General features: G+C 34.7%; 8 protein-coding genes and 1 long non-coding RNA gene across 20 annotated transcripts; 4 read left to right on the top strand and 5 right to left on the bottom strand.

Annotated features, from left to right (window-relative positions):
* The first annotated feature begins 10,019 nt into the window (after positions 1–10,019).
* LOC112277100 (uncharacterized) lies at positions 10,020–12,586 on the top strand. Of its 6 annotated transcripts, none has more exons than XM_024509061.3 (6): positions 10,021–10,228; positions 10,424–10,460; positions 10,674–10,743; positions 10,866–10,975; positions 11,203–11,310; positions 11,856–12,586. In XM_024509061.3, the coding sequence occupies exons 1-6, from the start codon at positions 10,118–10,120 to the stop codon at positions 12,176–12,178; spliced, it is 759 nt and encodes a 252-aa protein (XP_024364829.1). In that variant the 5' UTR covers positions 10,021–10,117; the 3' UTR covers positions 12,179–12,586. The 6 variants fall into 6 exon arrangements, with proteins under 6 accessions (XP_024364832.1, XP_024364829.1, XP_024364828.1 ...); XM_024509060.3 differs by having other exon boundaries at positions 10,420–10,460; positions 10,669–10,743; XM_024509058.3 differs by having other exon boundaries at positions 10,391–10,460.
* Positions 12,587–18,906: 6,320 nt separating this feature from the next.
* LOC112277431 (beta-amylase 1, chloroplastic) lies at positions 18,907–22,219 on the bottom strand. The gene is made up of 3 exons (XM_024509721.3): positions 21,047–22,219; positions 20,513–20,723; positions 18,907–20,314 (listed from the first exon to the last, which is right to left on the bottom strand). The coding sequence occupies exons 1-3, from the start codon at positions 21,742–21,744 to the stop codon at positions 19,394–19,396; spliced, it is 1,830 nt and encodes a 609-aa protein (XP_024365489.1). The 5' UTR covers positions 21,745–22,219; the 3' UTR covers positions 18,907–19,393.
* A 10,128-nt stretch (positions 22,220–32,347) lies between these two features.
* Positions 32,348–33,770, bottom strand: LOC112277234 (uncharacterized). Its single transcript, XM_024509336.3, has 2 exons — positions 33,309–33,770; positions 32,348–33,091 (listed from the first exon to the last, which is right to left on the bottom strand). The coding sequence occupies exons 1-2, from the start codon at positions 33,498–33,500 to the stop codon at positions 32,564–32,566; spliced, it is 720 nt and encodes a 239-aa protein (XP_024365104.1). The 5' UTR covers positions 33,501–33,770; the 3' UTR covers positions 32,348–32,563.
* A 3,042-nt stretch (positions 33,771–36,812) lies between these two features.
* LOC112277574 (uncharacterized) lies at positions 36,813–38,364 on the top strand. Its single transcript, XM_024510073.3, has 3 exons — positions 36,813–37,144; positions 37,341–37,735; positions 38,014–38,364. The coding sequence occupies exons 1-3, from the start codon at positions 37,049–37,051 to the stop codon at positions 38,111–38,113; spliced, it is 591 nt and encodes a 196-aa protein (XP_024365841.1). The 5' UTR covers positions 36,813–37,048; the 3' UTR covers positions 38,114–38,364.
* Positions 38,258–39,660, bottom strand: LOC141044944 (uncharacterized). Its single transcript, XR_012216758.2, has 2 exons — positions 38,855–39,660; positions 38,258–38,687 (listed from the first exon to the last, which is right to left on the bottom strand). It is a non-coding gene; the product is annotated as an uncharacterized LOC141044944 (long non-coding RNA).
* A 169-nt stretch (positions 39,661–39,829) lies between these two features.
* LOC112277572 (zinc finger CCCH domain-containing protein 11) lies at positions 39,830–43,096 on the bottom strand. Its single transcript, XM_024510072.3, has 8 exons — positions 42,653–43,096; positions 42,317–42,401; positions 42,017–42,160; positions 41,809–41,897; positions 41,360–41,548; positions 41,067–41,197; positions 40,707–40,824; positions 39,830–40,484 (listed from the first exon to the last, which is right to left on the bottom strand). The coding sequence occupies exons 1-8, from the start codon at positions 42,857–42,859 to the stop codon at positions 40,341–40,343; spliced, it is 1,107 nt and encodes a 368-aa protein (XP_024365840.1). The 5' UTR covers positions 42,860–43,096; the 3' UTR covers positions 39,830–40,340.
* A 736-nt stretch (positions 43,097–43,832) lies between these two features.
* Positions 43,833–47,954, top strand: LOC112277167 (28 kDa inner dynein arm light chain, axonemal). Of its 4 annotated transcripts, none has more exons than XM_073531245.2 (9): positions 43,833–43,911; positions 44,716–44,816; positions 45,015–45,091; positions 45,225–45,306; positions 45,996–46,076; positions 46,443–46,529; positions 46,951–47,058; positions 47,169–47,216; positions 47,359–47,954. In XM_073531245.2, exons 1-9 carry the CDS (start codon positions 43,896–43,898, stop codon positions 47,503–47,505), a joined length of 747 nt encoding a protein of 248 aa, XP_073387346.1. In that variant the 5' UTR covers positions 43,833–43,895; the 3' UTR covers positions 47,506–47,954. The 4 variants fall into 4 exon arrangements, with proteins under 4 accessions (XP_073387346.1, XP_073387347.1, XP_024364985.1 ...); XM_073531246.1 differs by lacking the exon at positions 43,833–43,911 and adding an exon at positions 44,070–44,401 and having other exon boundaries at positions 44,677–44,816; XM_024509217.2 differs by lacking the exon at positions 43,833–43,911 and adding an exon at positions 44,070–44,490.
* LOC112277168 (eukaryotic translation initiation factor 3 subunit H) lies at positions 47,671–50,662 on the bottom strand. Its single transcript, XM_073531186.2, has 10 exons — positions 50,581–50,662; positions 50,352–50,431; positions 50,112–50,228; positions 49,658–49,734; positions 49,438–49,504; positions 49,189–49,338; positions 49,095–49,132; positions 49,005–49,053; positions 48,834–48,905; positions 47,671–48,713 (listed from the first exon to the last, which is right to left on the bottom strand). The coding sequence occupies exons 2-10, from the start codon at positions 50,424–50,426 to the stop codon at positions 48,597–48,599; spliced, it is 762 nt and encodes a 253-aa protein (XP_073387287.1). The 5' UTR covers positions 50,427–50,431; positions 50,581–50,662; the 3' UTR covers positions 47,671–48,596.
* Positions 50,663–50,749: 87 nt separating this feature from the next.
* On the top strand, positions 50,750–58,440 carry LOC112277166 (mediator of RNA polymerase II transcription subunit 25). 4 transcript variants are annotated; one of them, XM_024509214.3, is made up of 17 exons: positions 50,750–51,109; positions 51,722–51,749; positions 51,891–51,954; positions 52,059–52,189; positions 52,444–52,641; positions 52,900–52,965; positions 53,200–53,425; positions 53,590–53,648; positions 54,303–54,618; positions 54,790–55,076; positions 55,248–55,301; positions 55,517–55,545; positions 55,831–55,899; positions 56,067–56,151; positions 56,542–56,628; positions 56,949–57,650; positions 57,865–58,440. In XM_024509214.3, the coding sequence occupies exons 1-16, from the start codon at positions 51,009–51,011 to the stop codon at positions 57,636–57,638; spliced, it is 2,490 nt and encodes an 829-aa protein (XP_024364982.1). In that variant the 5' UTR covers positions 50,750–51,008; the 3' UTR covers positions 57,639–57,650; positions 57,865–58,440. The 4 variants fall into 4 exon arrangements, with proteins under 4 accessions (XP_024364982.1, XP_024364981.1, XP_024364980.1 ...); XM_024509213.3 differs by having other exon boundaries at positions 54,303–54,696; XM_024509212.3 differs by having other exon boundaries at positions 54,303–55,076.
* Positions 58,441–69,899: the final 11,459 nt, after the last annotated feature.

Below are 69,899 nucleotides of genomic sequence, written 5' to 3'. Positions count from 1 at the left end.
AAAATATACACCAAAAGGCTATCTCGATATAATAAGTCAAAATATAAACAAGTAGGTATATTAAAAGGAAACTGGAATGGCTATTGCTACAAGACAAGAAACTAAAGACTCTTGAACCTGGACTAAAAGCAAGAAAGGAGTTGACAAGAGTGAAGAAGCCTTCACTCTTGTCTCTATATATACTATCTAACTAGGGGCTACGTGGCGACGTTCTATAGGACCTCCAATATGTGTTGACTTTGTAGGACACATGCCTTGACTTACAAGGCAAGTTTTTCTACGTGTGGGCCACATAATTAGCTTGATCTTCAAGCTAACAACATGTGTGGCACATGGCCAACTTGTTGACCACGTTTCTAATCCAAAAAGTCAATTAAAGACACCTATGAAGTCAAAGCAGCGTCTAGGAAGTTTCTAGGAAGCTTCTATATTAAATATTATAGAATTAACTTACTTTTATCTACTTTTACTTACTTCTACCTATTTCTATATGTAATTATTAGCTTACATGATTATGGCCGTGACATTACCCCCCCTTCTAGAGACGAGTTCCACGAGGAGCGGTCATCATATGTTGAGGAAATCTATGATGCGACGAATTGTATTCGCCACATACTCTGATCTCTGTTCTCTTCGAAGATGATTGATAGGGCCTCTCAACCATCGGTAGTGTCCCATACCAGGGCGGGAAGACCATCCAGTTATTTGATCATTGTTGAGGCCTTCGTAACTTCCTTCGAATAGAATATTCGGAACACCATCAGGAGTTGTTCCTACCTCTAGCAAAATCATCAAACATCGAGAGTCCCTTCCTAAATTGTGATATCAAACGCGTTGTATCTCACCATCTGTTCAAGGAAGAACATGTCGTTCTTGAAGATCTTCATCTCGATTGCGTCGTCTTGAAGGTTGTGAAAATCGTAATGTCTCGTCCGGCAGGTCAGCAAACGAAGGTTCTTGAGTTGAATCCACCGGTTGTTGGCTCTCCATCTAATTAGCGTCACAAATGCAAAGAAGTTACAAACAAGGATAGGAAATTGAATGTTATCTTGCCTCAATCTTTTCTCTTTTATAAGAGAGATTTTCATCTTGGTTTTGATGGATGTCGTTGATGAAAAACTTTGACTTTAGCTGATGCATTTCCTAAATTCCTGGATGGCTCCCATGTGCATTCACTAATATCATATCCGCGCCAATGAACAAGATATTCCAGCTTATTTCGGCGCCGCCTTGAGTCTAATATCTCTTCCACCTCAAATTCTTCATTATTATCTACTTCTATAGGAGGCGGTGGCATTTGTCTTCTTCCTTGTATATCCACTGTCTTATATGGTTCAAGAAGAGACACGTGGAATACAGGATGGATCTTCATTGACTCCGGTAGATGTAACCGATATGCAACTGGATTGATCTGTTCAGAAACAGAAAAGGGGCCAAGCCTACGATAGTCCAACTTGTCACAAGGTCGAGTAGTCTTGATATTGCGACGAAGTAGCCATACCTTATCACCCACGTTGATTTGTGGTTGCTCCTTACGATATAGATCTGCGTTTATCTTTTGTCGTTCTTGAGCTTCCTTCAATTGCGTCTTCATTATTGCATGTAACTCTGACAACCGATTTGCCATATCTTCTGCTGCAGGATTATCAACTTTTGAAAAATCAAAAGCATCAAGTCGTGGATGATAGCCATAATTGGCAAAGAAAGGTGTTTGTTGCGTGGAAGAATGTACTGTATTATTATAAGCAAACTCTGCCAATGGCAGAAGGGTTGTCCAATCATCTTGTTGGTAGTTGATAGTACACCTTAAATATTGCTCCAAGACTTAGTTTACGCGCTCTGTTTGTCCATCAGTTTGAGGATGGAAAGCCGAAGATAGCTTTATGTCCACTTTTAAAATCTTGAAAAGGGTCCTCCAAAATCTTGACACAAATTGAGTTCCCCTATCTGATATGATATCTTTAGGTAATCCATGATAGCGATAGATATTATCAATGAAAAGCTTAGCTGTTTCTTCACTTGTGATAGATTTTGTACATGGCACAAAATGTGCCATCTTGGTGAAACGATCTACTATCACAAATATAGAATCATAAGATCTTGAGCTTGGAAGATCTGTGATGAAATCCATAGAAACGGAAGACCATGGTTGTTCTGGTATAGGTAATGGCTGAAGAAGTCCGTAAGGTCGATGACGAGGAATTTTTGATCTTGAACAAATATCACATGATTGTACACAGTCTTTGACTGACTTCCACATTTGTGTCCACCAAAAATCTCTTGATATGAGTTCCAAAGTCTTATTATATCCAAAGTGCCCTGCTGCTGGAAAGTCATGACGTGCTTGAAGAACACGTAAACGTGCTTCTCCTTTTGGAACATATAGGCGTCCTTCAAAATATAATAGATTATTCTTGAACTCGAACTTAGAAGGATCATGAGACTTGGAAGAATTATTCTCGATATCATGAACAAGAGGGTCTGAGGACATACTGGACTGGATTTGCTTGAGAAAAGTTGAATCAACAGTCAATGTTGATTTCATTGCTCGGAGATGAAATTGCTCCGATTTCAAGAGGACCGTTCTTTGTTGCTCAAAAGCTGCATCTCCTTCTTTTGGTGTAAAATAAGAACGTCTAGATAGGGCATCAGACAAACCTTGTTGTTTTCCTGGCCGATAAGTGATAATGAACTCGAATCTTGACAAAGACATACTCCAACGAGCTTGACGACTATTCAACACGCGTGCTGACATGAAATACTCGAGGTTCTTGTGATCTGTATACACAGTGACTGGACTAGAAGTGCCTTCTAGATAATGACGCCATTCTTGAAAGGAATCCACGATTGCAAGAAGTTCTTTATCGTGGATCTCATAATTGATCTCGGCTGCTGAGAATTTTCTTGAATGAAAAGCTATCGGATGAAGTTTGTCATCTGTTTCCATTTGTGATAAAACTGCACCCAAGGCAAAATCTGATGCATCTGTTTTCATAAAAAATGCCTTGGAAAAATCAACACGATATAAGACTGGTGCAGAGATAAACGATGTCTTCAAGGCTTCAAATGCTCCTTCCGCTTCTTGATTCCATTGGAATTTATCTTTACTAGTCAAGCGTGTAAGTGGAGATGCAACTCGTGAGAAATCTTTGATGAAGATCCGATAGTAATTGGCAAATCCCAAGAAATATTGGACATCTCTTACTGTCCTTGGAATCTTCCAATCCATGATTGTTTGGACTTTCTTAAAATCCATCATGAGACCATCATTTGAAATGATGTATCCTAAAAAGTCAACTTGAGTAGTGTGAAATACACACTTTTCCATCTTGGCGTACAATCCTGCATCTCTAAGTTTTTGTAATACTTGACGAACATGTATTTCATGTTCTTCAACGTTCTTAGAATAGATCAAGATATCGTCTAGATAGCAGACGACAAAATTGTCTAAGAATTCACGAAATACATCATTCATGAGATGTTGAAAAGCAGCTGGTGCATTCGTGAGTCCAAAGGGCATGACATTATATTCGAAATGTCCATACCTTGTTCGAAACGCAGTCTTCCATTCATCTCCTTCTTTGATCCGTACTAGATTATATGCTCCTCTTAGATCTATTTTTGTATAGATCTTAGCTTGATTCAACTGGTCAAGGAGTCCTGATATCATTGGTAATGGATACCTGTTCTTGATTGTGATCTTGTTGAGTCCTCGATAATCAACACACATTCGTAAAGATCCATCTTTTTTCTTTACGAATAGAATTGGAGCTCCTGCTGGAGATTTTGAATGGCGTATGAAATTCTTTGCTAAATTCTCGTCAATATATGTCTTGAGTTCAGCCATCTCATCTTGCGATAAACTATAAATTGGTCCAAATGGTGGCTGAGTTCCTTCCTTGAGGTCGATTGAACAATCATATGGGCGATGCTCAGGAAGAATATCTGCATTCTTTTTCTCAAAAATGTCTTGATACTCCTGATATTGACTTGGAATGCCACTTGAAGTCTTTACGTTTTCAGAAATAGGTGCAGCATAAATAGCAAAAGTTGATCCTTCTTTTGCTGCGTGTATAAATGCTTTTGCACCTATCAGTACGGGTTTTATTGTACTAGACTTATAATTTTTTACTTGGTTGGTAGAACTATTAATAACGCTTTTGGAAAAGTCAAGTTTACGTGAATTCCAATCTATTCGAGGGTTATATTTTTCTAGCCAGGATAAACCTAAAATAACTGGATTGGACGGGGATTTAATTATGTTAAAAGCTATGTAGCTATCATGACCGTCTATTGTTACTTTTATAGGATGAGTTTTATGAGTGACATCTCCAGAAGACAAGGGACGACCATCTATGACTTCTACATGTACTGGTTTAGGTTTCTATACAAAGGGTATTTTACGACTTTTAACAAATTGTTCATCTAAAAAACATGCTGAGGCTTCCGAATCTAATAAAGCAGAGGCTTTGTAATTCTTAGGTCCTAAATATAAGTCTATTATAAAACAAGGAGAGGGTTCTGAGGAGAGGATAGGACCTTCATTAGGAATTGTACAAGGTTCCAGCTGCACGGTCCCTATTGTAGCTGGACGAATCCGTTTTCCGACATGTTGTCTTCTTTGACCGTCGTACCCCTCATTTTATAGTTGCGTCATTTCTTTGGACAATGTTGAGCAGTGTGCTTAGGTTCTCCGCAATATAAACATAATCCTTCTTGACGACGACGAATCTTTTCTTGCTCAGTTAGGGGTTTAAAACGTACCGCGTCAATTTGCATGTCTTCTACTTCTGAATGTACGTTTGGCAATGATGTTGATGTTGCCATTGAGTAATAACGTTGAGGTTCCCGTGAATGATTCTCGGATCGAAATTCGAAAAGTCGATTATCACATTTTACCGCAAAATCGATTGCTTGACTCAAAGTTTGAGGATCAGGTAAGTTGAGCATCAATTTCTTTACTTCGTATTGCAATCCATAAAGAAATTGACTAATAAGTGCAGCATCATCCCACTTGATGTCAATTGCAAGTTGTCGAAATTGTGAAGCATATACTGTTACTAAGCGATTTTCTTGTCGCAGAATTCGGATCTTATTTGTTGCAACACGAGTTGCATCGTGTTCACCATACATAGATCGAAACTCCGCCAAAAAAGCTTCCAAATTGTCCAATATTGGATTTCGTTGTTCAAGAAAAGACGAAAACCACGATAATGCAGAACCAGAAAATAGAGTGCCAATAAACCTGACTTGTGATCCTGGAGTTGGATAGCTTTGCGGTTGAAGTTCAATTGTCAATTGTACTTGATAGATGAACCCTCGAAACTTTGATCTCGTACCATCAAATTTCTCAGGTAAGGCAATTCTTGGTTCTTTAGTGCTTATAGGGTGTTGTACAATTGGAGAAGGAACGTGATTTGTTGTAGATGTTGAAGCAGCTCCGATCATCTCAATATCTCCACTTTCTGCTATTCTTGTTCTTTCTTGTGTTGGTGAATTGAGTTGATGCATCGCAAGCATTAACTCCCTCATTTGCTCTTGCATTTGTGCCATTGCATTCTTCATTTCAACAAGCTCTGCCATAATGACACTAAGAAGAAAAATTTGTTTGATATTGCTCAAGACAAAAGAAAAGAAAGACTTGATAACAAAGAAGATACTAAGAACAATATCAGTTTAGAAGTGGGTAATCCGCAAACTTCTAATACGCTTATGTCTTGTCAAGAGAAAGGGGTAATCCACTCTTACTCAAGAAAAAACAAAGCTCTGATATTGTAAGTGTACTCTTGTCAATCTGTCAAGGACAAAGACTCGATGAGGGAAAATATACACCAAAAGGCTATCTCGATATAATAAGTCAAAATATAAACAAGTAGGTATATTAAAAGGAAACTGGAATGGCTATTGCCACAAGACAAGAAACTAAAGACTCTTGAACCTAGACTAAAAGCAAGAAAGGAGTTGACAAGAGTGAAGAAGCCTTCACTCTTGTCTCTATATATACTATCTAACTAGGGGCTACGTGGCGACGTTCTATAGGACCTCCAATATGTGTTGACTTTGTAGGACACATGTCTTGACTTACAAGGCAAGTTTTTCTACGTGTTGGCCACATAGTTAGCTTGATCTTCAAGCTAACAACATGTGTGGCACATGGCCAACTTGTTGACCACGTTTCTAATCCAAAAAGTCAATTAAAGACACCTATGAAGTCAAAGCAGCGTCTAGGAAGTTTCTAGGAAGCTTCTATATTAAATATTATAGAATTAACTTACTTTTATCTACTTTTACTTACTTCTACCTATTTCTATATGTAATTATTAGCTTACATGATTATGGCCGTGACAGGATGTCTATTTTATATCATAATAAAAGAACTATGAAAAATTGCAAGAATAAAATCAAAAGATCCAAGTTGAGCCACAATAATTACATTATCAAGACTGATAATTTCTTTAGCTTCAATTTCTATATGTATTAAGTGCAAAAAACTCCTTATAAAATTTTTGTGATACTTAGAGGTGAAGTAAGCCAAAGATCCTTCTATGGAAATTTCCTAAAATATCTAAGCTTCTAAAAACCTTCTACAATCATCTAAAATACCTTAAAACCTTCTAGGAACTTTTTGAACTTTCTTAAAATCTACAAGGACCTATTAGGGCATATTTGAAACTATCAAAAATCTTCTAAAATCTTCTAAAATCAAATAGAACCTTTTAGAACCTTCTAAAATCTTCTTCCAATATATGTTTGCAACATCACTTCTTTTTTAAACCATAAGTTCTGCTAGGAAGGATAGAATTAAAGCTTATTAAAGACAAAAGAAGGCAAAGATATATTGCATAGTATATGCCATATATTCACATTATTTTTTGTAAGTCAAAAGATTCATTGGTCTTAATAACCAAAAATAGTAAGTAATATTATCTATCATAGATCAAACTTAAATTTTTATGTCTTTATTGTAAAAATTTCATTCAAAAATTTCTTAAAGATATTTTTTATAAGAATGTTCTACTTCAATATTGATTGTTTTAAAGCAAATATTAGGTATTTTTTATTGTCTTCTTGATTTAAGTAATTCTTTACTTCAAGATTGGCTTCTATATATACTCACTAATATTGTAATTATGTCAATACACAAAGTATTCTAGTTGTCTTTGTCTTAATTTTAAATTAAGTATTTTTCATGTCAAATTCTTCATAACTATCTGATTTAATAAAAAATAATAATAATTATATTATTTTTAATATGCTTGATTTTCTATAAGATTCTAAAAGAGATATATAGAAAACATGATGTTTCTTGATGGATGATGATAGTTCTAATTAATAAGCAAAAAAGTTACTTTTTAAAGAATAAGAAATGATTCAAAGCTTGTATAGTCCACCTTGAAAAATGGTCAAGTAGTTTGTATATTGCATGAAAGAAACTATACTTTTTTGTTAATTTTATGATATATTTTATTTTTATTTTTTTATGTATCAATTGACTCTTTCAAGCATATTCGAGCTTTTTTACTTGAAGATTTAAGGTAGTTTAGATATCACCTATTTAGGTTGCAAAGTCATTTACTATTAGATTTTTGGATCTATCAACATATAACATATTTATTTTTGGATGATAGCCATGATTGAAGTAAAATGGAGTTTGTTAAGTAGATGCAAAAATCATATTATTATAGACAAATTTAACTAGAGATAAGTAAATTATATAGTGTTATTTGTTGTTGATTATATACTTTATATAATTTAACAGATTATAACTGTTGTATATAAATCATTTAATAGGTCTATAGAAATAAAAGACCATAGTTGCTTTAGAATTGATAGCAATTGAAGAACTTTATATCAACAATGAAAAATATATATATATATATATATATATATATATATATATATATATTTAGAACATGAATTACAAGAGATGATAAATTTTTTGACAACTTTCTATATTTGAGGCTACCAAAGATCTCTAAAAATGAATTATAATATCTTGTTGAATCTAGAATATTTTTCAAATAATAATATGTTTGGAGATTACAAAAGAATAATAGTTTTTTAGGATATTCAAATGTTCTTTTAAGTAAAAGAAACCATCTTCAAATTTGAATTTATTCAAATCATTGCAAATATTATTTATACAATATTTACCATCAAAACAAGAAGGTCTATAGCCAAGGTTGTTTAAACTTGATAAAAAAAACAACCAATTCATTAGAATTGATACAATAATTGCTTGAATACAAAATTTCTTAGATTTTAATAGTGTTATTTGTTGTTGATTATATATTACTTGTCTTTCTTTTAGCAAGGTATTATTGTCTTTATAAAATATTTATTAAATCTTATTACTTTATAAATTGATATATAATAATTAAGTCAAAATAAAAAGTAAACATGGTCCAACTAACTCAACAATAATTTCAAACATAAGTTGAGATAAAATACTTAAGGTTCTTATTATTTATGTATAAAATTATTGGATATTAAGTACCTTCAAAAAAATGATACTATTACTAGAAAGAATCCACAATATCAAGAATTCTCTTGTTGTAGATCTCATAATTAATCTCAATGGTTAAGAATGTTTTGGATTAAAATATAACTAGATACAATCTCCCTTCTCTTTTACATTGTGATAAATTTACTTTCAATAAAAAAATCCAAGACATTTATTTTCATAAACTTTGATTTGAAAAAATATAAATGAACTAAAATAGAGATTGAAATAAATATTGTCTTCAAGCATTCTAAGGCTATCTCAACTTTTGACCCCTATTTGATTTTATTGAATATCAATTTTGCAAGCAAAGTAGCCATTTGAAGATTAATGATTAATAAAATTGTATAGAAGTTTATAATTCCAAGGAAGCATTAGACATCACATTGCAATTTTAGAGTTGTTAAGTTGCATATGGTCTTGATCTTTTTTAGATCCATCGTTAAATCTTTATTTGTAATGATATAGTTAATAAATTAAACTTGAAGCTCATAAAATATATCTTTTTAAAATTTGGCATATATTCTAGTGTCTTATAATCTTTATAAGTTAAGACAAACATATTTTTCATCTTCTTTTAAAGTCTTGAAATAACTTAAGATATTGTCTAAATAGCATATAGCAAAGTCATCAAAGACTTCACAAAATATATTATTTATCAAATATTTAAAAACATTTGGCACATTTGTAAAATCAAAAGACATGACATTGTATACAAAATGTTCATATCTTATACAAAAAAGAAGTTTTTTATTTGTCTCCTTATCAACACATATTAGATTATAAACTCCACAAAGATCTATTTTTTTTTATGGATTTTAACTTCATTCAATTAGTCAAAGAGCCCAAATATTAATGGCAAAGGATAATGATTTTTTACTTTCACTTTGTTGAAACAATAGTAATTGACAAACATCTTCAAAGATCCATCTTACTCATATAAGTATATAAATTATTATTATTATCAATCCTACATCTTGTTAAGCTGTCAATCTAACAAGCCATTTCTATAATATCAAAAAAAATCAAATTATTTTAACTGAAATTACACTGTATAAATTATTCTATTTACTTATAAAATTATTAAACTTACATGCTTTACCTTCATAAATATTGCCAATTTTTACCAAGTAGATTTGGCACTTGGAAAATTCTAAATTTCTATTTAGAATTTAAATTTCAAAAAACCAAAGATAATTTTTAGTTTAGATGTTAATATATCCGTTAATTTTTTTTAAAGCAATGAAATGCAATCAGAAACAAACTCCATTGCCAACAAAATCAGGTCTAAAAGTCAGTAAGAGCTCTACTTTTAGTAGGTCCTTTAACTTTTTGGTCAAAGTATTCCATGGATAGAAAGACAACTGCTGCGGAGGGCGAAAAGCAGTAAATAGTAGCGGGAAAACCGGTCAGAGTACGGACCCGTGGCATTAAATCGCACTTCAACTAGCTTCGAGGAAATTTCCGGTTAGAGAGTGAGGAAAGAGGGCCGGCGTAGTTCTCAAGAAGGCACACAATCTCTGGCGCACCGTGACGGGGGTAGACGCAGCCAGACGCGGAGGGCCACGTATAGAACATTCCACCCTGCCTCCGACGTAGAATAGCCCTCGCAGCATGGAGTGTTGCAACAGCACCGACGCAACCAGCCCCCTTTCCTCCACGCAACACGCCGTGTTTGCCTCTGCCCTTGCTGCAGCGCGCGCGATTTCTTCCCCCTCTACGCAGGTGCGCGAACGGTTAAAAGTTTCTGTGAGTTCTTCTCATGTTTTTTTGTAGTTTGCATGATTTTGTGCCGAAGTGGCTCTTTTTCTGCCCATGTCTGGGTTAATTGCGGCGTCAATTTTTCTCGTTGAGGTTTAGTGATGTGTGGTCAGTTGTCGATTTAAGGGACGATTTGTTGGATGCTTGTGCAATAGTCAGTTCGGAAGGCCGCAAGAAAGTTGCTGTTCCGTGCTCGGTATTTCTCAAACCCGAAACCATAGAAACTTAAGTGGATAAGTCGTTGGTTGGTGCTGTAGTTTTCTGGAGAGATATTTGGTTGCGTTAACGGTGTAGTTGTTTAGTATTGTTAATATCTCGATTGTGTGACGCACTTCTCTCGTGCATTTCAAAACGGTGATGCCTTTCGGCTTGGAGCATCCGAGTCAGTAAATTCCTAGATGCAGCGCAGATGCAGGGGTAGAGATTCATGCTCCACTTTTTCTGGACGTTGTGACTGCTCCTGCATTGGCACAAATCAAGTACTACACTGCGCAGTCCTTTCTATGTCACATGGCTAGTAGGACTTTCCATAGTTTTGTGCCTTTCTTCTAAACTGCTTTTCACTTATGGAGATTTGACCGTATGTTTTCTTCATTCGCAGGCTGGAGAGTAACGTCAACAAAATGACGGGAGGACCACACAGAATGCTGGCTTTTCTGGGACTCTTGTCGTCGCTCTCGTTTTTGTTGATTAGTCCTGTGGACGCGCAAAGTGAGTATTATGCTTGTCTTTCCTAGTTGCGGTTGTAGAGTGTTAACCTTAAAGAGTGTGTGTTTGTCTCCGTTGGAACTCAATTAATTTATTATCTACTCCTTGATTAAATTCTGAAATAAGTTATTCATTTTTGGACCAGAAAACCTTAGTCTTTTTAACTGCTGCGGTACATGACATCAGTTTTTTATCTGATATCTTTACTTTAATTTTTGTGGGTACTGTAGATAGTATGTGTTCGCAATGTCATCCTCATGCTCGCTGCTATTGCTCCACTTTTAGTGGACGTTGTGACTGCTCCTGCGTTGGCTACTACACAGGCGATGGGATTACCTGTACGTATACTACACAATTTCATCTTCTTGAGAGTGAAGTTTATTCTAATTTAATGTTGATAGATCTGAAGCGTATAACTTAACTATCATTTGAAATCTGCAAACTTAAGTTGGCTAGGACGTCTGAACCGCTTATATTTTTCACTACCAAAATTGTAAGGAACATGAAACATATGTCATGTTAAACTTGACATATGTTTAAAATGCACATTAATGCGTACGAACAGCCTACATTATTCGCACCAATAGGATTTCTTCATTACAACAGCAATGTTGAGTCTGGTCTATATTTTATCGTTAATCCATTTTTTATTGAGTTGGTCACTAAACACGTGCTTACATTATGGGCTCTATCACTTCAGGGTGAGTAGAGTTGTTATGGCACGACAAACGTTGTTGACTAAGTATTTGCTCGAGAGAATAAAGAGGAAGACATAATAGTGGATTTATTTATTTAATTTCCTTTATTTGGATTAGCATGGTCACAGGTCCGATCCGAGGAGACAATATCTGCTGATGCTTCTTTGACGCCTTGTTTTGCGCAGGCAGGTATTCAACGTGGCGTGTGGTCTTGTACGTATTAAGCTCAGTAATTGCATTTCTCTTGATTTTCTTCTTGTGTTGGACATGCCTTAAGTATCTGAGACGGAGAAGAGACGCGCCTGTCGATTATCCTATGCAACCTATGGGATATCCACCTTATGGTTACCCTCAACCTACTCAACCGCAATCAACTGCAAACCCAGCTATGTATTCATATCCTCCACAAAATGGGTATCCTGTGAATGGGTATCCTGCACAAATGGATAATCAGCAGCACCCGCCGCCGCCCAGTTCAAAGGTTCCTGGGCCATCAGGAACTGTGTGAGATCACTTTTCAGCAGCTCTAGGTGGTTGATGCAAGGTTGCATCCCATTGGATGTTTTTAGTGCCCCTGAATCTCCGAAGGCTTTCAGGTTGTAAAATAAATCGGCTCTCTCAATGGCCGGTATATTTCCTTGTGTGTGTTTTTTTTTTTATTATTTTTATTTTTTATAATGTTCTTATTCTTCTTCTTCTGTAAGGTGCAGATGGAATAGATGTATTAGCGGCAATGATTTTTCACACTACAGGTTGTTCAAATTGTATAGATAGTCTTTTACTTGATGCTTGGGTAGAGCAATCCTTCACGCTTTTTCGTCGATTTTTCTGAATTGCAACGCCCAATTCTGTGGGTGTTACCTTTCTTGAACACACCAATTACTAAATCCTCGTAATATCTTCCATCTTTGATCAAGACATTGTATGATGACTTAGACATTCAAAGGCAACTACCCAATACATTTTGCATGCTTGGTCACCATGAATGAAGTTTTAGACATTCTCCTTCCATTTCTGACATGCCTTAATTCTGTTATGATTGTAACGAATATACTATGACTCTGTCGTTAGTTATCTGGTTTAAATAGAAGCCCATCAAAGCACAACCTTAAATTTTAGATCATCCCCTCCAAGGATATATTACACAAGCACGTCTTTTGCAAATTGGGTGATAGGGGTCCACTGCTGAGTGTTTACATTTCAAATGTTGATTTTTCCACTATTTTGTGATTTGGGTTAAACTAATAGGTATTTGTTGTCTTGGAAATCTTTTTTTGCCAAGTTTGACTTTGTATTCATCCAAATAGTTGTTGGTACTTCTAAAAAGGTCATCAGAGTCAAGTTTTAGGTTTTTGCACAAAATTAAACAAGAAAAATTGAGTGGAATTGTGATCTAGTTGCACTTGCAAAGCAATCACTTAGCATAAGTATATTAGTATTGTTTTCTAATCATCCACATTGATTTGTCTGTAGAGTTCATGTAGGATGATCACTCCAAATTCTTTTGTTAGAATGTAGCTAACTTTATTTCATTGTACAAATATATTTCAACTTACTAGATTATAACAAGATTTTTTTATTTTTTTATTTTCCTTTTCCATTTCTTTTGCTTTTGGAGATTTATACTAAATATAGTCTATATAAGATTATTATTGTTGTGCAATACAATTCAATCTTTATTTAGAAATATGGATGAATTATATTGAAAGATGATAATTTATTATTTAGGCATTTAAAAAAAAAAAAAAAAAAAAAAAAACTATATATGTCATCCTAAAAAAGATGAATTGAATAAAAGATATACTTACTCCCATTGTCTCAAATTATTTGTATTTTTGCACCATAACTCTTTGTTTTGGTGTATTTTATTCTTATAAAGTCAAATGGAAGTATTTCTTAAAATTTTAGTATTTTTTAGATTTAAATTAGACTTATACGGAAGTAAGAAGTTAAAAATTGAGAAAATAAATTTATAAAAGAATTTATGTTTGAAAAATTTGGACAATAATATCTATACCTTGTATCTTTCTTCAAAATTTTGGATTCAATAAAATATTTCAATATTGGTTTTATTAGAAAATGTGTATTTATGACTTATTTCTTTGTGGCTTTAAAGGGTTGGATAAGTTGAGCTCTTTAGTTGATGAGGAGTTAAAAGAAGACTCTTCTTGATATAAAGGCTTTGAACAATTCTTTGCTCGTTAAAGTATTGAAGATTGTTTCTTGATCTAATAAGTTGAGGACTTTATTTTTTATGTCTTAGCCAACTAATTACCAAGGCATTCTAGTACATGCATTAGATTCTTTATTAGATCATAAGAAGTTCTTAGCTAGTCTTTTAATGGATTTTATGGCTTGGAGTGATCAATTTTATATAATGATAAAATAGATGAGAAATGTTAAAATAACATAATTGACTATCAAGATTCAATCTATTAGTTTTAGTCTTCTTCAATTCTAATATTTGGGTTTCTTTAGACCTTGTATATGAAAAAATTATCTATTATTAGAAAATCTAGTTCTAAGCAAATATAGTAGCCAACATAAGAGATTTAATTTTCATTTTGTCTTTGGTTTGAATTGTATTTTTTAATTTATTTCAAGAAAAAGGATTCTTAAAGCTATCTTTAAAAACTCTTGTATCAAAAAACTTTTAAATAAATAAAAAATAAAATAATATTTAATTGTTTCTATTCTATGATTTGAATTTTATTTTTTTAGAGGATTCTAATAGAGATGTTCTTATAAGAAAATATAAACCAAAATAATCACATTTGTAAAATTAGACTTTTATATAATTTATACATCAGAAAAAAGAAAAAAGAAAAAAGAAAAAATCCAAGATTCAAAAGATGGTAAATTTTCTACACTTGTTGGTAAAATTTGAAGTTTTCAAAATTTTAATAATTATTAGCTTTTACTAATAAAAATGACCACGTGATTTAATTTTTTTAAGTTTTTTTTTTTTTTATTTTTCAATTTATCTTTTTCTTCTTGTATTTCTTAGATTTAGATTATTAAATAATAAAAACTATAAATTCAATACTAATATCAAATAAATTATATAATATATCTTTAGTATTATAACAAAGAAATTCAAGGTTTTGAATAGACCACTTTTAAACCACACATCTAAATTAAAAAGAAGAATTTCTAAATTTTCAAGTCATTATCAAAAAGAAAAGATAAATTGAAAAAAAAAATATATATATATATATATATACACTATAATAAATTGAAAAAAAAGAATTAATATTAAAATATTTATAATTATAGATACTTGTACATTTTTCTTTTCTTTTCCAACAAGGTTCTTTTAACCAGTATCTTCTAATATATGTTGTGTTTTAGTCCATCAAAAAAAAAAAATTAATATGTTCAAAATTGAATGAAGCTTTAACTCTATGCATGTGAAGATGCATGGCATAAGGATGTCTTCTTAGTAAAAGAAAGGTGTTTGTTTAGCGGTTTTCTTGATTTATTGAATTCACTTCTAAAGATTGTAATTATTTTAAAAAAATATTTAATATTAGTGTTCAATTATCAATGACTTCTACATGTGTTAAGACTTTCTTTAAAATGATAAGTTTTTTTGTTTAGAAAAAAAAATTATATAATAATATACTATAATTTTTATTTCTATAACCTCTAGAGATATACATATTTATATTTGAAATTACCTAGATTAGAGGAGTTATTTAGAAATAAGTAGAAGTAAATGAATTTGATAATGTTTTGTGGAAAAGCTTTTCAGAAGCTTTATAGATGCAAATTTGACTTTCTAAGTGTTTGTAGGTAATTGATAGGTTAAAAACTTTGACAAAACGTTGGTCACTTGTTGTAAAAATTGGCCATTTAATGCACATGTATAAAAATTATATTGTCTTATAAATTAAAGACATATCTTGTAAGTTAGAGACGTGTCAAAGATCATGGAAAATATCACTGTGTAGCTCTTAGTTAGATAATATATATAAAAACAAGGATGAGGTCTTTTTCACTTATTTCTAGTCTAGTTTTGAGAATTTTTATTGATTTTTAGTCTTTGGCAATAGTCATTCAAGTTTCTTTTCGAATATACATACTTTTTTTTTTTTTTGTAATCTCTCTTAGATATACATTTCACTTGTTTATTTACATATTTTAAGTTCTTGTTCTTTTACAATATCATATTTTAAATTCAAATCTTTATTTTCTTTGTTTTATATATATATATATATATATATATATATATATATATATATATATATGCTAATCTTTCTATTTCATTAAAAAAATATTTGAAGTTTTGTATTTGATTTGTATTAACTAAGATATGTTTTAAGTCTTCCTTCAATAAATTGTATGAATTTTCTAAAGCCTTAATAATAAATGCAAGAATACAAGCCATATCAAAATCAAAATTTTTTTGTACATATACATAATTTAAATAGATAGATTTTTTTTTTAATTCTATTATTTTAAAATCATAATTTATATTAATTAATCTATAGACCATCTTTCTTTTTAAATAAATCTTTAAAAATATCTTCTTAGAGAGTATAATATATAGTCTTAAAATATGAAATTGAATTTTTTAAAAGAACAACAATAGGATCTCTTCAAATCAAAAACATAAAGAAATATCAAGAAGAAGTATAAGTTCAAAAGTTGATGATTTATAATTTTTAATATAGATTTTTCTTTAAGTAATAAAATAAAAATATTTTTATAAAATTAATTAAAAAAATTTAAAACTAAAAATTAAAATTAAAAAAAAAAAAAAACAAAGATAAAATTGAAGAAGTAAAAATGAAATTTTAAAATAAATATATTTTTCTTTTAAAAAAGACAAGAAAAACAAGAACAAATGTAAAGACAATACTTAGATTGTTTTAAGACTTATATTGATAAGATGAAGATTTCTCTTTTCTCGCATCCTTATTTATAATGTGAGAATTTTGTCCTAAAAAAGCTTCTTTGGAGAATTATATATTAATGAAGTATGTTAGAAATTTTAAAAAACTTTTGGTAGATACTTCTAAAAAAATAAAAAGATATGTCTAATAGTTGTAGAAGGATGTAGATGCTTTTTGATGGCTAGAGAAAACTACAAAATCTTTTAAAAGAATATTGAGAAATTTCTAATAAATTTAGAATATTATAAAAATAAATTATAGGAAATTATAGTATTTTCTAAAGATTTATGTGAAGTAATAAAAATAATTAGATGGTTTAAAAAAAAAACTTGAAGATGCTTAATGTTATTAAGGTACTAAATGTTGTTTGTAACAACTTTTTATTTGAAACACTGGACTTCATTGTTATACTATTATACTAAATAAAGGTATTATTATAGTTAGGTTTTACTTTTATATTATTTCCATCAACTATGTCTTTTAAAAAAATAGACTTATAAATACTAAAAGAATTATCAAACACAAATATAAGAAATCTCTTCACATATATAAAAGTATAACTATTGTTTCAATTTCTTAACAATTTTAAATCTACATAGATACTTTTTTTCTTTCTAAAATTTTACAAAGATGGTATGATAATTTATATTGAAAATAAAGCATAATATCCATAAATAAAAATAAATAAATAAATAAGTATATTTATTGTCTTTTTTCATGATTCTAAATTTTAATTTCTATTTTCTATTTTTTTTAAAAATCAATACAAAGACACCACCATATTCACCATCTATTCCATCTAAGTAATATCTATAATATAAAATTTTGGTTATTTATATTACAAAATAGAATTTTTCTTATAATTTTCTTTTATCACAAACTTCCATCCGCTTGTTGCTTCTACTTGTTATCTCTTTCACTAATTAATTAGATTTATTTATTTATTTATTTATTTATTATCAATTTTTTTATCTACAATTCTAAGTATTTAAAACCAACAAAGTCTGATTACATACCTACAAAAGATTATTTTGATATATTAATATTTTAAAGTAGAAAAAATTCATCTGTAACTTTTGTATTCAAAATATTCAATTTGTTTCTTAAAAGTGGTTAATTATTTCTTTTATATTTTAGTTTTATCAAAAAACAAAATAATATAAACCCAAAAACTGCAAATATCTCTATATTAATCTAATTTCTACAACATGAAATACAAGTATTAATAAAATATTCGTATCAATTTTTAACAACATTATTTATCCACATCATTTTAATATAAGGTGCTAGAAACTTTTTTAACTTCAATCAAATCTATTTATCCACATCATTTTAAACATCTTTTAAAAGAAATCAAACTTGCTTTAAAATTTTGTTTTTTTTTTGTTGTAAAAACCTATTTAATATTGATTATCTTCATAAACTACAAAAAAATTGGGATAATTGAGAATCTAAAAAGAAGATACTCAAGTTTGTAATAATCATGTATAGTTTCAAAGAGTCAATGGCATGTCATTTCAATTTCTAATTTTTTACATAAGAAGAATTGTTTTGCCTCATCCTACAATTATAATTACATTTTGACCATTACTTAGTAGTTTCACCATTGTTTCACGTCTCTTACTATGCTTAATGTCTCCTTAATAAAATAATAATAATAAATAAATAAATAAACCTTTGTTACCTTTTTCTGTCTTTTTTTCTCTACTTTCTGCTAATTGAAAACAAAGAACACAATAGTAATGAGATGGGTAATTTTGACTAACAAAGGCATAGCAAACAACCACACTTCACCAGAAATATATCACATTGAATGATTATTGCAATAAACTTAAAATACGATGCAATCCACACTGAATGCAAGAAACTGCACATGCAGCATTTCCCGCAAAGCTTGTGTGCAAAGTGAGGATTCTGCTTCTTTCCTTAATTACATTAAAACTTGTAATAGAAGAGACGTCCAAGTACACAACAATTTGTGAACACAAATAAATTGAAATGGAATTTAAATAGTAAATAAACTGGTGATCCTGTCACAAAAGAAACGTTCTGTACACTCGTAGCCTTGATGATCATGTTCAACACGAGTTTGCTGGTGGTTTATGTGGAACAGAAACGTCAGATAAATATAGGCATTTGAAATACCAAACACAGATAGAAGTCGTCCAGACGATAAGTTAATTCAGACCTTTCGTTGTGTTGGCAACAGATGCACCGTTCACAGATTTGCTTGCAATACCTCGCAACTGGAAGCAATGACCGGAGCTACCACACATACTTTTCTAAACCGAACCGACCATGAACAACCACACAAATATTACAAGTTGACTAACCAGAATCGCAGAAAAAAGATAAGGAGTCTATTGGCATTCATCCAAAAGTTCCATTCTCCTTCGCCAGGAAGAATGGATAAAAATATTGAGAATATGTACATTTTTGAGCTTCATCCTCGTTGCCCAAATGACTGCCCGAAACAATTACTTTGATTTTCATTGTTTGATGTCGGATCTCATTTCGATACTCGTAACTTACAAAACACTCTGGAACACTCACTAATTTCCTAGAATTATAATACAGATGTATTCCAGAGTACATCCTTTTCCTCATTTCTAACCCTGCTGAGAGACGACGTCTGGTCAAGGACCGAAGTAGTAGTTTTACACTACGGTCTACTCTTTGTTGAGTAGGAGAAAAAATCCTCACGTAGCTGAACCGAATCCTCAAGATGGTAATAATATGTATCAAACTACCGGCTAGTGTGTTTAAAGGTATAAGACAAGAGAGGAAAAATGATCAGCCTCCTGAGTTAAGGACATGTTTACACACTAATACATCAACGAGGCTGCTTCTTGGACTAGGGGTCTTGTAGCATGTACATGAGTCTCCGTTCTGTGATGCTCCTCCTCCCAGGGCTGGAATGTCCTCCCCTCCTCCATGTGCCGCACAAACGGAACAAACAGTTTCCAGTTTTCGCTGTGGAACAAGCTCTCGCACATTCTCAAGAAGGTAAAGGCAGCCATTGGTTCGTACTCTTCATGACAATCTCCATGCTCATTCATACGTAATCTTGATTTGCGCACTATCTGTTCGTGGGCTGAACTGTCAAACCTTGGAAGAGCATTCTCTCCAGCCATGGGAATTCCAGCTCTCCTAGTGGCTAAAGCCACTTGTCTCACTAATCCTTCTGGACTGCATGAAGCTTGTGAGGGCTGCTCGTAGTCCCGCATTTCAATACACGTGAAGTTTAGAGTAACGCCATACTTGGCGAACATTTGAGCGATAGTAGCATATCCATCTCTTGTTCGAGTGTTGTAGTAACCTGCTGTCAGTTCAGCAGCATGACTTCTTGTGCCGTAATGCCAGTGAATACCAGCAACTTTGCCTGAAATAACGGCTCCAGTACCCTTGAAAATGCCTGAAGCCGATGCTAAGAGCCGTTCGCCGTGAGCAAGAATCATTTCGGAATACCACTCCATAAAGAACTGGCCATATTCTGAGCACCATGAACCATCCCTGTGAAAGAACCCAGTTTCATCGGGCCACTGGTTATAGTTTCCAGCATCGCAAGGACCTCCGTGGCCCCAGGCAGGCTTTCCTAATGCCTGAGCATTGGCTTTCAAACTTGCAAGCATGTACTTGTCGTAGCATTGGAACTCGCCGATGCCTGGAAATCGCCACCTTCCTTCACTTTCCGGGTATGAAGGATACCGCAATTCACCAGCTGGTCCCATTCCGCATTGTATTTCCTGTGTCAAGTTGGGAGTCAACGATAAGGAGAAAACCGAGTACAATAGGGTAAAGCAAAAACATAAACAAAGCATTTCCAGAACGAATTAAAAAATGACGAATGCATGGAGTGACATTTAGAAGTGCACTAATATTAGACACAATGCTGCCAACATTCAGTAACACTACACTGAGTCAACAAGGAACACGAGACGTACGATGATGACGTCTCCAAGAAGATCTTTGAAGTTGTCTCTGAAACTCCTCATGAAGTCTGCATAGCACTGAACAGGTGTTCTCCCTTTCAGGGCTGGCACGTTGTCCGCGCCAAGGGAGATGTACTCAGCATTCCGTTTCCCTGCCTTGTCTGTGTAGGCCAAATCAGGATTCTTCTGAACCTCTTCCAAAACCCAAGGAGGCAGAGGAATACTGCACATATTGAAAACAGATCACATCAGTGAAAAACTCCCAACTCATAACTTCACTGATGTCTGTAAGCCAATTTGCGTATACCCTGATAATAGACGCATTTTGGATACAAAATTCGACGAGGACTTTTCCTACCTGCCAGAACAACACGAATCTAGCACAAAAACTGACAGACTGACAAACAAGCCGTGGACATGAGAAGCGGGCATGTTGTATAGTACTGCTACTACGAGAGGAAAACAAAATGAAAGAAAATGAAAGAAAAAAACACAAATAGAAGAGTTAAGTTGAGTTAAGAGAGAAAAAGAAACTATTACACTTACTTGCAGCTATCACCAACGTTGCCACCACACTGATGAAAGGACATTACAGCCTGCACCTTCAACCCATGCTTCCGAACCATGTCAATCAACTCGCGATATGCAGACCAGTTATAATTCCGGGGTCCTTCCTTCTCCACAATTCCCCACCATACATCCATCATGACACCTTCAACACCAGCAGATTTCAAAGCCAGCAAAGAGGCATTCAATGCACGACGCCTTTTGAGGGTATTGTTAATGTTCACGCTGTCCAAAGGGAGCATCACAAACACAGGCACACCTCCGTGAACTCCTCTACTTGTTGGTGTCTCGTGAAACGCGTGTTCCTTCCACTCGTCGGCTGTGTTGTCCCAGTCAAGCAATGATTTATGTTCTGGAAACATAGTATCCATTTGCGTATGATGAGTGGCTCTCAGCCCACCCGTGGAGTCACCCGCACTTCCTGTGTTCTTCCTCCACCATTCCTCTGAAGAGAGCGACCCAAAAGACGAGACAGACCCAGATGAGGTATGCGCAACATGTCCATCCGACTGATTTCTCTGCGAGCATGATACGCCTGGAACTGCTCTTCTCGCTGAGAATCGAGCCAATTCTACTCTACCACTAGACGAGGCTTCAGACTGCAACCTGTCCGTCAGAACATTGCCGCAGACGAACCTATTCGCCAAAGTGGCACTTCTACACATAGCGGACGACATCTTTACCCAACAAAAAGAAACTACTCAACCATTCACTGCGCTAATCAACCTTTCGCAAACCAACTTCCAAGCTGCCGCACTTCACCAAAGCCGTCCTTCAAGCTACACCCCAGTTTCGCAATCGCTAATTACAATCTCTCAAACGCCACCCCTTTCCCCCGAGATTCTCGGTTCGAATGGCTTCTCAATGCAAGTTGTTCAAAATCAGCTCACTCCTTCTCAAAGAAATCTTCCCAACTGAACAATCACATGAACCCTCTGCACTTCCTCCAATGCCACAATCATGCACAACTGCCACAAATCCCGAAGCCACCAAGCTAAAGTCGACCCGATAGCCCCTTTGCAAGGATTGTTTAGCGAGGATCCTAATCCAAACTCAGATCTCACAACTGCTTCTTATCTCTCTACACAAGGAAGGCGAAGGATGCGGAGTACGAGCGATCAAGAGGCAGAGTAGTCCGAGCAAGGAGCGGGGGGGGGGGGGGGGGGGGTTGTTCTGGAAGTGCGGTGCAGCGAGCGGGGATAAATACCTGACGTTAAGCAAGCTCGTGGATGTCGGGCCCGATTGGCAAAATCTAGCTCGCGGTCACGATTCTGACTCTGGGTTTGCCTTCTTCCTCCATCCGCGACGCTTTATCCGTTGCGTCGGGATTGCCCGTCCAATGTCGCGATGCCTGCAATCACGGCCGCTTCGCCCCTGTTCCTTCGTCCGGACGCCATGGCTTTTCCTACTCTGCGGCATCGGGGCTGGCCTCCGTTTCGCTGAAGCCGAGAAACGGATGAACAAATGCTGACATCTATGAATGAATGGATGGATGGTAGTGTAGATGGACGAAATGTATGGCTCTGGGTCCCTCGTGGCAACGGGCCTGGCAGAAAGCGTGTTCCCGGCGAGTTGTAATTTTCACAATTGTTAAAAAATTAATGATGATGATAATCATGTATTGGGTTTTATTTTATTTTATTTTCTAAAATATTAAATTTATTCACGTAAACTTCTTTTTATTTATTTTTTATTATTACTATTCTTTTTGTGTTTTGAAAATAACTGATGGATGAGGATTATTTATAGGCAACAAAATAAAACTTAGAAACAAATGAGTTTTTTTTTTTTTTTTTTTTTTGAGTAAATCAACGTAGGATGAATGTTTTTAATGCAAAAAATTTGGTACTCAAAATTCCAATATTGCTCCTTGTAGAAGAGCAGTATGGATAGGATAGCGTTACACAATACATGCATAAATAGTCTCAATGTTTTTTTTACATTATTGGTAATTAGTCTATTATTTAATACTCTATAACCATTCAAAGTATTGATGGATGATATGAAGCAATGGGGGGGGATGCCATCTTTTACCACTAAAAAAGAGACAGAATATTTTTTTAAAAAAAAAAAAAAAAAAAAAAAAAAACGTATGGGATTCAATTTTTCTATTAACTGGATTGAGTCTCCACTAATGTTTTTTTGTATGACATTCCAATGTTCTTCAAACATCAAGGATCCCAACTGATGCTTCCCTTTTAGCACTCCATAATCCTTTGAATATTCAGAATCCCAATAAAAGCATATTTGTTTCTTTTAACATTCCAAAGTAATTTGAACGCTGAGGATCCCAACAAAGAGAGGGGTGGCCACTAAACACAAATGCTTTGCAAGGTGGTCTCTAGCACAAGCTGCTTTAAATAATATTGGAAAATTATTTCCCTTTGTCCCCTACCATTCACAAGTGTAAAAGACTCACATTAATTGTGACATTCTCTCATTATAATCCTCCATTCCATTCTTCTTGTGTGATGTCCCAACTCCCATCTTTTAAAATCAAGTATAAGGAAGTCCAAATTCAAAGGTTTCCAGTCATAAAAAAAATAAAAAAATAAAAAAAATAAAAATAACATCAGGAGGGAAACCTTGTCAGCAATAGTGACACTACCCACCCACACAAAAACAAACAACAATTGCATCTTCCAAAAAAATAAAATGAATGAATGCTGAACTAATGAAATCATTTTAATTTTTCAATATCCATCACAAGCAAAATCAAAAGATTATAAGCCACAAAGGAGCTACTCCCAGTAGAAGCGTCTAAATAGGTAGGGAGCAAAGATGAGGCTATTAGAAGACCAAACTTGAAACCACAGCAGGGGACACACATGGCAATGGAATATGCCTTTCTTCATGCTTTCTCTCACTCCCTCCCTCAATCACTCACTCAGTGAGTCTGTCTGTCTGTCAACCCCACCTCCTTGGGGCTATACAGCTGTGGAGACACATACAATCAAACACAAGCACATATACACACACACACACAGAGAGAGACACAGCATATACATAGGCATAGGCATTAGGCACATAGGCACAGCTCAGGGAGGTGAAAACGGGGACTGGCTGTGCAAAGCAGGTCCATACAGCTGCACCTGTTTGGAGGGTCAGGAAGAGAGTGCATGAAAATTCAAAAAGGGGGTCTTCAGAGTCATCCAACTCCTTCTCTTCCAAGTGTTCAGTCCTCAAAGAGCATTGGATTTGCACCATCCATTCTTATACTTCAACACGAACACATGGCAGAGTTGTGGAATCTTTGATCCCACTCTCTCCCATATCTCCCCCCCCACACCCACTCCACCCAAATCCTTCTGTACCCAGTTTCAGGATATTTGTCGAATGAAGATTCTCTCTTCATTAAAATTGCAATCAGGATAGATAATTAATGATTGAATGATTTGGCTTTCTCCTTTATTGAGTGCTTCATTGGGTCCCATTTCCTAATTGCTCATCCCCCACACATTGACCATTCATTTTTCAAGTGTTTGTGATGTATTAATAGAAAGTAGAAAACAAACTTGAACCAAACAAGATGTTTCGACTTTGTGCAACCCAAGTGGGAGTTAAAACAGCTAAACCCGTGTAGCACTTAACCTGTACTACATTAACACTGAAAATGGAGAGAAGATCTTTTTGTATGTGTGTGTTTGTTTGAGTTGCCACATGGACTTTTTTGCTCCCTACACTTGGAGTCTCCTCCTCCTCTGTGCCACGATTTACTACCGCCACTATAAATATATATATATATATATATATATTTGTACAGCAGTGCAGTTCTATTGTGGCTGTGACTTTGTCATTTTTCGAACTGTAGCTTCCAGTCACATTGTTTGGGTGGATGGTCAAGCCTAGAATGTCACAAGATTTTTAGTTGCTCTTTCCTGGTCCTTCCTTGGTCTAATACATGTCTCATAACATGAAGGAATTGAGAATGGAATTTGAGTATGTCATTGCATTCTTGAGAATATTGAAAACAAAATGATATTGAGTTGAAGTGTTAGTAACAAATAAATAAGATTTTTTTGTTATCACTTATTTATCAATTATATAATTTTTGGATACACTATACCAACAAAAAATTTATTCAACTTAGATTAATTAGTTACATGTTCCTCATTCATTTATATTTACTGTGTATCTATTGTTCTATGGAATATATCGTGTTATTTTAAGAAGATGTAGGTAATATTAGCAAAGACTTTCAATTAACTTACTTTTGGTTGACAATGCTATTGTCATAGTTTTTATTTTTTTAAGAATGACTAAAATAAATATATATATATATATATATATATATATGTTTGTATTACAAAAAATATTAAATATAAAAAAAACTGAAATTTATTTAATTCTTTGCAAAAATAACAATGTTATAATTAATGATTAGTTTTAAAAAAAATCCTTTATTTCAAGTTCACTCATATATTTAAAAAATAACTTGTGCACTGAATCAAATGATCCTCCACATATTACAGTATATTTTTAAGAGTAAAAATTCAATCACATTTGATTTAAATATTCTAAAAATAATATAATCATTCTTAGTTCTGATCATTGTGCACTATTCTACCTCTTTGGCAAAACTATGATTTTAACCTTCTATATGTATACATGTATAAAAGAAGAATTTGAGACCTCAGCAACATATATATATATATATATATATATATATATAAAAAATTTTCAATAGTAAACCTCACAGTTAAAATAAGAAAAAATTGAACAAAGACCTACTGTTCATTGTTTCAATCTGGAACCCATTTCAAACGTTATTTCGTACACAATTAAACAGGTTGAGCATTAGGATCATCCTTGGTACTTCAGGCCATCCTTCCCCTTCGTTCGTCGACAAAGCGAACGAAGTAGAACGATCGTCGACCATAAATACGCAGACCGTGAGGATCGGCAGAGACCCGGCTGACGTCCGGCGCACATCCCGGCGCCTCTTCAGGAATTGGCCGCCGCGACAGCCCTTCCGATGCCCAATTCGTCCGCCGACGATGTCGACGGAGTGCACGTCAAGTTAGCAATCCCGCCGGAAAATCCAATCTTCGTTGGACGGTGTATACGTCGGCCTTACATTATCCTACGAAGTGACGAGATCCGTCATAATTGCCAGGGTTGGCTCGTCGGGGCATTCAAAGACTCATGGATGGATGAAGAATGAAATATCGTCGCTGACCTCTAGTTCAAGAGGATGGATGATTATCTATCTTTCCCATTGTTTGTTTGGTGAGTTTTAGGTGGAGAAGTTCTAAAATAGTTGTTTGCCACTTTTACGAATTAGAGCTGCGTTGGCTAGATCTGCTTTAGCTCATACGTCATAAGTGTGTTAGATAGAATGAATTGTCTTATAATTAATTCAGCTTTATTTACTTAAATCCATGTGTGTGGCAAAAAATGTGTTTCTCCGCTCATGATTTTTTTGGATCACGTTTTTGAAAGCAATTTCCAACTTTATGAACAGTGCAAAGTTGATTCATAATTCAGACACCATGTGGAAATTAATGTTACTGTTCCTACTTATGCTTTAACTTTAGTTATGTGGTGATAAATTCATATTAAATGCATATACTTTTTTATAAGAGTTTAAATGTATAAAAAATATAAATATAAACACAAATGACCTTAAAAGAAACGATATGTATATATATATATATATATATATAGAATGATAAAATTTCCATATGAGGTTTAAGATTTAGGTAATGTATTTATAAGTTGCAAATTTCATTACTAATTTTAGTACACATATGTATATGTATCTTGGTCATTTGATATACCTTAAGTAATATTCCTTGCTTACCTAATAGTATTTGTTGGAACAAGAGTCTTTCCTAAGCTAAAACTTGTATCCTTTAACTAATATTTTTTCTTGTAATTTATAAACTTTTAATCAACCAAAGTTTATAAATTAAGTTATATATATATATATATATATATCTTTATATACATAATAATAATAATAATAAAGCAACCCAATTTTTTACTAGAGCAATCCATTCTATCTTCACCATCATTGCATCCTTGCAGTCCCCATTCTTGTTCCTAACTGTTTCCTATTTTCAACCATTGCTAAGAATAAGGGTGGGGACAAAAAATGTTGGAAACAAGAGCAAGAGGCAACAGTTGAGAACATAGGAATGGTTGGGAACAGGGACAAAGAACAATAGTCAGGAACATGGACAAGGGGCAATAGTTGGAAACAAGAGCAAGGGACAATAGTTGAGAACATAGGAATGGTTGGGAACATGGACAAGGGGAATAATTGGGAACATGGACAAGAGGAATAGTTGGAAACAAGCACAAGGGGCAATAGTTGGGAACATGGGAACGGCTAGGAATAGGAATATGGTTGAAAGGGTACAATGATGGTTTAAACATGTAGAATGATGTAGAATGATTTAGTAAAAATTTGAGTCAATATAAATATGTATATATATATATATATATATATATATATATATAAAAATATTTTTTAAAAGATTAAAAAAAAATGTACTTTTCATAACCATTTTTAAATATTATAAATTTATCTAAGAATTGTTAATATCACTAATAAATAACTTGTTGTGATTTTAATTTAACATGAAAGAAGATTTTGTTCTAATTCCTTATAATATTTGTACTTTTTCCATTCAAGAACTTTAAAACCACCTTTTTATATCTTTTTATAAGTTTTTTTAATAAATAACTTAATATAAAAGTATTATTATATATTGTTATTTAGTTTATGTATCATTATTTACATAAAAAAAAGAAGATTGCATTGAATTATTTTCTTAATAAATTAATTTCTATTTATTTTTATTTTATTATTTTTAATAAAATAGGTTTATTTTAGATTTGATTTAATTTTATAAATTGGTAATACAACTTATAATCACACATTAATTTAACATAATAGTATCTTAGATAATTTAGATATTTTAAAATATATATTTTCAACAAATACTTTCTAATCTCAATTGATTCAAAAGAAATTTTAGTAACAATGTTGTTAAAGTAAATAATCAAAGCACTTCATCTACATTAATAAAATATTTAAAAACACATCAAATATTAAAATTATTAAATGTAAAATTAAAAATAATTATAATAACATCAAATTTCTACTTAATATGGTGGCTTGATTTTGATTAGATTTAATTACATTCTAAATATGGATTTAAAGATCAAAAACAGTGTCAAAAATAAGAAGAGTACAGATTGAAACAATACACTATTTAAACTGCATTAAATTGAATTATTTTTGTATTGTGTAAAAAATAATAAAAATATCAGAGTTCATCTTTTTTTTATAAATTCTTAAAAAAAAAATTGGCATAATTATTAAGACTAAATTTTTATTTGAGGTATGTTTTTTAACATCAAAATTAGATACTTTAGTAATCTTATAAGTTATTTCTTTGAATTCTTATGTATTTTCTTTTTTCAATGAAAAAATATAGTAAAAAAAATTAGTAATTTTTCCAAATTTGATAACGAGGCACAAAAACAAAGACTTATAGAATATTCAAGTCATTTTTGAAGATTGGAAGAAGTAATTAAAGAACTAGTTGTAAGAATATTCTAGAAGTGTAATTTTTTTTATATTATGATTTATAAAAGACCATCAAAACCACCATACAAGTAAATGTTTTACTGAAAATAATAATGTAAAGAAAATAAGAAATATCATAAAATTTATTTTTTATTTTTATTTTTGTTAATTTTTTTTACTTTTTTACTTTTTTATTTTATATACAATTAAATGTTTATAATTGTATAAGTGTTTAAGCAAGTAGTTTGTAGTTTTGTGTTATTTTAATTGCGCAATAAAAATATCTCCCATTTCATATACAAGATAATATTAAAATTTAGCAATTCAAGGTTAGTTTTAATTTCTTAGTTGAAGAAAAAGGTTGTAATAGAGGAATCAATTACTATAAGTGTTCATTAAATGTGGAGTAGAAAAAAATTGAATATTAGGAGGGATATTATTTTAATATCCATCAACTAATATACCATATTTGTTTCAAATTTCATAATTATATAAATGACAATATAAAATAATATCAAGAAAAATTTGCAACAAATTCAAAGGTTTAATTAGATGTTGTACCTTCATATAGTTTATTAATGTGAATTTACAGTTATCTTTTAAATATTTTAAAATATTTTTTATAATTTAGAATTTAAGATTTAATAGGATGTGGGATATAGAATTTTTAATGTTGGAATTTAAAATTTAATAGGTTATAGGATTTATGATTTCTAAGTTTAAGATTTTTTAAGAAGATTAAAATTATTAATTGTGATTTTTATTAAGTACTTTATCTTAAGAATGATATAAATTTTTTAGGTTAAATATTTTATTTACATTTTTGTATGCATAGATCTAATATATTTCTAAACCAAGCTTTAGTCCATATAGTAATCCAAAAAAAAATAAAAATTATGCAATCCACTTGAGAATTGAAACACCTAGCAGATTAAGATCTGGATTGTAAAATTAAGGCGGGATGGAAATACTTGATCCCATTAGATTTACTTACTACAATTATATAAGATTAGGCATAATAATAAAGTAGCTACTTAAGCAAAGACAACTATTTTTTATAATTAAATAGGGATAGTACAAATATGCAACAAACTTGGGTTGAAGGGACTTTTTTCTCTTTTGGTGATTTAGTAGTCCTGTTGAATCAAACATCCCATTGAGACCATTTGTGCAAACTTAATTTTTTATACTTCTCATACTTTCCTTTTTTTGTGATTATTATAATATTTTGACATAGTCCAACTAATAATAGTAGTTGGTAAAAAAACTCTTTATAATAGAAGTTCAATTTTTTTTTTTTTTTTTTTTTTTTTTTTTTTATAGAAGTTAAGTATTTTGAGTTGTGAACTAGTATCAATTCAAGGTTTTACCATCTACAGGCTTTTTAGAGTTGATCACTAAGCTTTAACTAAATCTATTGTAGGATTTAATTAATCCTAAATTGACAAAGTTTAGACTGACACACATCTATTTTACTAAAATTTTGATCAGAAGCTTACAAAAAGAAGTCTAATCTTAGACTAAAAAACATAATTTTTTTTTCTCATTTTTACTCTTATTTTTGTATGTTCTAATTTAGATAATTCTCTTAAATGGATTGTCTTTTTGGTCAACATAATGCTTAAGGGTAATAAGAGTTAACATTGACCTTGTTTGCTTAATTATATTATTAATTAGAAGAATCAATTATGGTAGAATTTCATTCCAATGAATCATACAAACATTATGAGATTGGCCTATATATCCATTTGAATGCACACAATGTCAACGTCCATCGTATAAGGTTTTGTCCTTAATAAAAATTGAGTATAACCATGTAAATAAGTGGAAAAAAAAGGTTTTTACTAAATAATTGTTTCGCTGCATGTAGATTCCCTTGTCTATTAAATTCTTTAAAAAAAAAGATTGAGATTGCATGTTCTTGTTATGTTATTGAAAACCCTAGGCTTCTCATGCTAAGGAGTCTTTGCCTTGTTTGAACGCACATAGTTCTACTCGCTCAAGCATAGTCCCTTTTGTAAACCCCAATCATAGACTGTAATGAAATCAAAAACAAAATCAAACTCCTGTGCTCTGTTCCGTGCTCTGATAGCTGTGAGCTGCTCTGTTTTCTCCACCTCTCGTCCTAACCCATCTATTCATAAACTTCTTATTTCATGATTTGACGTTGATTTATGGGTTTTGAATTTGTACTAAATCAAACGCTAACTTTTTCCAGATCGTACCAGTGTGGATATACAAGTAGTCGATGCCCTTGAGGGTCATATAGCTAATTGTGATCGATGCGCTGAACCACTTGAAGCAGCAAGACCTCCTGGTGGTGACTTCAAAACGAACCTCCAGTCAGAGACCAAAGGTGTCGACGTTGTCAAGAACACCGTGAGATTGGCTCTTTGAACTGAGCCCTTCTCGAGAGAACAACCAAAAACTTGATCATGAACTCGCTTGCACTGTCAAACTCGATCAAGTTTATGTTTTTGTTATCCAAGTTTTAGTTTCTTGGGCTACTTTCGAGTTTTAAGCTTTGCTTTAGAACCACTAGTAGTTAGCTACAATTTTGTTGAATGTTCGTCAGAAGTGTTTCTCTGCAAGAATAAGTGAACGAGTAAACATTCCGGAATTTAGATGCAGGCTCTTCACATTCTGTTTTCATCTTTTACACTCCTGCACAATATTGAACTGTGATAATACAGATCCTTGTATCCTGCGCCTATATGGTTGGAATTGTTGCAGGTCTGCATTGGACAAGTCTCGGACACTGAGACTGATCACTACGAACTGGTTTCAGGGAACAGTTCCATGACTTCAATACAGCTATAAAAAGTAAAATAGGAATCAGGTTTAGACTCGAGCTCCACAGTAACACTTAGTAGTAGCAGTTTTGAATATGTACATACCCTTCCCGATCAAATCGAGATGAGATCAAGGAATGTTTAGGCAAGTGTGACAAATAAAGCTGTGGAGTTCTAGCTTCTAGGAGAAATAAGTGCTCTGTCAGTGTCTGCTAGAATTGCCAGAGTAGAGAAGACTAAAATGAGTGGAGGTAATAGAAAGAATCGAAGAAGAAGGCCCATTTCAGAAGGAAAGGGCATCGTATTTAGTCTCTTGATAGCATACTTCTTTGCTCATGATCATCTCAAACTTTCAATATCTAAAATTCTAAAGTTTACCGAAGTTTTGAGGCTTCCTTCACCTTGCTGATGATTAGCTATGCCTGGTACAAGGTCATTCGGTTTTTGAATCTCATGTAATACGGATGATGAAACTTATCGCTCAAAACGTGTTGTCAGCTCTCTCCACGGTTTTTGATGTGGGTATTAATATAATATTGTCCATGCCTGTGATACTGGTCAGACACCCTTCAAGTCTTGCACTGACCTTCGCAATGCTCATTTAGAGACTTGTCCGAATCTTGTCGAGCAGCTTAACGAAGAAGTGGCAAACGAAGTTTCCAAGACCTCTGACACGATTAATGATACATATGGATTGAAATCCATGGAAAAAAATGGTTATTTGAGACAGACCAACGAAATAATATATGCTTTCGAGATTATCTTTCATGCAAAGTTCAATTAACTTCTTTGTTCTCGCTTTATGATAAATGTAAGAAGAAATCCCAAATACCCGAGGTACTTGGTACTTATTTCCCAGAAGAGGTTGATGCAAGATCTGAATCCTAACCGCAATTGTAACACAAAGACCACTGCAGTTGCAACAACCATCTGAGTGCAAGAAAGGAATGAAGAACAGATCCAGTATCAGAATAAATGTATTAAAAATTCAAGATTGGAATAATTTACATCAATTACAATAATTCTAAGAATTCTGACGCAGGACTGCTTATCTTTCACCTTGTACCTTGTTGCTTTAGATACAGAGGAGACTTTCAGGGCACTATGTACAATTAGATCCTCGCCGCATTTGAGCATGAAGGAAATGAGAGAGTTCAATTCAGCTCAGTTTATCAAGCCATGACTATGTTTTTCCGTATTTCGGTTCTTGAGAGCAGTGAAGAAAGCGGCACTCTCCGAAAAGATATGAGCTCGAACCTTATAATCGTCCACGGACTTGCCTCCATCATTTTCAAGAATTTTCTCCAATTTCAGGAAGAAACTTCCTTCGTCGCATGAAGCTTCACTTGGTCCAAACACTTGTTGCTTTTGTTGGGTTGATGTGTTGCTGGTGTTGGGCCTTTCGACCACTGCATCTAACCCAGTTGCTAAGCGGTGGCTGTTCTGGTTTTGTTGGCTGTCTGAGGAGAAAACCCTCCAATCTCTGTTGTTGCTACTCGCCCCGCCGGACAATAATAATGTGGATTGCTCGCTCACGGCAATACCTTCTCCGATTGAGGAAGAAGCTGCAATAATGGAAGCAGATGCTGGAGAAAACAATTTCGGCTCATCCTCGGATGATGGCGATGAAGCATTCGTCTCGCCTCCCGGGAGTTTGCTACCCTCGTGCATAACTTCATAAACATTGTAACCCTGAATATTGCGTGTCAGTAGAACATCAGAATGCTTGCTCAGGTGCAGCCTCTCTCAATCAGCGATAGAACTACGAGCACTTTGAAATAACCTACAGAATCAGCTATCAAGATGTGAGTTCACATCTCCTCAATAAACAGCGTTCAAAGAACTTGTTGTACAGGCGCAATACAATCGACCAATATATAAATCGAACCTCAAGAGGTGAGAAACATACCTTTGCAGGCAGGCCACCACTACCGCTTTCAGAAGTACCGTTGCACCGACTCGTCACTCGAAGCGTATTGGACTGATGCACAACCACACGAACAGACAAAGCAAATGACCTTCCCCTCTGCATACTCGCACTCACTATTCCAACTCTTCCCAGGGGCACCGCACCCACCTTGCACACTGCCGCAACATCCATCACTCAGAACTCTTCAATCTCCACTCCAACCACAATCCGCCTCATACTAACTCCAACAATACCCACACTTCTGAAATCTGATAAGATAAACCCAACGTAACCGCGCAAGCTGAAATAGAAATCGGTTGGACTGTGCATGCGATTGAGGGAAAAGGCAGCTCGGATCAAGTGACACTGCAACGGGGATTCAGGTTCTGGGGCGGTTGAGATTGCACCGGGCGACTTCCACGGCTGCCAAATGGCGGACTCATGGGTGGCCATGGACGTCGAGCGTACCAATTTCTACCCTGAGTAGAAACCGAATCACAAGGCAATCAAGTCCCTAACTAACGCCTAGGACACGAAGTGACGATCGTTGAGTTTTTTTTGTTTTTGTTTTGTTTTGTTTTGTTTTTTTTTACACATCAAATCTGTATGAGCTGAACGACGTTTGGCACCGAGACAGAGCAAGGAATTTCACATGGGAAGAAGCAAAATCGAAGGGACAAAGAAACAAAATTCGGTGAGCATGAATGGCGCAAGGTGCAATGGATTCCTGTGACTCAAATTCGGAGAGTATCCTATACTTCCGAGGACAATCTAAGCGGTGGAGACGACGACGTGGAGTTGGGTATTGTCAGTAACGTGCGACGTCGAGAGGAGCCGATGGCATTCTGCGGCCTTTCCCGACACCATTTTGCTTCAGCTGTCGTGGGATTTCAGCGCACCCATCGCCTCACTTCCGCAGATGGCGTATTTTGTTGGGTGGCTTCCATCGCGCGATTGTAAGCTAAAATTTTGCGACAATCTCGACAAAAAGTTTCCTCTAGAATAGAACGTAGCTCCATGTGATTCACAAGCCTCGCTGCTCGACGGGACTGGTGCTCGCCAATTTTACTAGAAATGTAAACTGAGAGCTCTGATTTCAGAAGGAGTCGATTCTCGCGAGATCGCTTCCTCGCGTCGCTGGAGTTAGAATTAGGGTTTCTGGGTTTTGTCTCGACGGTTTCGAACCCTTTCGATTTTACCTCATTTGCAAGTCGATTTGAAGTCGGTTTTCCAAGCATCCACTTCTTTTTCTGACGTAGTTTTGTACTTTAGGTTTGGAAGGAGTTCAACGCCGCATGAGCATAGTTCAAAATTATTTAGGAATACATGTATGAAATATGAATATATATATATGTATATATACTATTGTCATATGTAAATCTTTAAATTAATTTTTCTTTTCTTAATAATACTTCATGTAATAAACCTAAATAGAGGTGTTTGCTAATTGACTATCAAAGGGATATCTTTGAAAATGTAAGTTTTAAATAACTTGATAATAAGTTATAAATTATTTTAAAACACACTAATAATAATTTAAATTTAAATAAAAAATTACTAAAGTATAATGATATAAATTATTATATTTTAAAAAATACATTTTTCATTATTTTAACTAATAATTGAAACATATTAATTTATAAAATTAAATAAGTATTCAAAACATATATTTTTTTAATATATCATACAAGTATTCTTTAATACTTTATATTATTTTTTCATTTTTATTAAATAATTCAAATCAACAAAAAAAAATTGAAATATTCTATAGTATGAAATTAATATCATAAGTTGTGTTTATTGAAAATGTACAATAAAAACATACACTCAATCTATATTTGAGTTATTGTATAAGAAAATTAATATTCAATTAAATATCTCTACATATATAATATGACACCCAAAATTTGGGATATCTTGATAAGAAAGAATTTATAAATGTATAGCAAAGATTGTTTGAGGCAATGTAAAAGAAAACATATTTTTATAAGTTCAAGTTGACTTAGTGATTTTGGTAGCTTTAGATGATAATTATGAAATTTCAACATTTACAATTTTTTCAAAAACAAAATTGATTTTTTGTAATACAGAAGAATTTATCAATATATTAATTAAAAACCTACTCAATTTATACAATATTTTATAATTATAATGTAAGAATATATATATTTTTAGCATACACAGAGTAATATTATTTTATCATTTATTTTTTAATAACTATAAAACAAAAGTATCGAAATAATATTTAAATAAAAAATACTCTGTTTATTGAAATAATATTTAAAAATACTAATTATTTAAAAGAATTTTTTTATACAGTTATTGTGTAAGAAAATACTAGAGAACAGACATTTTGTTAAACACCCATGTTCAATTAATCAATTCAAATAATTCTTTAAAATATTAAAATACCTCTTGATTGAAACATAGTTGACAAATTTAAAAAACCGATTAATAAACTCAATCAAATTGAAAACTGAAACCAAAATGACATATGGTCATGTTCTTTTATTATTCAACAACAAATAAAGACTTGGATAGATGCAATCATTTCAACACCACAAAAGAATTTGAGTTGAAAAATAAAATTTTAAAAAGAAAAAAGAAACATGTTTTCATAACTAGATTAGTTTTCAACCAGCTCTTTCAGGTGCCAAAAAATTCAAACACAAGGTAACTTACTAAAAGAGATAGAAAACACATTTGATACTATTTCAGCCAAACCATCCATGTCATATAATATAATTCATTTAGGGTATTGCTAATGTCATCATAGTTTTTGCTACATATGTGATCCACAATACTATTTAAAGTATTGTAAGAATGACCAACTCTTATGTGCCAATAAAATGTGATAAAAGTATTAGAAATATTAACAAGGAATTTTATTGGAATAAAAAAACAAAAAACCAAAAAAAAACAAAATGTCAAATAAGTGGCAGGTTGTGGTGGCAGTAGTAAAAAGTGTGGTAACATCAACAATACCCTTCATTTATTTTACAACACCATCAAACAAGAAGAAATATGCAAGAGTCTTGTATCTCTTACAAGACCACTCCTCATCACACCATTGCACAACAAACACATGCCTCTCATTACACAACACTTCTGGAAGTGTGTAGAGTTGACACCATTATCAAATAAGTTACAAGCGAAGGATCAGAGTATAGGATAAGGAACAGAACATGGTTCAATTGCTGCAGCCATGTCGTGAAGCATAACAGATTGCAAAGTTGGAAGTCAGGATCAAGCTAATTAACATATGTGGACTGATAGTGCTTGTTGCAAAGCCTGTTCGGGTGTGTGGGGATCAGAATTCCAAGTGGGGTTCAGTCCCAACAGGTTGAAATGACTCAACAGTTTTTCATAGACTTGAATCCCTTGGACTTGACTGTCCGAGATTGGAACCAAACAGGCCATGGCAACCTTTGAAACAGTCATGGGGAGGATTCGTGACTCTTGGACATCAAGAGTGATCTCAGGGTTTGGGTCTTCCTCTGGGAAAGAACACAAATTGCTGCAATAAGCTTCATCAACCTTCATGCCAACAACCTGGAATGGCGTCAGAGATTTTTGTGTTCCTTTTAGATGCTGTTTACAGGAAAGTTTACCACGAAACAGATTTCGTGTACTAACTGAACGTCTCCGAATGGCCTGTAAAAAGCATGCATAAGTTGTTGCTACTCACTTGATAGTAAAAGTTGCTTAAAACATTTGACATACAAAACAATAGAAACGGAATGCTTGTCAGTATGATCAAGCAATGTGGTAATATACTTGGATCGAAACCGGCACCGACTTCGTACACTTCAAAAGGTTTGACGATGCTAGCCAAGGTGAGTTCGCATCACTGGCTAAGAATTGCAGATCCCTGATCGTTACACTGTACAATTGATACACATGGTCAAGTAGAATGATTGGAGTAACCCTGGTAAGAGAATCAACGTGAGAGATGCAAGGCCATTTGTGGTTATGATACATTTAATGAATTTACAAGAAATTCACAAGCGGATGGCTAGAGGGTGATTGCAGAAAAGAAAAAGAGCGAGAAAACAGAGGGCATACAAATGTAGCCGAGCTAGACGAGCATATGTGCGGAGAAGAGCGTCAAAAACCACACCGAAGAAGCGCAGGCGCAGGCGGAGGCGAAAGACACGACTCAATGCACGACGTGCACCCCAAGCTCGACTAACTCCTCGATCTGAATCAACTTCAGTGCAGGATAGCGATTCAGACTCTGAGAGTTCCTTCAAAAGGACACGCAAGAGTGCACCAAAAGAGAAAGCAGACAACGCGAGTGTTTCGAACAAGAGACCATGCAGGCGCAGGGCACGAGAGAAAAACAATGAAACCACAAAACAATCAATGTCTGAATCTTTTCAGAAGTCGATACCAGCAAGCAAATACATTTCTTTTGACGCTTACCAGTAGGTGTCTAAATCCCTCATAACCTAAATCACATGAATAATCCCATTTCACCCGCAGTTACTCGACCAGCGAAAGAACTTCTACAACGGCATTGCAAACCCAAGTCTGCTGCTACTACTAGATCTTCCTCAGAATGAGCAAAGTCGATACAGACTAGTGTAATAGAACTGCCTTTTTTCTGATAGAACCGTGATGAGAACAGGATTAGTAATTAATTAAAGTAAATCATATCACACCACACCTCTTAACTTTTGGTGCTTATGTGAGTGCTTCTCAGGGCTGCTGTTGAAAAGTGGAACTCGGATATGACACAAGCGCAATTGGAGGCACAAGGCGTAGGAGGTGCAGCGTTTCCCCCTCCAGGATCAAAATCCTAGAGTTTCCAAAGCAGCTATCATCCCTGTGACAAATCTCCTTGTCAGGAAGGAAACATCACAAACCATCGAGTATTGAGCCCCGGGTTAATTTTTCAGTCTTGAGTCGACTGAGTAGTGCAAAGAAAGCAGAGTTACTTGTACTATGTAAACGAAACTTATAGAATTATTTCTTGTGGACATATCTGAGCCAAATGCTCAAAACTGTCATGTAACAAATCAGGAGAAAACTATGATGGGTGAAATTGAAGAAATCATGATATCGTGATGCATCGCACTGGCCTAAACTTCACATTATAAAAGATGCCTACAAAACCATACTTGGGTACTTATAAAGCCCAACCATTTGGTTACCGAACCTATTCCACCAAATTAATTGAGGCTCTTAATGAGGAGACGCTCACCGCCCGAACTAACTGCATAGTCGAGCTCTGTCGTCATTTGAGACTCAGAGGCTACGCTAATCAGCTGTCCAAATACTCACCAGCCGCAGCATTGGATTCATACAAACAACTTCCACCAGTGCACCATTCAGAACAAAATGGCTACTGGGTCGCATGGCTTTACAAGGGAATTTCTGCCAAACAATGTTCACGTCGTCGGAAACAGAACCTTCAACTCAGGTTGGACCGTAACAACTCAGCGAGAATTCACAAAAACAACTACTCCTGGCGCTTGCTTAATTTCTTATAGTAAATATGTTAAAGAAGAGTGAGTGGGATGTTTGAGTTCGCTATAATGTACAGTTATGCGAATGCTGTGTCCGACTGCTGCGACAAGGCTACGAAATAGGACTCGTTGCTGAGGTCGTCGTCGTCGTCTCGTTCGAATCTGATCCAAGTGTCGTCTGCGACACTTCCATTCGGGGGCGGAACAAAACCTCAGTCTCCGAAATAGGTCGCAGATTCTCAGCTGGGCACTTGTTAAGAAGGATCGCTCGATCCGCGCTTCGCCAGTTCCAGCGACCTCCTATCACTGATTGGCATTGCGTGCACTGAGGAATTAAAGAAATGGACTTCCTCTTCTGCGATCAACGGCATTTGAAAATTTGGCCTCGTCGTGTCCGCCCACCTCGCCGCAGTTTCCGATGATGCAAATCCTTAAATCCTCGAACCAGGTATGCAATAGAAACATGCCACGCGGATGAATGTTCTGTGGTAGAATTTTGAGTGAGTGAGCATTCCATTACTAACCCAGTGTTTTGTTTCACGATTTTGTTTAAAAAACCAAAACATACAAATTGTGAATAGAACTTCTCGATATTGAATAAATGGGGAGATAATTTGTGTTTTTTAGACTGTTTTTGGTTAAGCGAATGTGTTGTAGAGAAATTATCCAAGGATTGAAGAATTACAACGTAAAATTGACAGGCTATAAAGGAGCTATAACAATTTGCTTGCACAGTTTTCTTCAAAAGATAAAGTGAGCGGGTCAGTGAATATTAAATTTCGATAAGAATTCTCAAAAAATAATACGCAATTTCAAATGATTGTTAGATTGAAAATTTGTATCTTTTAAGATTTATATCTTAACACCATCTATCTGAACATATGAATCAGGTACATAAAAGGTTCCGCTTATTGACCTTAACTTTTAGTGACAATTGAAATTGCAATCAAACAGAAAATTTTGATTCAAAGTGGTATTTGAAATCATGCCATGTTCCATTATTAACCTTCAAGGGCTAAATATTAACTGTTGTCCATCAAAAACCTTCAATCAGGTAAACTTGGGTGGTAGATTATGAAAACATAATGCAAATGTGTACATCTGCACGTTTGCACACAATCTCGATTTGCGTAGTCTCTACACCAGTGTGCAAACTTCCGGCACCCTCTACTATAAAAGAATTCACCCAAGTCAACAATAGCTTACAGTCACCTCCAATTTGAACATTATTTGTGATGTGAAACGATTAAAACCATCACCACATGATTCATCTGCAACACATATTTACCTTGAACACACCTCGTACATTGAGTCCCGGAAAGGATTCAAAAGCTCACTACAATCCTAGAGTACCTGGACTCGAGTATTTCTTAATTAAACGGGAGCTATACTCCAATTCACAATGGCTGCTTTACTGTGCACTGTCTGCAAAGAACACTTCTCCTGCAGGTTGTTATCAACTGTGAAGGATAAGAGTCTCGAAAAGCATCACCCCAGTGCCCACATCATCTCTCGCTTTGTTTCCATTCGGAAGGTGGGCAAGCACCACAACTCAAACTCTTTAAGTATCGTCCAAGGACGACTTATGAATCCTCGACTCCAACTCGTCCAACTCGTCCAAGTCCAACTCATCGTCATCGTCTGCGAATAATTCCTCATCTTGCTTGCTGATCCCCGCTCTTTCCCAACTCGGTTTCTCTTGAGCCTGACACGATACATAATGGTGTCAGCTCTTCCATAAACATATCCAGCCCGAACGTTATTTTATACCACACGAACCATTTCCAGTACACCAAGTTCATAATTTTAAAATAGATTATTAAAATTATTTGCAAGGTAGCATTATGACAGATGATGAAAAACAACATACTAAGAGGAATGAATTCTTCCAAGCTATAAAGCAAAACACATAAGGAGACATCACCACCTGCTGAGTAGAACTTGAAGCCTCTCCTATTTCGGGTTCTTCTTCCCGCGTGTAGGAGTCAAAAGCTTCCGCGTCGTCCACAAACAAACTGGCATCAGCAAGAAAGAGTTCCCGGCCACTGTTTTTGACACAAAACAGCACCAGCTAGATTAGCCAGAATCACATCATAGAGAAATGCTCCGGGACGAAAAATGAAGCATTACACAATACCAAAAAGAAATAAAACAAATAATAAAATGACATGGAACATTGATTCGGAAGAATCTGGGAACTAATTGTAAGTGATAATGCTACCAACAAGATAGGACGCGAAAGTCTGGCTCTCTCGGCCACGGAAGTAGACTCATGCAAATAACATACCTCATTCTGTCAGTTCTCGCCCTCTCCGCTTTCCTGGAAGCTAATTCAGCATCCCGTGCTTCTAGTTTCTTTCTTTTCCATTGTGCAAATAAATCTTCCGTCATGGGCGTTGTGGTCTTGGTCATACGCCTCTTCAGAAACAGAAGCAAGATCACCACTAAGCACTATGATGGTGATTTCAACTGTAATTAACTAGCAACACTAAAACTCCTTAAGTAGAATCAGGAGGTGAGACAAGATGTTCACAAGCCAGAGCCAACACATGATTCTTCGATAACCACTATGCACCATACCTGGTTTTCAATTTCTTCCTCAATCGACAGCTTCTCACCCTCCTCTTCAAGCAATGCCTTCATTTGTGATTTCAGGACGTAACCGGGGGGCAAAGCATGTCGGTAATGGCACTCCTTCCCACCATTAGGGCACGTCCAGAACCATCCATACTGCTTCTTCTCGACAGCGTCTAAGAAATGTTTGCACACCTGAACAAATTGAAGGAAATCTTCTGGTAAGGTGCTACTCTCATCCTCTACACATGGAATAGCAACCACATACACAGTTCTGCAATCTAGTTTTCTTAAGGAATTGCTCTACTGGGAAAAGATAATGAAGCTGTGCAATTACCACCGAAGAGGATTGCATGAGAAACGTTGATAAACTATAAAACTATAGAAAACAGAAACAATATAGTTATTCTAAACGACGCATGGTTAAGTGGGTGTGAAATGTCAAAAATGTATACAATTTCCGTAGGCTTGTTGTGGACGAATTCATTCCCCTTGGCTGCCACCACTTTCTCAAGAGTTTCTTGATCCCATTCATCCATATTTTCTGGGTGATTGCAATCACAAAAGTCAGCCTAGGAATGAGTGATTGAAGACCCTATCTGTATTCCTAGTGCGGCAACTACACGTCGTATGAAAAAGACAAAAACAATTCATGAAGCTTACCCTCCGAATCACGCTGATCGCTATAGATATCGATTTTCTCCCCCTTTCTTTCTACACTCAGATCATGCGAAAACTTGCACTTGAAACCCTTAGCACATTGCCCATGTCGGAAAAACTCACAAACAACTGATTTAGGGTCAACACCTGCCCCAAGTAACAAATACATCTAGGTCAGAGAGTGAAAAATTACGATATTTCTACGAATAACCCTCGACAAACAAATCGACAATTGGCGATACGAAAAGCCAAAAGAAGAAAACTCAGCCACATGAATTGGATTTAATGCAACACTAAGCATACCCACGGGAACCTTGGGTTGGCTAATGGCCACTTTGAACAACTCATTCAATTCCTTATCCCTCGCAGCCTCTTCTTCTTTCTTCTTCTGCACACATATAGCAGGGTGTAATCAAGAATGCCAACAACGCAAACACCTAATCCACAATCCACCGGCAGGCGGAGAAGAACCAGCCCATCATCACCATCTCAACGCAACCCAATTCCACGATCACATAACCACCTGAATTCCCAAACGCCTAAATAAAAACAACACAAATTCCGAGGTGGCAAACCGCAAAACACAATTCCCAGTGGCAACAACCCCAGGATTGAATCCGAGAAGCTGTGCTAGCTAACCTTGGCAGCGGCTTTGGCGTCGTCTCCCCGCTTAGGCCCTGCATTCTGCACCGACTGATGCAAGCTCTGCACATACTTTTGCACGTTCTTACTCTTGTTTTTATTCTTTAGACCAAAGGTTTTGTCCTCCACCAGCTTCTGCTTCTTCGCAAGGTCTGCCTTCGACTTCTCCTTGCCGCCGCCCTTCGCTGCTGCCTTTGGGGGCATGGTGTCTCTGTTCCACCGACTCTAACTCTCTCTCGCTCTCTCTCTCTCTCGCTCTCTCTCTCGCTCTAGTTATCCCGCCCTAGTCTACCAAAAAACTGCACCAAAAGCTTCACAGACCGAGCTCGAGGCAATCGTGCCCTTGCTGATGCTCTACAATCCTCTACAATCCTCGCATAACTCGATTGCGCGAGGCCTTTGCGTGCAGATCCATGCGACACTGCGACCATCGAAGCTGGAGCGCTTGAGGACCGAAATTAGGGCATGGGGACCGCGCTTAGGTGCCTCTCTCGGTGCGCGGGTTTGGGGTCCTCCCCGGCAAATGGCTCTGGAACTCAGCCTGGTTATCAAAATTGGACTCCCACCACATTTTTCATGGTTAGAGTGTACTCGTAGTATAAAAAAATGAATTTTAAATTCCTTATTTTTATTTTATTTTTATTATTTTTTAGATGATTTAAAATAAAATAAATTCATCTTAATTTAATAAAAACTTTGTATTTTTGAAATCCAAATTCAATACAAAATATGTTGATAAAAGTGGGTCTTTGTGATTTTAAATTATATAATGTGATTTTATGTTTAAATTAATTTTTTTCTTTTCCTTTTTGATAGTTTTTTTCTCTTTAAGATTCATATTTTTTAATGAATTATTGTTCATAGAGGTAATATTATATCACTTTTGTTTAATTTACTGGTTTATTCTATTACTAATATATATATATATATATATATATATATATATTGAATTTATTCTATTTTTAAAGTAAAAAAAATCCATACTTTTTAATTAAAAAATCAAAACCAACTTAGCTTTTTCTTTTTTTCTTTTTTTCTTTTTTTCTTTTTTGAATCTAAATAATGTGTTCTAGAAAAAAAACGGTTATGATTATAATTTTTTATGTATGGAAAACTTATTATTGTCCATTAATGATTTACTTTGACATGTTACAAAGTAAGAAGCATCATTGCTAATCAAATAAACACCTAAAAAATGTTAAAAGTTAAGGAGCTTGGATAAATTAAATTACAAATAATCATGTTATCAAATACATGTATTTTAATTTCTTCTGAATAATTTTTTATTATGAAAAATACACAAAATGCTTTAGTATTTTAGTACTTTTTATCAACTTTAAAAGAGTCCATAAACGACATATACATTCAAGTTCAGCTTGAAATACAATTATTCAAACTTAACACTGTGGTTTGCTTGGACCCATTGTTTTATAAACTATATATACATTTATAAAAATAAAAATAAAAATAAATATTTATTAAAATATTTGATTCTCAATATGATAAACCAAATTTTGGCATACTTGATTTCATAATTGTATTTTTGGAAAAATAATGTGATATCAATTCCACTTTTTTAAATCAGATTTTAATGTTACATATATATTAAGATATTGCTTTACATGTAATAACCCCACAATTTATTGAAGTATTTGTTTCACTTTCAAATCTATAATTAAATTGTAATTAAGAAAATTAAAAAGCACAAGTACAACATACAAACATGCACCAAAAGATGAATAGATTGTAATTTATACATCCCCTGTGTGTAAATTGCTTTTTGAGATCTTATGATACAATCTTGAAAGTGGGTAGTGATGGTTAAGATATGAAAAGTAAAAAAATGATTTGAAGCTCCTTCATTATATTACAAATGTATTCTGTAAATCAAATAATTTTCTTCTGTTCGTATGATAATATTTTAAGACACATATTTCTTTAAAATGCATTGTCTAAGAGACTGATTTGTATTTTTATTTTTGTATGATACATATTTTAAGGGGGAAAGTGGATTGATTTAGGGTTCAAATTTTTGTATAATTCAATTACCATCATGTCAGATTTGCAAACAAGTGAACCTTGGCCAACACTATTAAAATATGCAGCACCTTCTATTATACCTGATGTAAAGGAAACTCAAGAATCTAAGAATAGAAAGAAGGTACATGTATATATATTTTATAATTGTTTTTCGGATAAAATTTAATTAATTGAATATTAGAGACACAAGATATCATCAAGTACGGAGTCTTGGTTTTTAATATATATATATATATATATATGATTATTTCATTAAATGTTGGGTTTTTTCATTTATTTATTCTTAAAAATAGTGTCTTTTGTGTATTAATGATAAAAGAAGCCGCACCCACCAAGTGATCAAAAGCCATCTATAACACAAGTTGAAGAAATTCTTGATTCCATTTTACCACCTCGGTAATCTTTGATTTGAACTTCAAAGTAATGTATCACAAAAATCTTCCATGATGATTTAAATAATAGATGTAATTTTTTGTTGTTATATATATAGTCTTATTTTATTTTATTTTAAATATTGTATTTAATGCAGACAATGGAAAGTTGGAGATCAAAGTTGGATTCAAAGGGTTTCAAGTGCACCAGCAACACGCTTGGATGTCATTCAACTTCAAGTAAGCATTTAAAATTTGAAGTCATGACGTTTGAGTGAACATTCCATTGAGATATAAATCAATCAAGTAATATTTTTTTGTTAATAAATAAATAAATAAAAAACAAAATTTTCCACGGTGGAGATTGTGTTTATGAATTATGTAATTTAAAAGAGGTCTGGTCAATAATAAGGATCATCATTCGACTTCATCAAACAAAATGTCACTTGTTCATATGTAGATAAGTATGTTATTGAGTTTTTATGCACACTTGTGAACATGTTTTAATAATAAACCTAAATTTCATAATTAGTATGGAATAATGCCAATGCACAAATTGTTATTATTTTGTGTGTCATTTTATAAATTAAGCAATTGATTATTCTAGAACCACAAAAAATTACAAAAAATGATTATAGTTTGTGTAGTTTTTATTTTTTATTTTTTATTATTATTTTTTATTTTAAATGATGTGTGGATATAAAATTTAAGTATTTTAAATATTAAAATCAAATGAGCTTATTGGAGTTGTTATATATATATATATATATATATGATTTTATTCCAATAATTTTTTATTTTAAAATTTTATTTTATTTTTTTGTACAAAATTTTTACAATCAAAATGCTAAATATTCTTGATATAATAAAAATAATATATATATATATATTTATTTATTTACATATTTATATTTTAATATAAAATTTAGGAAAAATTGGATCAACAATTAGAACATCGTCAAGCACGTGAAGTAGGAATATGTCCTATTCGTGAAGAGCTCTATGGCCAAGTAAGTCTTTTAGACAAATGAACTATCTCTTTATCTACAACTTAAATTAAGTACAATTAACTTATCTACAATTAAGTTGTTCTATTATGCAAAAACAAAAGAACAGAAAATTAAACAAACTCATTATAAATTAGAATATTATGTATTCGTTTCATCAAGAACTCAAGATGATGAATCATAAGTGCATCTTTTAACAAAATGCAAAACTTTGTTGAACATGTTTTCAATTATTTTTAGAAACTAACATTATTGAGAAGTTCACCTTGTGTGTATTTTAGTGTGGTATTTACAAAATTATGTTAGTGGTTAAATGTTTAAGAACAAGAATTTAATCTGAGTGTTTTTATTCTTTATTTTTTATTAAAGTGTTTTGATGAGTTGATAAGACAAGTTTGCATCAATTGTGCCGAACGTGGACTTCTCCTCCTACGAGTCCGAGATGAATTGCGCATGGTATTTTATCATATTTACTCCTTGTTGAATCTACACTTTTGGGTTTGATTTTAGGGTTAAGTTTACTGCTATGTCTCAAACATTTTTTTATTTCATGCACTAAAACTGTGAATTTTAATGGTATTATAGTATCTGTACAATTAGAAATTGGAAATCTCACCAATGCTTGAATACCAGTTATTAAATTTAATGATCATGATTACAACTATCACAATTCTTTCTAAGAATTGCTATGGTTGATAGTGGTGTGTGTACTAGACTGATTATTTTTAATTCTGCATGGGACATAACATAAACATGTATGTTATTTTATCCTGCAATTATGCACATTATTGAAGAAAAAAATAGTGGGCGAGCAATAATTTTTTTCCTTCGGTAAGATTTCACTTCTTCCTCTTAAATTAAAAATGGCAACATGCAGACGATTGCGGCATATCAAACACTTTATGAGAGCAGCATTGGATTTGGGCTAAGAAAAGCTCTGCAAACAGAATATGGAAAGACGCAGACGCAAGCCCGTGCCTCTCAGGTCAGCGGTTTTGTTCGAAGTCGTTGTTTAATGCAATTAAGGACGCCCAATTCAGTGTAGAACTTTGCAGTGATGTACATCTGATGAGAAACACTTCGGGTGTTGTGCAGTTAGAGGCAGAGATGCGGGAGTTGGATAGGCAAGTTGCAGAATGGAAGGTACTCACCACATTAAGATGCCACCCTACATAACTGTACAAGCATCCAGATTTGCAATTTACAGTTAAAATTAATTTTCTAAGAGAGGTGTTGCCAATCGTATCAGTCCACTCACTGCAATGATTTCCAACTATCAATACAGAACAAGTGCGAGACAAACGAGAAGAAGATGATGGAAACGAAGATGTACGAAGATAAGAAGCATGCCGAAGAAGTAGCATACTTCAGTCGTTCCAACAAGCAGTTAAAAGCTCAGCTTGAGGCGTTCTTGGCTCCAGCTAAGAAATAAGCTTGTCATTGCGTCAGCAACGCACATGGATGAGCTCAGTGCCATCAACGTTGAGAACAAAGAGGTTCATATTTATGCTCTCGACACTCATGGTGGTAGAGAAAACCTCAAATTGTTCATGCATGTCGCTTTCACTTGCAAATAACACTCTACTAACGCTGATAATTTTGGGGAGACCCAACCACAACATAGTTTTCTTTTAATCAGCCAAATATGAACAGAGTTCAGAAAAATCCTTCCTGAACAGTCACACTAACTGACTGCTTACAAATAATGGTTCAGAGACATTAAGAAACAGTTGGTTGGGGTATGCTAGGAATATATTCAGAACTTACAAACTAGATGCACAATATCAATGTAGTAGATAATGATCGGTTATGTGATGAAAATTACTTCGAATGACTGAACACGACCAAATAAATGGAATCTTACCCGTTCACTTGACTGCAGTAATTCCAAATCTGATTAGATATCAGATAGCTGTCAAGCCGTGAAGGCTCTGGTCGAGTTTTAAAGATAGGATTGTTCGGTTCTTCCTCAGGAAGTGGCTCCTCTCCAGCAGCTCTTCGGGCAGCATTCTCAGTTCTGATAAACCAAATTCACAATGTCTCAACCAATCTAATTGCCAAATTCCTTTCATCATTTCAACATCTGTTATAGATTGAGAACAGTTTATACGAACATCACAAATAATATCGACGTTGACGTAAAACATGAAAAGTATATACTACTACTGCAACTAATAATAATGATAAATGCAACCCATAAAACCTTCTCTTTTGCAACCAGGTTTGTTGCTGAACTTGCTGCCCTGACAAGTTACGTAATGATATTGGAACTACACACGTACATGCATCAGAGTTGATTAATGGAGTTTCTTCACAATGCGACCTGACGAATCACATATGTGATGAGCAGTGCCATTAGCTACGCTAATTGCATGTCAACAGAATAAACACTCATTCATGCATCAGTAAACAATGGTCCAAGTTAAAATTCGGATTCAGGGTCTCGTCATGTTCAAACGAAACTTAACAAAATACGATAGGAGTAGTTAGGATTGTTAGAGGCTCACAACATAGTCGCAATTGTCAAAAACGACATGCCCTCTGCTGCTCCATGGAAAGATCGTCCATACACATGATCAAAAATTTCAGATTCTTTTCCATGAAAGGATTTGTGGATAGGACGAGTCTATCAAAATCGCACTGTACAAGTCCACCCAACTCGCAAGTCGGTGAGTAAATAACGACAACGAGAATCCAAGGCAGCAATCATGAAGGCTCAAGAATCCACATCTGAACATTTTGTTGTGCAATTCGAAATACCTGAGTAGCTTGTACGTCGGGTTCCAGCTCAGTCATCATGGAACTCACAAGCGCAAAGTTGCAAATTTTCACCTACGATTACGGCGGATAGAACATAAATAAAAATGGCAGTCAAATGCAATACCTGCAGCTGCAAACGCATGCGAAGGTCACATGTGTTAAAAGACGTACTGGAATTTCCTCAAAAACGTCTTTCAAGGTTGAATTCTTCTCCCTCAGCCTGCAATATCGTAAAACATGCCTAGTCAGAAGAATTCGTACATTATAACAGACAAATGCAATTCAACCTCTAAAGAATACTTGTTCGAATGAATGATATAACGAAATGACATGCAAGGATGTGGACAAAGCCTACATCGGATAGACTCACTTCCCCCCAGAAAAAATTTTGGGTGCAATAGAGCTCCATGAAACCTTCCGCTAGCTTCAATGCTTTCAACGCCAACACTCCTTGGCTGGAACGAAGAGGATCATAAATGATGCAAACACATCTTTTGATGTTCTCCTGCGACGAAAGTCTTGTAAGAGGAATGGGAACCGAAATATTGGAAGTGTGACGAAAAGAAAAGGTCTTATGAAAATAGGTCATCCGGCAGAATCTCACCTGGTAATTCATAAGCGTCTCGATGAGCTCCACAGTTTGGAACGACCCCATGTATGTTGATTGATACCTGTGATCCAAAAAACGGGACGGGTTGAGCTCTACACAAAAGAAGAGGAACAAGAAAGGAGGTGCAATTTGAATTTCGCAGCAATTTTCTCATTCAACATAATAAACTCATCGAAGTAAGCTGAATTTCATTCTGAATGAAGCGGATTCGTACATTTGAACCTGGTAAGATGATGAATCAACACCAAGACTAACTAATCCGCCAACAGTAATTACGTCCCAGCAGGATTTCTTCAACAATTAAAATTCTACATTCAGTATGAATCAAATCATTGGGATACTACCTTACAACAATTGCACAATATACATCCGTAACTCCTACACTATTTACAAAAATTATACAACAAACGAAAATAACAAAAAAGGAAAAACTAAGGTAGACTCGTCTACAGGACATTCTGCTTCTTTACACAACAAAACCTTAGTTCCGAAGCGTCATCAATCACTGGACGAGGCGCGTTTGATCAAAGCACAAAGTCCTCAAGATCCCCTTGTATTGATGTGATTAAAACCTATTAATATTGCAATATGGACGTACTAAAATCATGGAAACCGCTTCAGCAGAGATCCATCCAGCACTGAAAAAAAAACATCAGCAAGGGACATACCAGAAATGGAAAGCAATTGGTGACTTCGAGGATGCTTCCGATGTGAAGTCCAAGCAGTTGACCTGTCACGAGCGCAGGCATGCACTCCTTGCAACGCTTCACGATTTTCAATGCGACCTGCACAACAAGAACAGAATTACAAGCAATTACTACCAAAAACTCAATCGAATACCAAAGTAAGCACAAGAAAAAAACACGGCTCTTCCGCAACACACACATGAAGGGTCAGGGGCAGCATACCGAGCCCTCGATCTGGACCGTCCTCAAGGGCACGGCCTCCGTCTCTGTCTGTGCTGCCTGGGCGAAGGACCGCATTGGAGCTGCCACAAAAATCCACCAATAAGCTCCAAAACCAAGAACAACAACCGCAGCAGCGCGGTGTCACTGAGTGAAACTTCAAATCTCTAAAACTCTGCCAAAATGCACCAAACAAATTCAAAAGCTTCAGAGCTTTGGGAGGGAAACTTACGAGGATTTCCGTTCGCTATGGCCAGAGCGAAGTGGCAACACTTGAGAAATCGACGGATTGCTCGACAAGCTGCTCCGAGTGCAGAGACTTGAACAAAATGGATGAATTAAATCATTCGTTCAAGGATGAAAGTATATACATATATTTTTTTTCTTCTTCTGTTCCTCCTCCTTCTCCCCCACACAGAGACACAGTCAACTGAGGCGTTGTGTGTATCTCGCAAAAATCCGACAATGGACCAGTTTATATCGGGTTGTTGTGAGCACTCTTTTGTATTCGTGAATTAGGCTTTGCAGTTCGCTGTTCTTTGGTGCCTTTTTCGGTGTGAAAGTGGCATAATCGTAATAGGTTTGACGGAGTCTGCAATCCGCGCTGTCTTAAACCTAGTGGGGATCGTCAGGGGTTGAGAAGGTTTTGGGAGGGAAGATATGATGAGCCAACGGCAGCTGGTGGTGGCCGTGGAGGCCACGGGAGCGCTGGGTCCGTTCTGGTCCGTTCTGCTCACTGAGTATGTTGACAAAATCGTCAGGTTGTTCCAATTCCTTAATCACCTCCTTGTGGAATTGTGCTGCATCGTATTTTGAAGAATTTTTTCCTTTTTCTGGTGTTGTGTTCTGTTTTTGAAATTGGTGTATCTGTCCCTTCATGAGTAAGTTTTCATATTAGGGTAGATTTCTAATGTATTCAAGTTTGTTCGATTAACCGGAATTTATTACATATCCAATGGAGATCGATGTGTAGATGCACTTCCGTTAGTCAATGCGGTTTACACCACCGGCTTACATGAATTGATGATAATTCTCTTACTGAAGGCATTGCTGATTTGTAAAATCATGAGTATTCTTGCCTACACGATGGAATATTGAATAGAAGGCATATAGCAACGTTAACTGTAATTCATCAAGATTCTAGAAGTCCTTGACTTTCATAGTTGTAATTTATGGTTCTCAGCGTAGATTAGATAGACGGATTCTTCTTAGTCCAGGGAACAAGTTAATGATTCTATTCAACTCTAAGTTTGATGTTTACTTCTTACAAGAAAGTATATGTTGCTTATCATCAGGATTTTCGATCTAAGTGTGCTTTTTTCTCTCAGCGTTAACATGATATGTGTTGTTTTTGGTTGGCTATGTTGATGTAGAGCATTTTTTGACGAGTCGAATAACCAGGTAAATTCACACATTTATTGTAATAACCTGTCGCGTTTTAGGACAGCAATGCTGATTTTTGTACAGGGTAGTTTTGTATGACTTATGAATACAACTAGCTCACACAGTTCAATATTTAATCATTTTGTAAACAATGCGCAGAAAAATGGTTCTTCACCTGGAGAAGTGGCTTTGGTTGTCTTCAACACTCATGGATCACATTCTGGTATTCATTGTTTTGTATATTGTTCACCTCTGTCTGTGATAGTTTCTCTAATGCAATAAACTTGGGTTTAAGTGTTGACGAACTTTTCATGTGTGGGTTGGTAGATTTTCTGCTCCGGCAAAGTGGGTGGACATCGAGTATGGATCTGTTCTTCAAATGGTTGTCGGCTTTAACTTTTGAGGGTGGTGGTTTTAGTGAAGCTGCTGTTGCCGAAGCTTTGGCTGAGGCCCTCATGGTAATGATCCTAATGTATTATGTACTCCCATCACCATGATTTCATGCTTCAATTTACTAAGATGCTCTTCTATGCAGGAATGGACAATTTCGTATGATTTGTATGAACTTAATCTGCAGGTTATTTGATTTTTCATGGCCACGCAGGATGCTCAGATTGAGGATTTCTGATATATTGGATTTGTGAATGATTTCGGTTTTGTATGTTCTCAAACTAGAATAGTTTGCCGCTTCTTGGTTATAACTTCTGAGCAGATGTGTTGTCCAGGACCCAAACCTCCGACTGTTCCTCATCAAAAGCATTGCCTCCTAATTGCAGCTTCGAATCCTTACCGCCTTCCTACGCCTGTAATGCGACCACCAGTCATTCTCCTGTCAACCGGACAAGCAGAACTTCAGTCCGAACAATGGTGGCTTGCGGATGCTGAAACAGTTGCGAAGGCTTTTCCACCAGTAAGGACATATTTCCTTTTGAGTTAGTTGTTTTGGTTGTATTGTAGTTGGAGGTGATCTGTCATGATTTTGAGCACAGTGGTCGATTGTGAATTGCGGAATTTCATTTTCATGAAGAGTCGTACTGTACTCTCTCATGTTTTCTGTTGCACTGTACAACTACCTATGGAACATTGAGCAGCAATGAGAGTAGTGTGGGATAATCTCAAAGCAACGTTAGAGAAAGCATCTTACGTAAGATATCCTACATGTCTGTAGTGCCAGGTGTCACTTTCAGTTATCGCTCCGCGGCAGCTTCCTCTACTCCGTTCTATTTATAATGGAGTATGGTCTCTCTCCCTCTCCTCGTATTGGTTATTCCCACCTATGTCATGGAGTTCCATTTCAGTGATATATGGCTAAGAGGTCCTGACCTACTGGATATATGCTAGCTGCTTTACCTGCTGCTACTAGTAGTGTAAATAGTTGATGCTTCCTTGGAAACTAGTAAAGTTGTTTGTTCTCATACTGAAACAAATTTCTGGCTCTCTCATTTTTAGCTTCAAGTGCTGATGGCAGGCAAAGCGAAATCCGCGGGCTGCTGATACTGGACCTGATTTTTCTAAGCTACACTTAGTCTTAATATCTGAAGGATTTCCCGAGGGGAAATTAGCCCTTCGTCGGGCGTCTGGAGCGTCAAACACTGCTGTGTCGTCTAGCTTATCTGCGAAACTTGAGCCACTATTGGCTACCACTACTTCCGCTCCGTCCCAACCTGCTGTTCGTCCAATGCCACCATCTACTGGTGAGATCATCGAGCAGTACATTTACTGTAGTTTCTTCTCTCAAGCTGTTAGTTTTGCATCGATAGACTAAATCATTATAAGAAAGTGTGAAGAGTGTGTGAAACAAAATGGACATAGCTTTCTTGTATACATCTTCTGAATCTATGTTGGCATTTTGCTGCAGCTGTCGGAGCTATGATGGGTCGTCAAGCTGTTTCGAATGGATCTAGTGGTGTTACCATGGTAAGTTTCCACTGGCTGCGTTGGAAGGATTTCTTTGCATGTGCTGAAGGCATATTTTGGAAAACCAATTTTCCTTGGAAAGAAAAGCTCATCGTCGCAGAATGCTAATTTATTTTTTTGTGTTTTCGTTTGAAGAGCAATATGTTTAGAAGATCCTTTAAAATCTACACAAGATTTTCAACACTGTTAAACATTTATGATGTTTTGGACGAAACCATAATAAACTGAAGTTTAAGAATACAACGATGAACAGAATCAATTAAAAAGATCATCTGATTGCTGGTTTGTATAACCATAAGTCTGTTAACCGTTTCATGGAAAAAACCTCAACATTATTTTTTTGAAGTGTTCCGAGAATTCAATTTGTTCATACGCTTTTTGTTTGTTTTTGTTCGTCTTCTTCTTCTTCTTCTTCTTCTTCTTCTTCTTTTTTTTTTTTTTTTTTTTTTTTTTTTTCCTCAAATGAAGCTATTTCAATATAATTCTGTTTTCTCAACGGTTTTAAACCTTTTTTACTCAAATTTCCACTCACATATTTTGTAGCGTGCTTCAACATTAAATGTGTGAGCTGATTATTGAAGCGCAATGCGCCTTTGACCGACGATTGAACTCTTGGGCCCGGAAGGATTTAGGCACGTATTTTTCTGTGTGCAGGAGAACCAGTCGCTTTCGCATAATACCGTCGCTGCTGTACCTCTTCCATCACAGCATCCCTCATCTTCAGGTGTCTCCGGCACAGACACGATGCAGACTTCGGTGCAGACTTCTGACACGTCCGCTTCAAGTCAAGCCAAAGTTGGACCTGTTGGTGGAAATCCTTCTACGTTGGGTCATGTTGGTACACTTACTCAGCCACACAAGATGCCAGGAGGGGCTGTTGCGAATGGAGGTCCTGCCGTTCCGTCTGGCGCTAGTTCAAATCCAACAGCTCCTTCTTCCTTGACTTCAGGGCCAGCCACAATCATACCAGGCAATGGCAACGTACTTACCACGATAGGGTCGGCTACTACTGTAGGGATGAATACAGGAATTGGCCATAGCTCAATAGGTACTCTTAGTGCAAATGCAAACACAATTGCAAGTTCAAATCTTGTTGGACCCACTGGAAGTCTTGTTCCTAACCAGTTGGGGCCTTCTACAGTCTCTCCTCTGCAGCAAGGAGTGGGTCAACTTCCCGTAAGTGGCGCAGGTCAGCCTCAAGCTAAACCTTTGGGTGCAATAGCTGGAATGGGAGTAACAACAACTGCTCTTGGGACAGCTGGCGTCAATGCGGGGGTTAATTCAATGCCTCCTTCATCAGGATTTGTACAGCCCGTGCAACCTGTCCAACCCCTTGCCCCAGGAATACACGGCGTGACACAGACTGCACAGTCTGCAACACCGCCACAACAACCGTCCGGAAGTATGAAATACACTAAGCTTTGGGAGGTATGCCTTTTTTTTTTTTTTTTTTTTTTTTTTTTTTCTTCTCCCATATGGGTCTCTCTGCGAAACAGCTCGAATGAAGAACTCAGGATCCCAGAGAAATGGCTTTGTAACCATGTAACTTTGTCATGTTTGTTTGCTTTGATTCGAGTATCATTTGGTTGTGATATGCAGGGTATCTTGGCCGGACAGAGGCAACAAAAGCCTGTACCGATCTGCAAGTTAGAGGTGTGTGCTACTCTTCACTTTTCATTACGTCACGGTCAGCAATCACCTGGTATTTGTCTTTGGTATCTGTATTCATTGGCCGAAATTTCCTCTTGTTCATTACTGAAAACTTCATGTACAATGTAAGCTTGTTCTGGTGCGTTTCTAAAACCATGTACGGAAAACTTATATTTTTTGCAACGGCTAATGTTTGTAATCATACTGTTTCTAAACAGGGTTACCGACAGACCTCCTCTTCTGAGAAGTATGTTGTGCTGCTTATATCATATTCTGAAAGACATTCAAGTTTCCATCTTCTCTTCGCTATTGAGGAGTCATGAATTGATCTTTTGAATTTGAAAACATCCTCCAATTGCATATAAATTGGTCTGAGTTGTTACATATAGCTCTGATTGGAGTCTGGTTTTCATGGATTTGACAGTGAAGACTTGATATCCGGCGTGCCTTTTAGTTAAGTGCTTCTCACACAATATTCATTAACTAAATACCGCAACGTTGTGATGAGTTTCTGATGAATCTCAATGTACAGGCTAGCTGCTGATTGGCCGCCCACAATGCAGATTGTGCGGCTTATTGCTCAGGAGTACATGAACAGCAAGTATGTCTTCCTACTTCCACATGGCAGTATGTTCTCGATGTTTCACTGGTGTCATACTTGAATGTATTTGCAGAGAGTAGTAAATATCAATCGACGAAGAGTTCGCATATGCCACGCATCTGGTTCTTAACGTGTGTTATAATTATCTGTCCCTTGGATTCCGACAGAGAGTATCAAGGCAAGGCAGAGCTTCTGGTGTTTCGGCCACTTTCGTCTCATGGATTTCTTGTTCAATTGGCTGAAAAGAAACTTGTAAGCGACTTTGAATTCCTCTCCATGTGTGTGTTAGTGAGATTCAGATACTACTAGCAACTAAATTCATATGACACAATTTTTTAGTGATGAATATGTTACTCCTGGGGTGGTCAAGATCTTCAGTGAAGTTAAAATGTTATCATTTAATTCCGTGGACTTACGCCGGGCAAGGTTGGCGCGAGTTTTATCTTCCAAAATGATGTTTCGTGTAAAAATGAAGTAAATATAGTGGCATTATGTAATATCAGATCACATAATAATATAAGTATTAAACAATCGTGTATAATACTTCAGCATATATTTGAACATACTACTTTCTGAGTGTTTGATCTCGCTCTCTTTCTTGCTGAAAATGTTTAGCCTTCTAACGAAAAAATGGATATGCAGTGTGCTGTTATCCAGCTTCCTTCGCAAACTCTACTTCTGGCGAGTACTGACAAGCCCGGCCGCATGATTGGAATGCTGTTCCCAGGGGTACTCATTTGGATTTCTCCACCTTTTGTCTATTATGATAAGCTGCGTGTAAGAAGACAAAGGAGAGATTTCTACTTAGTAAACGTAAAAGAAATATGATGATTTTGTTAACAGTTTTGCTCTTGGTGTATGACATGCGGTGCGGCGGTAGCAGTAGAAGGAACAATATTGCAGGGACGCTTTAACACAATACTGCGCCATGCCTGCTCTGAAAGTCAACCAACATCACGGAACTTTCTGGGGGTTTATGTCACATTTCTATTGTCGGAAATGCGAAGTGTTGTGTTTTCTAAAAGTACATGAGCTTGGATCTTGGACAGGACATGGTGGTGTTCAAACCGAATGTAGCACCTAGCTCTCAGCAGCCGACTGGAGCAGTTCCACCGATGGCCGGCACGGGTCAGGCCATGGGTCAAACGTTGGGGCAGTCTAATTTCTCACAAGGTCAGCTTCAAGCTCAGATGCATCCCCAACAGTTGAATGCTGCTCAACAAATGACTGCACAACAGTTGAATGCCCAGCAGATGGGCCCGCAACAGTTAAACTCCCAACAGTTGAATGCAGCACAACAAATGAATACGCAGCAGCAGATGAACGCTCAGCAAATGGGCGTGCAGCAAATGAATCCCCAGCAGTTGAATGCAGCACAACAGATGAATACGCAGCAACAGCTGAACGCTCAGCAGATGGGCGTGCAGCAAATGAATCCCCAGCAGTTGAATGCAGCACAACAAATGAATACGCAGCAGCAGCTGAGCGCTCAGCAGATGGGTATGCAGCAGATGAATCCTCAGCAATTGAATGCAGCACAACAAATGAGTACGCAGCAGATGAATCCTCAACAAATGAGTGCACAACAAATGAACCCTCAACAAATGAATGTGCAGCAGATCAATCCTCAGCAGATGAACGTGCAGCACATGAATACACAGCAAATGAGTCCTCAGCAGGCGCGTCCGCAGATCATGCCCGGGCCAGCCAGTTTACAAGGATCTGGATACTTACCATAGTCATGGGAATTGGTATGATACCGATTCTTTCTCTTGTAGTTGATTGTGAGGATGCGTGTCTCTGCTGTTTCCATCAGGTTGATGCCAAGGACAACATAGTTGTATATAAAAATGGATTAGTGGCTTGTAATTTACAAAGTTGCAATAACCTTTTAAAAAATTCTTTCTGTATCTTTTAGCCTTTTGAAGTGTCTTCTAAGTCTCTTTGCTTCATGTCTGGTAACAGTTCCTAGGCCTCCCCCAACATGTGGCAGTAATGCGATCGTCTACAATTATGTAAACTACTGAGTGCAATTTATATAAAATCTACCCGGGAGTTTTTCGGGGAACAGCGCACAAGATCATGTGGACTAAGGGTTCAACCGTCATACGGCAAGGGGAAGGTGACGCATCAATTGCACTGTTACAGAACCAGCCGCATTACTGAAACCCTAGTACAGGTGACCAGTAGATAAAAACAGCTGCCCAAGTAGCCAGTTTCCAATCCATTCCAGTCCTTACAGCTTATAAGGGACAGTTTGCATAAGAACGGAAAAGACTTGGCAGGGATTGGCGCAAGAACACGCGCACGCTGTAACTTGGAGAGACGGCGGATGATGAAGTGCGGTGTTGCAAGAACAAGGCACTAGACTGTTGTGTTGGCCATGTGCTCTGGTGGCCACTACGATGGCTGCGACCAGAATAGCAATAGCGGAGTGATGTCGGTTATCATCAGTAGGACTTATAATTAGCTGAATGTCAACTCTAATACTACAATCGGAGCCGCGGAAACACGGATTTGGTTCGGTTAGTTTTCGACCTCCATACGCGTCATGTCAGTTGATTTCTCGGTTACCCTTCACGTCAATGTGCAGCTCCTTAAGTCATTTGGATCTGTAGAATCTACACGAAATGAAGATTTCTGAGAAAAAGCTATTACTCAATATAATGAATGCACAAGGATGAGATGAACTATACCCTAGGCTGAAGGTGGTTTGTGCCAAATGATACTTTGTCTCACAACTGCAAAACAGGATATCCTCAACGAAGTGTTAATCCTCAGAGTGATCTGCAAATTCCTCAATGACTTAATCCAGATGCGAAACAGATGAAAGGTGAAGGCTAATAACACTCAACCTAGGAGGAACGTCAACACAAGTTGGACCAAGGCCGAGGTTGGTGTCGAGCTAACACATACTTTAAATGCTTGGTATGGGTCCAAGTCTTGGTTGATGTAGTTTCCTCTACTGGCATTGGTAGCCACAATCATCACAAACCACACGTTGTCCACAGAACTGGCCCCGGCAGAAACATACTTTGTCTCGTCCAGTTCTGAATACTAGTTGCAGCGGACAACACGTTGGCTGCACTAGTTCCAGCAAACAAGCGCGATGGGACCGTAAATCCATCCTTTACATTCACAAGCTGCAAGTTGCACTTCTTTGACGGTGATTCGCTGAGTTGCTGCTCTGACCTTCAACTGTGTCAGTGCCTGTGTTATTACCACATGGCGTGCCCTTGTATTGTTCTGGTACTTGCGCAACACATGCTGCACCTCTATTTCTTCTGTGGAAGGCTGGTTAACCCACTGACAGTCAGTGCTCATTGATGTAGCTCAGGAACTCAGCATTTGCTGCATAATTGCGCAATGAAGGAGTTTAGATCAGTGGGGGTGGAGGCTGTAGTCAAGAACTTGTGCGAGTATTGGTAAGATTGCCACCCCCTCCAGTACTTCATGCAATTCTGACCTGATTTAGGTCATCTCAGCCCTGACCTATAGTCCAGATCTGGTAGTCTATGTTACTTGACATTATTGATGATCTAATCCAGGCTGATATCACAACAAAATCAGTTACGGGAATTCTCATGATTCATAAGCAGTAACCATATTGGTACACGCTGCATGTAGTGCGGAGTGGACAAAGTGCACAAGTCTCAGATAGCCGAGAATTCAGACGAATCCTTTAGACACTCGACATTTGTGAACTTGTCAAGAGTTCGATGTAAAGCTGCAGGCCTCGAGTTTCAGCTCGGAAGAATCCCACTACACAAGAATACAATCTTGGAGTTTAGGAAGGCTATCCTTTCAGCCTCCATGCACTTGGATTTTAATTATTTTTGTTTGTCTTTATATGGTCCTTCAATTTCCTCTTATTATGTTTGAATGCTTTTTTTTTTTTTTTTTTTTTTTTTTTTTACAACTTCAACCAAAAAACCAAAAATTTAGGAACATCTCAACTTAATTGAACATTTTGACATTTTAGCACAAATTATTGTTAAGAATTTCAAAGTAAAAATTACCAGCTTACAATATATAATTATCACACATAAATAATAGGGTGATAATGAAACCAAGTTTGCTTTGGTCATGAGATGAAGCAATATAATCAAAGAAAAGACTTTAGTACAATTCTAATCCTATCCATGATAAACATGTCAAATTTTTGAACCAAGTAAGAATCTTGAGATGTCTAATATGAATAAAATGTGCATGTGAATACTATGTACAAAGATTGAGCTTATAACATACAAAGTGAGACCATATCTACACCCCTTTATATGCTCAATTTCTCCTTTGCTTCAAATGTTCTATTAATATTAAAATGTCTACATTCTTCTTGATCTAGATAAATGAACATATTCAAAATATATATAGATACAATGTTTAATGGACCTCTTTTGTAATAATTTCTTGTTATTTTTTTTTGTTTTCAAATGGTTTCAAGGATAAGAACTTAATGAAAGTAAATAAATAAGTTAGACTTTTTCAAAGAAGTATGACAAAATAGAAATAAGAAAGTATGTATATTAAATAGAAATTGGAATGGCTACTGTCAAAAGATAAAAAAATGAAAGACTCTTGAAACTAAACTAGAAGCAAGAAAGAAATTGACAAGAATGAAGAAGGGTTTACTCTTGCCTCTATATAGACTATCTACATAGGAGCTATATGGCGACTTTCTATAGGACCTCCAAAAACATATTGATTTTGTACAATATGTATCTTAACTTGCAAGAAAAGTTTTTTATATGGACACCACATAATTAGCTTATTCTCTAAGCTATTAATATGTGTGGCATGTGGTTAGCTTGTTGACCTAGTTTCTAACCTATCAATCAACTACAAACACATGTAAAATCAAAATAAAGTCTATGAAGCTTCTTTAAAAGATATTAATCTACTTTTATCTACTTTTATCTAGTTCTACCTATTTCAAGAAATTTAAAGAAGCTTCAGATTTTATTTCATAAAATTAATCTATTTTTATCTATTTTTATCTATTTCTATCTATTTATATTATTTAGATAATAATAACAATAAATATATTGTTGTGACATTATTCTTCTTTCTAGAGACAAGTTCTATAAGAAGCAGTGATCACATGTTGACAAAGTCTAAAATATAGTAAATTGTATTTGTCAAATATTTTAATCTTTGTTCTTTTTAAAGATAGTTGATAGGTCCTCTTAGCCATTGATAATGTTCCATTCTAGGATAAAAAGACCACCTTGTTATTTGATCATTGTTGAGACCTTTGTAACTTCCTTCAAACAAAATATTTGTAATACCATCGGGAGTTGTTTCTACTTTCAATAAAATTACCAAAGATAAAGATTTTTTTTTCAAGTTGTGATATCAAATATGTTGTATCTTGCCATCTATTTGAGGAAGAACATGTCATTCTTGAAGGTCTTCATCTCTATTATATCATCTTAAAGGTTGTGATAATTGCAATGTCTTATTTGATAAGTCAATAAATGATGGCTCTTGAGTTGAATCTCTATAGATTAATGTGCATTAATATAGATATGATGTTATTTTTTATCAATGTAGAAATGAGGTTATTCCTTACAATAAGCATCTGCATTGCTTTTTTCTTGTTGTTGAGTTTCTTTTAGTCATGTCGTCATTATTATATATAACTTAGATAAATGATTTGTTAAATCTTTTCTTGCAGGATTATTAAATTTTGAAAAATCAAAAGCATCAAGTTGTAGATGATAACCATAATTAATAAAGAAAGTTATTTGTTGCATAGAAGAATTTACCGTATTACTATAAGCAAATTTTGATAACAGCAAAAAAATTATTCAATCATCTTATTGATAATTAATGGTATATCTCAAATACTACTCTAAAATTTGATTTATATACTTTATTTATCTATTAATTTGAAGGTGGAAAGCCAAAGATAGTTTTATGTCCACCTTTAAAATCTTAAAAAGTATTTCCTAAAATCTTAATACAAATTGAGTTCTCTTATCCAATATGATATCCTTAGGCAATCTTTGATAATAATAGATGTTATTAAAAAAACTTGATTATTTCTTCACTTAAAATAGATTTTGTATATGGTTCAAAATGTGCCATCTTGGTGTAACAATCTACTATCACAAATATAAAGCCATAACTTAAGACTAAAAGATTTATAATAAAATTCATAGAAATACAAGATTAAGATTGATATAGGATGGATAATGGATGAAGAAGTCTATAAAGTGGATGACAAGAAATTTTTGATCTTGAACAAATATCATAAGATTGTACAAAATCTTTAACTACTTTCTTTAGTTGAAGCCACCAAAAATTCTTGAATATTAGTTTCAAAATCTTACTGTACCCAAAATATTTTGTTACTAGAAAGTTATGACAAGCTTGAAGAATATATAATCAAGCTTCACCTTTTGGAACATATAAGCATCTCTCAAAATATAGTAGATTGTTCTTGAATTCAAACTTAGAAGTATTATGAGACTTTGAAGCATTTTCCTTAATATCACAAATAAGACAATTAAAAGACATGATTGAATTTGCTTAATAAAAGTTGAATCAATAGTTAGTATTGATTCATTGCTGAAAGATAGAGATACTCTAGCTTTAAAAAAATGGTTTGTTATTGATCAAAATTGGCATTTTTTTCTTTTGCTATAAAGTAAGTTTGTCTAAAAAGTGTATCTAACAAACATTGTTATTTTTCTAATTGATAAGTGATCTTGAATTTGAATCTTGACAAGGACAAGATCTAAGGGACTAAGCAACAATTCAAAACTCATGCTAATATAAAATCAAGTTTTTTGTGATCTATATATATGGTGATTGGATTAAAAGTACCTTTTAGATAATAGCACCATTCTTGAAATGAATCTACAATTAGAAGAAGTTTTTTGTGATGGATCTTGTAATTGATTTTGTCTATTTAAAAAAAAAATAGAATAAAAATCTATTGAATGAAATTTATCATCTATTCCTATTTGTCACAATATGACACCTAAAGCAAAGTCTGATGCATTTGTTTCTATAAAAAATGGCTTAGTAAAGGCGACACAATACAAGATTGGTACAAAAACAAAGGTTATTTTTAAAGCTTCCAATGTTGCTTCTCTTTCTTCATTCTATTAAAATTTTTCTTTACAAGTCAAATGTATAAATCAAGTTATAACTTAAAAAAAGTTCTTGATAAAGATCTAATAGAAGTTAAAAAATTCCAAAAAATATTAGATATTTCTTACCAATTTTAGAATCTTTCAATCCATAATAGTTTGAAGTTTTTTAGGATTTATCATAAGTCCATCATTTGAAATGATCTATCCTAAGAAGTCAACTTGAATAGTATAAAATATACACTTTTTAATCTTAATATAGAGTCTTACATTTTTTAGTTTTTGTAGTACACAATAAATATGAAGTTTATATTTTTTATGTTTTTAAAATAGATTAAGATTTTTTTTAGATCATAAATAGAAAAATTATCCAAAAACTCTCAAAAGATATCATTTATTATATGTTAAAAAATTGTTGATATATTTGTAAGTCCAAAAGTCATAATATTATATTCAAAATATTTGTATGTAGTTCAAAATACAATCCTTCATTTATCTCCTTTCTTGATGTATATTTTGATGTATATACTTCTTGTAAATCTATTTTTATATAGACCTTAGTTTAATTCAACTAATAAAGAAGTTCAAATATCAAAGATAGCAGATATCTATTAATGGTAATCTTCTTGAATCTTTGATAATCGACACATATACACAATGATCTATCTTTTTTCTTTATAAATAAAATTAAAGCTCTTACTAGAGATTTGAAATGGCATATGAAGTTTTTGGCCAAATTTTTTTCAATACATTCCTTGAATTTAGTCAACTCGTTTTGTAATAAATTATAGATTGATCAAAATAGTAATTGAGTTCATTCTTGAAGGTCAATTGAACAATCATAGGAAAGGATATCTACATTTTTCTTCTCAAATATATCTTTAAAATCGTGATATTGGCTAAAAATTCTATTTGAAGTCATATAAATATTAAATACTACAAAACTACTATGACCATTAGTTATTACTTTTAAAAGAGATGTTTCATGAATAACATCTCCAAAGAATAACAGATAACTATCTACAACTTTTATATGAATAGGTATTGTTTTCTTTACTAAAGATATGTTATGCCATTTAACAAACTTTTCATCTAAAAAACAAGATGAGGCTTCTGAATCTAGTAAAGGCTTTGTGATATTTAGGTTCTAAACTAACATCTATTATAAAATAAGGAGAAGGTTCTAAGAAGAGAACATGAACTTTATTAGGTGTTGTGTAAGGTTCCAACTACACAATTCTTATTGTAGTTGAACAAACTGATTTTTTGACATATTGTCTTCTTTGACAATTATACTTCTCATTTTATAATTGCATCACTTCTTTGAACAATATTGAGCAATGTGCTTTGATTTTCTATAATATAAATACAATCCTTCTTAATGACAATAAGTCTTTTTTTGCTCAATAAGTAGTTTGAAATATATTACATTAATTTTTATATCCTTTACTTTTAAATATATGTACTAGGAAGATGTTGGTATTGCCATTGAATTGTAATAATATTGATCCTACTTATACAATTCTTAGACCAAAATTCAAAAATTTGATTATCACATTTTATAGAAAAATCAATTTATTAACTCAATGTTTGAGGATCAAGTAAACAAAATATCAATTTCTTTACCTTATATTGTAATTCATAAAAAAATTAGCTAATAAATACAACATCATTCCACTTGATATCAATTGCAAGTTGTTAAAATTATAAACAATATAATGTTATAGATTGATTTTCTTGTCACAAAATATGAATCTTATTTGTTATAATATAAACTACATCATGTATTCCATACATAGATCAAAACTCTACCAAGAAAGCTTCTAAATTATTCAATATTGAATCATGTCGTTCAAAAAAAGATAAAAATCATAACAATGTAGAATCAAAAAGTAGTATTTCAATAAACTTGACTTTTGATTCTAGAATTGAATGGCTTTGGGTTTGAAGTTCAATTATTAGTTGTACTTAATTGATAAATTCTTAAAACTTTGATCTTCTACTATCAAACTTCTTTAGTAAGGTAATTTTTGATTTTCTAGTACTTAAATGGTATTCTACCATAGAAGAAGGCTTATGATTTGGTATATGTATTGGAGCAAGTTCAATCATCTCTATATCTTTACTTCTTGCCATTCTTTTTCTTCTTTATGACGGTAAATTGTGTTGATGCAATGCAAGCATTAATTCCCTCAATTGTTCTTGCATTTATACCATTGTATTCTTCATTTTGATAAGCTTTATTATAGTAATACTTAGAAGAAAAGAGATGTCAAACATTACTTAAATCAAGTAAAAGAAAGAACTTGAAAACAAAGAAAATATTACAAAATAATATTAATTCAAAAAAGAGTAATCTGTAATTTTTAATATTTTTATGTCTTATTAAGAAAAAAAGATAATCTATTCTTAATCAAGAAAAGATAAAGCTCTAATATTATAAATATACTCTTGTCAATCTGTCAAAGATAAAAATCCTATGAAAGCAAATAAATAAGTCAAATTTTTTTAAAGAAGTATGTTAAAATAGAAATAAAAAAATATATATATTAGAAAAAATTAGAATGGCTATTATCAAAAGAAAAAAAAAACTTAAAACTCTTGAAACTAAACTAGAAGTAAGAAAAGAATTGACAAGAGTGAAGAAGGCTTCATTCTTCCTCTATATATACTATCTACCTAAGAGTTATGTGGCAACATTCTATAGGACCTCCAAAAACTTATTGATTTTGTACAACATATATTTTAATTTGCGAGGCAAGTTTTTTATATGGATGCCACATACTTAGCTTGTTTTACAAGCTACCAATATATCTAACACATCGTTAGCTTGTTGACCAAGTTTCTAACCTATTAATCTATTATAAATACATATAAAATCAAAGCAGCATCTATGAAGCTTCTAAGAAGCTTTTTTAGAAGATATTATGAAATTAATTTACTTTTATCTACTTCTATCTATTCATATTATTTAAGTAATAATAATAGTAAATATATATGTGTGACAGATGGTTAATCCAAAAGTATTTTTTTTTGGCAAATACAATTACACTTTTTTAAAGGCAAAGTCAAAGAACTTCATGTCCATCATATTACAACAAATAAAATATAAGTACTTGTTGATAGTAATAGTAGGCAATGATTTAAGGTATTCAATAGTATTGTATGATACAAGTCAAAATTGTACGTATGTTCAAATATTAACAACAATACAAAATATCAATACTTCTAGGATTAGCCCAAGTATAAACTTGAAGAAGAATCCAAACTCACTTCCATTGTTAGGGACATAGTCCTTAGAACCTTCTAGAGACAAGTTTCTAGAACCTTCTAGAAGCAAGTCTCTGGAACCTTCTAGAAGCTTCCTAATTGGTAGAAGTTGCTTGAGAAGCTTCCTAAATAGGAGTATATATTGGAATTGAGGCTGAAGAGTTCTTCAGTCTCGACAACACATCTCTTGGAGCTCTAGCTCACCTCTCTGGTGTTGTTCTTGTATTCATCTGATTAATCTAGTTCTTGCCAATTCTTCTTGTTCTTCTTGTTAGATCTCAAGCCTATATTTTTATGTCCATGACAATTTGTCGAGAGTGCACACACCTCAGATATCAGAGCTAGTTTCTTCCTCGTTAGAGTGTGGATTACTCCTCTGCGTCGAAGTGTACTATAATTTTAGAGGTTGCAGATTACCCTCCTTTAAACTGATGCTTCTTTTGTTATAATATTGGAGTCTTATTCTTCTTGGAGAAAGTAGATTACCCCTTTTCTTGAAACTCTTAAGACATTTTAGAGGTTGCGGAGTACCCTCCTCTAAACCAATATTGTCTTCTTATAGAGTCATTTTTGTTCTTCTCTCAAAATGGCCGGAGGCCAAGACATTAGTATGACAAAAAGTTCGGAGTCCAAGTTTAATGCTATCATGAATGCCCTCGCTATGTTATCGCAAAGAACTGCAGAGATTGAAGGAGTCGTGGCAAGGCTTCATAATGATGGAGCATCTGAGATGGCACAATCTAGGTTGCACCAGCCTCAAACTTCTGCACTTCGAGAAACAACTTTGCCTGAGGTTCGACAAGCACCGCTAGTTCTACAACATAAGGAGCCCTGAGTTAGCCTTTCGAACAAGTTCGATGGTATGTATTCCAAGTTTCAAAGATTCGTCAACCAAATTAGGTTGATAACAGTTTTACAGCCCAAACGCTATCCAACGAAGGAGTCACGTTGTCGTATGGCATAATTTGCTATCTGGAAATACACTGGGTATCTAGCTGTAGAGAGTGTACCTTAAACCTTTATATTATTCTTTTCTTGGCTTCCAAAACTCCTTTATTTTTGTATAAAACTCCAAATCTAATAAAATCCCTTCAAAATATATTTTTCCCGCAAAGGGTTTCTTTGCCTCGAACTTTAGAAAATCATAACTATTGATCTAACCGTTTATTTTGTTTCAAATTTACAAGATAGGTAGAATTTACCCTTAACTTGCACTACAAAAAAACAACCACAAATTCACTTCCGATCTTTTGGCATCTAAGAAACCCTAGCAGACACTCCAAACCCTAATTTATAAGCACCCAAAAACTATTTTCCTTATATCTCAAAAACCCGAACTCCAAATGTCATAAAACTTATGTTCAAAGTTTACTAACATGAAATTACACATTCCTTGAAATTTTGAGCCAAAACCTCACAAAATTGCTCAAGATATAGCTCAAGAGACAAACACTAGTAAATCGGTTTACTTACTACCCTTAGATTGCATGTGCTGACTTCAAAATCCAATAACTCCTTCATCCCAACTTGGAATCGAGTAAGTTGTATGTGAAAAGTATAGCCGCAAAAGTGCTCTCTCCAGTTGCGGTCGCCGATCCTCAATTTCCATCCGTACGCATGCGTTATGCCCAAAAGAGTGACAGTAGGTCCAAAACTAACACCTTAACTTTGAGCGCCTATAACTTCTTCATAAAAATCCCAAATGTCACAAAACTTGCACCAAAACCTTAATCAAAAACCTAAACCTTCTGATCCTAGCCTTCAAAGTTCGAATGACCTCGAGAAACTAACCCTAATCTCTAATATGGCCTCGGGCAGCCTCCTCAAAGCCCATTGGTCATGATTTTTGACTAATAGGAATGGAGATTTTTATTTTTCATCTCCATTCATCTATATTGGTGCCCTAATTACTCCCTTTGCTACCAAAATCCTTCTTCAATCTTTTTTCTTATAAGATTTACATAATGTATGCTCTAAACACCAAATAAAAGAACCAAAATAAGTTTTCAAATGTCACCAATGTCTAACAAAGGTGCTTCTAAATATTTAGAAGTTACTATCAATCAAAACCAATCTTAAAAGCCACTATCAAAAAGAAATTAAAGTTATACAAATTCTATAGTAATCTTTTTAAACAACCTCTTCTCAAAGTAATAATCAAATTATATTCTACAACCAACTAAAATCTACTAACATGGCTCTCACTATGTTACTTAATAAATTATATATTAAGTACATAATTACATTATTTTCATATAGTAGCCGAACCACAACACGACATGTACCCCTTCTAAACCTATGCATCCTTCGGTATGTACCAAGAAGAACAAAAGTTGTGGTCGGCATCATATTACGTCCTCAGCAATGTCTTCTTCAAAATCCAATTCTTCTTCCTCATAACTAAATGGATCAAATTCTTCTTCAACATCTTCGAGGTTTAGTTCTTGATTCCGTTGTTTGAAAATTTTTATACGTTTTTTTGCAATTGGAATTTTGAGTCTTGTTCCATCTAATTCCTTTAATGCATATGTAGCATTATCTAAAACATGTACAACCACATAAGGCCCAAACCAATGCTTAGAGAACTTTTTAAGAGCACTATGTTGATTATCCAAGCTGTTGTCATATACCAGAACCCAATCACCTTCTTGAATATCTTTTGGCCTCAACCTGTGTCGCTTATCAAATCTATCTTTATTCTTCAAGCGTGACTCTCTTAGCCTTATAATTGCTTTTTCCACATCTTCAGGTCTTCTTTCTAGTTGACAAATTCGAAGTACAAGAAGTTCTTCTTTAGATATATTTTCTTGCCAAGGCAAGATACTCCAAGTAGGTACTTGCTCTTCAATGGGCTTAATGGGCTTCTATCCTTGCATTAACTCTACTGGGATATATCCTATCACTGAACTGTGAGTAGTACGATCAGCCCAAAGAGCAAATGGTAATAATCTTGGCCATTCTCTTGCTCTTCCTTTGCAAGCTTTAACAATGGCCTTTACAATAGGAGAATGACCTCTCTCACTCTTAAGATTGCCTTCTGGATTATAAGATGTTGTAAGTACTAGCTTGACTCCACATCTCTCAAAGAATTGTCTAGCCTCATGTGCATCCAATTCTCCACGATCAGTAGTAATTTTTCTAATACATCCATATCTACAAATCATGTCTTTCAATAAAAATCTACAAACTCCTTTAGTGGATTTTGTTCGTAGATCTCTTCCTTCTACTTGGTTAGATAAATCTTCTCGTGCCAGAGCCAAGTATCGTATTTGCCATATCTCCATAGGCATAGTAACTAGGTCCACAATCTATCTATAATATATTGCAAGTGGATATGTAGGATGCAATCCATCTCTATGTCGAATCTCCGAGTATATCTGATAGGTTTGGCATGATTCTACAAACTTCACCACATCTCTATACATATTATGTCACCAATATTTTTCTTTGCGCTTGTTAAAGGTGGCATAAATATCTCTATGTCCAGCCCACAAACTATCATGAAATTCATGGATTAGTTGTTCTTGCATCTCTTTCTTGCAAACTACTCTTTGTGGCATTCTACTATCCCATTTGCATCGCTTCCATAGGTAACCACCTTGTAAGAGGTAGTTATAAGCCTTCCATCTA

Source organism: Physcomitrium patens, chromosome 25 (assembly GCF_059467195.1).
Source record: "Physcomitrium patens ecotype Gransden chromosome 25, ASM5946719v1, whole genome shotgun sequence".
NCBI classification, from domain to species: domain Eukaryota; kingdom Viridiplantae; phylum Streptophyta; class Bryopsida; order Funariales; family Funariaceae; genus Physcomitrium; species Physcomitrium patens.
This window is presented reverse-complemented; position numbering and strand designations above follow the sequence as displayed.

Coding starts and splice junctions, on each gene's coding strand:
- LOC112277431 (XM_024509721.3), bottom strand. CDS start 21,744: ATGTCGTCCGCTATGTGTAGAAGTGCCACTTTGGCGAATAGGTTCGTC. Junction 20,724..21,046: donor AACGTTGGTGATAGCTGCAA/GTAAGTGTAATA, acceptor CAATATGTGCAG/TATTCCTCTGCCTCCTTGGG. Junction 20,315..20,512: donor TTCTTGGAGACGTCATCATC/GTACGTCTCGTG, acceptor AACTTGACACAG/GAAATACAATGCGGAATGGG.
- LOC112277234 (XM_024509336.3), bottom strand. CDS start 33,500: ATGGATGTTGCGGCAGTGTGCAAGGTGGGTGCGGTGCCCCTGGGAAGA. Junction 33,092..33,308: donor GTGGTGGCCTGCCTGCAAAG/GTATGTTTCTCA, acceptor CGCAATATTCAG/GGTTACAATGTTTATGAAGT.
- LOC112277166 (XM_024509212.3), top strand. CDS start 51,009: ATGATGAGCCAACGGCAGCTGGTGGTGGCCGTGGAGGCCACGGGAGCG. Junction 53,649..54,302: donor GATCTAGTGGTGTTACCATG/GTAAGTTTCCAC, acceptor TTCTGTGTGCAG/GAGAACCAGTCGCTTTCGCA. Junction 56,629..56,948: donor TTGGAATGCTGTTCCCAGGG/GTACTCATTTGG, acceptor GATCTTGGACAG/GACATGGTGGTGTTCAAACC.
- LOC112277574 (XM_024510073.3), top strand. CDS start 37,049: ATGCTTGTCAGTATGATCAAGCAATGTGGTAATATACTTGGATCGAAA. Junction 37,145..37,340: donor GTTTGACGATGCTAGCCAAG/GTGAGTTCGCAT, acceptor GGGTGATTGCAG/AAAAGAAAAAGAGCGAGAAA. Junction 37,736..38,013: donor ATTTCTTTTGACGCTTACCA/GTAGGTGTCTAA, acceptor AGTGCTTCTCAG/GGCTGCTGTTGAAAAGTGGA.
- LOC112277100 (XM_024509058.3), top strand. CDS start 10,118: ATGGAGTGTTGCAACAGCACCGACGCAACCAGCCCCCTTTCCTCCACG. Junction 10,744..10,865: donor CCTGCATTGGCACAAATCAA/GTACTACACTGC, acceptor CTTCATTCGCAG/GCTGGAGAGTAACGTCAACA. Junction 10,976..11,202: donor TAGTCCTGTGGACGCGCAAA/GTGAGTATTATG, acceptor TGGGTACTGTAG/ATAGTATGTGTTCGCAATGT.
- LOC112277167 (XM_073531245.2), top strand. Junction 47,059..47,168: donor CGCAAGCCCGTGCCTCTCAG/GTCAGCGGTTTT, acceptor GGTGTTGTGCAG/TTAGAGGCAGAGATGCGGGA. Junction 47,217..47,358: donor GGCAAGTTGCAGAATGGAAG/GTACTCACCACA, acceptor CTATCAATACAG/AACAAGTGCGAGACAAACGA.
- LOC112277572 (XM_024510072.3), bottom strand. CDS start 42,859: ATGCCCCCAAAGGCAGCAGCGAAGGGCGGCGGCAAGGAGAAGTCGAAG. Junction 42,161..42,316: donor CCAACCCAAGGTTCCCGTGG/GTATGCTTAGTG, acceptor TACTTGGGGCAG/GTGTTGACCCTAAATCAGTT. Junction 41,898..42,016: donor CGATCAGCGTGATTCGGAGG/GTAAGCTTCATG, acceptor GCAATCACCCAG/AAAATATGGATGAATGGGAT.
- LOC112277168 (XM_073531186.2), bottom strand. CDS start 50,426: ATGCGGTCCTTCGCCCAGGCAGCACAGACAGAGACGGAGGCCGTGCCC. Junction 49,339..49,437: donor AGACGCTTATGAATTACCAG/GTGAGATTCTGC, acceptor CTTTCGTCGCAG/GAGAACATCAAAAGATGTGT. Junction 48,906..49,004: donor ACGTTTTTGAGGAAATTCCA/GTACGTCTTTTA, acceptor CCGTAATCGTAG/GTGAAAATTTGCAACTTTGC.